This window comes from Nicotiana tabacum, chromosome 17 (genome assembly GCF_000715075.1).
Source record: "Nicotiana tabacum cultivar K326 chromosome 17, ASM71507v2, whole genome shotgun sequence".
Lineage (NCBI taxonomy): Eukaryota > Viridiplantae > Streptophyta > Magnoliopsida > Solanales > Solanaceae > Nicotiana > Nicotiana tabacum.
Window position 1 is genome coordinate 13,782,117 of NC_134096.1, and position 58,712 is coordinate 13,840,828.

The 58,712-nt window shown below is 38.6% G+C and overlaps 3 protein-coding genes across 3 annotated transcripts in view; all 3 read left to right on the forward strand.

Annotated features, from left to right (window-relative positions):
• Window positions 1–12,109: 12,109 nt before the first annotated feature.
• LOC142171701 (uncharacterized) lies at window positions 12,110–12,688 on the forward strand. The gene has a single exon (XM_075235390.1). It carries the CDS (start codon window positions 12,110–12,112, stop codon window positions 12,686–12,688), a length of 579 nt encoding a protein of 192 aa, XP_075091491.1.
• A 404-nt stretch (window positions 12,689–13,092) lies between these two features.
• Window positions 13,093–13,563, forward strand: LOC142171702 (uncharacterized). Its single transcript, XM_075235391.1, has one exon. The coding sequence runs from the start codon at window positions 13,093–13,095 to the stop codon at window positions 13,561–13,563; it is 471 nt and encodes a 156-aa protein (XP_075091492.1).
• A 40,098-nt stretch (window positions 13,564–53,661) lies between these two features.
• The window catches only part of LOC107781182 (uncharacterized), a 9,350-nt gene continuing 4,299 nt past the window's right edge, over window positions 53,662–58,712 (forward strand). The window contains exons 1-2 of the mRNA XM_016601849.2: window positions 53,662–53,797; window positions 58,228–58,712. The exon at window positions 58,228–58,712 is cut by the window's right edge and continues 136 nt beyond it. Coding sequence (XP_016457335.2) covers window positions 53,759–53,797; window positions 58,228–58,712 — 524 coding nt within the window. The 5' untranslated portion in view covers window positions 53,662–53,758. The remainder of the gene's footprint in view (window positions 53,798–58,227) is intronic.

Sequence of the window (58,712 nt, forward strand, 5' to 3'; positions counted from 1 at the left end):
GCTTGCTCGTAAGACAACGGTTGATAGTGAACTATCCAAGAAATTGGATGAGAAATTGAAGACCAGTCAAGCATAGGAACCCCAAAAATTAGAAGAGTCTTTTATATCTGAATCTGAGGGGGAAGAACCTATTTCGTCTGAAACAGAGCGGGTAAACTCTAGTCTAAATATTGCATCTGAGGTCATTTCTGATGTGGCTGAAAATCTGGAGAACAGATTTGTTCTGGTTGGTACTATTGTTGGGGTAGAGACTACTGAGTCTGGTAAAATTGGTGGTAAAAATAAAAATAAAAATGAAAAATAGAGTGAGGGTATTAAAGGACATGTAAGGGGAAAGGGAAAAGAAGGAGTGGTTGAATCTTCACCTACTCCTATTAGGCTGATTGAGGAAACAAGGGCAATGGTGATATGGTCTGAGGAAGCTGTTGAGGAGGAAAAAAGTTGGAGAGAAGAAGGAGGTAGTGGATCTTGGGATGCAAGTGAAACTGAGGGATGGTTAGGTTGAGGAGGAGGTTCCAAGAACCTGCTCCATCTGTGAAGGAGCCCCTCGAAGATCTACTAAAAAGTGTGTCTGATAGCTTTAATCCAAAGAAGAAGAAAGATTCGGGCATTAAAGTCCCTAGAACTGTTAGGGCACACAAGAAGAGAAAGGTTGCCTCTTCTATCCCTGTAGAGACTCACCCTACAAGAGGAAGAGCTATAAGGAGTCAGAAGAAGCAAAGTGAGGCTGAACTTGAAAGGGCCTTAGAAGAGAGTAAAAGAAAAACTGCTGCAAAGGGAAAGAAGAAAGTGAGTGAATCAGTTGAGGAGATGGACCTAGTCCTTCATGATGAAGATGAGGCAGAGGATGTGGAGGTTGTGACTCCAAAAGCGAAGAAAAGAAATACTTCCAAAAAGAGGTTCCCTTAAAAAACTATTGATTTTGAGCCTTTGCCTTGACAAAGAGAACCAGGTCTGCCAGGAAATCAAGGAAAGTGCAAGTAGTGGAAGAAGAGAGTGAAGAAGAAGAGGAAATTGATGAAGAACATGACAAGATGGTAATGTTTGGAAAAAGAACAATTTTGAAAAGTAGACTTCTCAAGGACTTGGAGGAGGAAGGATAGGTGATGCTGCCGGAGAAGCTAAAATTTCAGGGATGGAAGGACATCGTCCTACGGATGGAAGGAAAACTAGCCCGAGCAGAAATTATAGATTTCATGGCTAACTGTGAGATCAAGAATGGTTGGGTAACCAGTGTAGTGAAAGGGGTGATTGTGAGCTTTGATGCCAAGGAATTGGGAAAAATTCTAGGGGTACCTGCTGAAAGGTACAATGATTACAAAAAGCTGAAATGGCCAAGCCTAGAAACCCTACCTATCTCCATTGCCATTACCAGGAAATTTGTTGACCATGACTTAGATCTATAACCCAAGGTTGTGTACAAAAGTGAGATGAAGCCTACCCACAAACTGCTCTTTGAATTTGTCAACAAGGTTGGTCTACCCAGGCAGGAAAGAAGGCACATTGCAACCTCCATGGACCTGGTCCTTAGAGAGTGCCTGGATGGTGGGAGATAGATCAACAAGCCGGGGTTTATCATCTAGCTCCTTGATAGGGTACTCACTGGCACCAAAACTCATGCAATACCCTATGGGTTTATCCTCATTATTGTGCTTGCGTACTTCAAGGTTGCCTTCAAGAAATGGGATGTTAGCACTAGTAAAGATTACTTTGGGGCCAACACCTTGTCTGCATGTGACTATGAAGTCCATGATACTCCCAAAGAACCTGGTTCATCTAAGAGGGTGCCTGGGAACAACAAAGTGAGAGCCTTGGAGCAGGAGAGTGGGGCTAAGGATGCTGAGATTGAAAGGCTGCAGAAGAGGCTGACTGAAGTAGAAACTGAGAGGGATGCTCTCAGGACTGAGCTTACAAAGGAAAACGAGAAGAATGAAGGCATTCTTCATGACATGTTGAAGCTGCTTCAGGCAGAAACCAAGAACCTGATCCTTAATAGCCTTAAACTCTTCCTAGCCTAGTTAGAAAACCAATGACCCGAATGGGATATTTTTTTTATTTTTGCTCATGGTGCAGTACCTTTATTTCCTTTTATGCTTTGTGGATGACTCTTATCAATGATAATCACTTCTTTTGATATAATTGTTTGTTGATGTTTCTTAGATGGATAATATCCTTAAATCGATAAGTGACACTTGACTCCATGATTGCATTTGAAGTAGCGTGAATGGCCATGAGTAAGATCTGCTAAAATCTGGTTATTAAACATAATTATGCAACGTTTCGATGATTCCAAAAGGGAAAAGATAGGTTATGCTTTTTTACTTTGGACTATGATGTTTATAACCTAATGAACATGTTCCTTGATGATTTGTGACTTTAAAATGAAAAAAAATTGTGTTGATGTTGAGTTGAGTTGAAATAGGTTTCATGCTTATGAAAAGCACAACGTTTGTCATCATCAAAAAGGGAGAATTTGTTGACTTGAGTAAGTTTGTTTTGATGATTGACAAAGAAATACACGCATAAACTAGGTCCATACGTAGTATACACATGGAACGAGCAGATTCCAACACAAGGAATGCACGTGAAGAGGATAAGCACAAGTGGTTATATCTGGTATCTCCTGAATAAAAAGATTGTATAATTAATAAGTAGCATGACTCCTTACTTGTAGAGAACTCTATCCTAGATAAGGGAGGAACTAGAAGTTGAAGATAACTAGAAATCTTCCACCAAGAAAGAGTAAATCATTAGAATTCTAGTTAATCCTTATTCTACTAACTCTATAAATATTAGTTTGTTCTCTTTTACAGGTACGCACAAACACTAAAGTTAAACAAGAGTTGAGAACAAAATAGCAAGATATTTTGCAAGCAATTCCTGTGTGTTTTAAGTGTGCGAACTTGAAGCTACATTAACTAGATAGAAGAACCAGTTCCAAGTGTCTGTCTTTTATTCTAGTTTCATTGTAGTAGGGCTTTTGAGTTGTACCTTTCGGCTTTCTCTAGAAGAATTTGTACTAGGTACTCTAAGTGTATTGTTCAAGTTAGAGTTAACTTGAAATTGTCGCAACGACCTGAGGCTAGTTATCACAAAGTGTTAGAGGTAATCCTTAGGTTTACAAGAGTTTTGTAAATGCTATTTTTGTCTCAGTGATTTAGTGGAGTGTTGAGAAAAATCTTGCTCGGAAGTAGGTCATGATTTTTTCACCTTTTGAGCCAGGAGTTTTCCACGTAAAAATACTTGTGTTCTTTACTTTCTGCATTTACTATTCTGCAATTGTAGTGTTAGAAACACATAGAAGAACCGGGTCCTTCTATAATCTGTGAACGCAAAAAATTGGATACCACACAAATCACCCCCCTTCTTGTGTGATATTGAAGTACAAAACATCAGTAACCTCCAAGGTAATATGATTAACTTATTATATATATTTTTAAAAGATTATCTCATTTCTTTTGATTTACGACGTACTCTTACGTAGAAAATATGAGGATGTAACAAAAATGTTGTATAGCAAAGTTACAACCCTGAGTCCTTCCTAGTAAATTAGGACCTAGTGATGTGAGTATTAAAACCCTGAGTCCTTGCACACATTGTGGCAACCACCCTTCTATCCCGTACAAGATCATTCTCAACCTTTTCCCAACGGGATACTTCTCTTGTCTACTATTTCTTAACCAAACACAAAGTCAAGTTGTCTTCCTAGGTAGTCAATTTCATGATTTAGAGTTCTGATGACCCCACCAGTCTTCCCTATGGCATGGTTATCACCACTACCTTTAAGTCCATAACATCTCACTCTCCAACTATCCCTATATCACTGTGACCAAACCTTATAACTCTAGAGACTTTACTAGTATGAGATATGTAGCCATGGAGGGCACGTGGGTGAAGAAGCAAGAAGGTGAAGCAAAAATTGTCCCTTCAGGTTCCAAGATACGAGTCAAACTACAAAGGACAACACAAAATATAGTGAAAGCTTTCATAGAAGTTCATGACAGAATTGATGGAATACCAGTCACCACGAATTCCAGTTTTGACTGCCTCAAAGAGGGTATCTTCAACAATCTCATATATTTTCTGCATTGTTAACGCAGTTGTTGGCTATTGGATGTTTAAAGAAATATTCTTTTTTTTCTTCTTTTTGGATTGGCTATCAAGTCATGTGGTTGTAATTTTCACATAATTACTCATGCTTTTGCATACTTAACTCAGATATTACCTACTTATTTGGTTGTTTCCTACTGGTATAATTCTTTTTGTTGATGCTAAAGGGGGAGAAGTTAGATGCAGGGGATGCAGGTAAAGCTTTTTTTGGCTGCCCGAATGAGAGGGAGTCGACTTATGATAAGTACATGCTCATACATAAGGAGTTGTCCAGTCGAGGGGGAATTGACTAATTGCCCAAATAAAAAGGAGTCGACTATAGTTGAAAGAAAGTCAACTAACATAAACAAGGAAGTAAACTGAAGTAATCATTATTATTTTGTCATCATCAAAAAGAGGGAGATTTTTAGATCCAAGTTTCAATGATGAAAATAATATCACTTATTCAAAGGCATATTCCATAAACAAAGTAAGGCGTTAACCCATGATGCTTCAAAGACGGCAGACTCAAGTCAATCGAAGATCTTGTCCAGTAGAAGATCATCTAAGAAAGCAATTAATGTACTTCAAGGAAGGAAAGTCCAAAATTAAGGAAGATCATTATTCATGAGAATCCGCTCAGATTGTCAATCAAGCTGTTGAAGGAAAGATTATATGCCTAAAGACCCGCTCGTCTACTTAATCGTATTATTCAAGGAAAGTTGTCACTCTCCATAATTGAAGGATTAATCGATGGAAGCTCCGCACTTATTCTTGGAAAGAAACATAAATCAAGATTATTTCCAAGGATCAATTTATTTGGGTTGCCAATCTCTCAAGATCCGCTTCAATCAAGAACAAAGCAGATCCCTCAAGTTGCATATATAGTCAGAGGTCAAGGAGAAGAGGTATACTTTGATCGAACTAACCTCAAGCTCTTTGTTCTACTCTAAACAAGCATTGTAGTATGTACTAGATTTACTGTGTAACTATTGGAGATAAAAAAATATTGGTGAGGCATTGTATCAAAACATTGAGAGTTTACTTAAGTTCTAAGATCAGGTAGTATGTGCTCAATACATCAACACACTTGTAAGAAATATTTTAAGGAGATTTGAAGAGAGAACCCTCGTGCAACCCAAGGAGAATGGACTAGGATTCACATTAAATCCGAACCAATATAAAAATATTCAGTGTAATTTACTTTCAACATTTGTTATTTACCCCCGCTCTAATTTTTAGTCGACTAACTAGTAAACTAGTTGACTAATTAACTATAAACAAAAAAGGATGGAAATTCACCCCCCTCCCCTCTAATACTTTCAAATACCATCTCCCCCTCCCCTCTTGTACTTTCAAATATCGTATATAGAATCCCCGATTACAACCCCTATATATAGGTACCAAATAATATCAAACCTATAAGAGAAAAGTTTCCCAATCTGAGAAGGACAATAAGTTTTTATTTCCTAAATCTATTAGAACAATGGGTTATTCCAAACCTATAGGAATTATGGGCTTCCTAAAAATATAAAAAAATAATTCAAGCCACAAATAACAGTACTAACTAAAACATATTACCAAAAAAGAAAGAGGTGACATAGCACTCAAGGGTATTCCCTTGTGGTCAATGAAGTAGGTGAGAACCATGAGGTCTCATGATCAAATTTTGTAACGATCCGAATGGGAGTTTTGTGAATTAGCACCCCGCTCGATGGCTTAAGGTCTCGAGTATCTTCATATCATGTATAATGACTTGCGTGTTTGGTCGAGTTAATTTTCGGATAATTCATGATTAATTTGGAAGAACAATTATTATTTTAGAAGTATAAGTGAAAAGAGTTTACCGCAGTTTAACTTTTATGTAGACGAATTCGGAATGGTGTTTTGATGATTCCAATAGATTCTTATGGTAATTCTAGACTTACGCACATGCCCAAATTTAGATTTGGAGGTCCGTAGGTTGATTTGATGTATTTTGGTGAAAATTGGAAAGTTAAAGGTTTGGAAGGTTGAGTGGTTTGACTGGGAGTTGATGTTATGGATATAAGGATCGGATTGTGATTCCGAGAGTTGGAATAGCTCTGTTGTGTTATTTAGGACTTGGATGCAAAATTTGAGGTTATTCCGGGTTGATTTGATATGATTCGGCGCGAGTTATAAAAGTTAAAAGTTCATAAGTTCATTAAGTTTGATTGGAGGTGCGATTCATAGCTTTGATATTGTTTGATGTGATTTGAGGCCTCGAGCAGGTCCGCATTATGTTATGAAACTTGTTGGTATGTTTAGACGGGATTACGGGGTCCCCAGGTGTGTTTCAGACAAGTTTCAGATTATTTTCATATTTTTGGGTAAGTCTGGTTCTGGTGCTTCGCATCTGCACATTTAGGTAGCGCAAGTGCGGATCCGCTTCTGCGCGTTTTGTATTGCTTCTATGATGTTGAGTCCTGGGCGGGAGGTTCGCTCCTGTGAGTGAATGATCACATGTGTGATTGTCGCATCTGCATATTATGGATCACAGGTGCGAGGAAGTCCGCTTCTGCGATTGTGTGAGCGCTTTTGCGGCGCCGCAGATGAAACCGCTTTTGTGCAGGTGCGGTTGCTGGGCTGATAAGTGATAATCACAGGTACATATAATGGCTTGCAAAAGCGAGAGTGCAGGTGCACATTTTTGGTCCGCAAATGCGGAACCTCTGGGCAGCATCATGATATATCGAGGGTTTGGCCATTTTTATCATATCTTGAGTTGTAGACCTCAGTTTGGGCGATTTTGGAGGCATTCTTCACGATTTGGATTGGGGTAAGTGTTCTTTATCTGAATTTGATTATATTTCATGATTCCATCTTTGTTTTTAACATTTAATTAATGATGTGAACGGGAGAAAATGATAACTTTTGTATAAACTTTAATAATTATAAAATGATGATTTGAAGGATGGGTTGATGTCAAAATTAGATAATTTTGATATGGCTGGACTCGTATCAGAATGGGTATTCAGATTTTGTGAATTTTGTCGGGTTACGAGATGCGGGCCCGGGGTTAACCTTTTGGGTTGACTTTTTTGCTTTCATTAAAGATCGAAGCTTTATTATCCGGAATTATTTCCTATAGTTTTTATTTATCATATTAAGTTAGTTTGGCTTGATTTGAGCTGTCTAGAGGTTGTTTCACACGAGAGGATCATTTTAGAGTATCGGTTTAGCTTCTTTGAGGTTAGTATTTTGTCTAACGTTGTGTGGGAGAAACTATCCCTTAAGATTTGAGCCATTTGTGTTATGTGAAAGCCGTGTACGCGAGGTGACGAGTACGTACTCGGGCTTATATATAAAAATTGACCGGTTTAGACTCTTAGTCTTCCTTCATTTATTTATTTGGAATTGTTAGCACATGTTATATCTTTATTCGTCATGTCTACTATCACATGCTTTATTTGAAGTTGTCGTTACATGTCACATTCTTTACTTTTTGAGTTTGCTCTTATATGCTTTATTTGAAGTTGTTACCACTTCTACCGTCGTGTGATTTCTTTTATTGTTGAGTTACTCTTAGTTTAAATTGTTGTATATGATATCCTTTTTGTTGTCGGGTTATTCTCATGCATTTAGACATAGTGCTAGTTCGTGCCATCTCGTTCATTGTTAGCCTAACTCATACACTAGGAGCCGAAGTTTGCCATTTCATAGGGATACTTTCACTATCGAGTTTATCCTTAAACATATAATTGTAATTGAAGTTATCGAAAGTCATTAATCCATTTTAATTGAAGTTGTGTTTAAAGGGGGTGCTGTTCCTTGTTGAAGGTACTTTCCCGATCATTCTGTTGTTATTGAGATTCTATATACATTGTGTTGAGCTGTGGGCTATTTGTTGTGGAAATATTGATATTGTTGGATCTTTGGAAATGTTGTGGCATATGGGCACTTATGTTACGAGTTGTTATGTCGTGTTGTTGTGATGTAAGCATTTGTGGATTGTTATGTAGTTTGGTTGTTTTTATACGGAGTATAAGGGTGACATTTCACCGTTGTTGTTATGCGGGGCATAAGGGTGGCATCTCATTATTTTTGAATGTGCGGAGTGATAAGTGTGGCAATGTCAGGGATGATGTGTGATGGCTTAGGGACATTCTTATTGGTGATATTCGTGTGATGGTATGCTTTTCCTTGTGTATGTCATACATCATACGTGACTTTTTATGTTGCTTCGATGAGCAACTCGATGTCTATAATATTACTTGTTGATTTGGGCAGTGTAGTACACTCGCACAAGCATACACCGTAGCATTCCACTTATACTAGTTCAGGAGTATGAGACTTAACATTATTTTATCATGCCCATGTGTTCTTGTATTATCTGTTTTCTTGTTGATATTGAGCATGTGACCACGCCAGGCAGATTGTGATATTAAGCCTGTGATCATACCAGGCGGATTGAGATATTGGCACGTGAGCTGTCCGTGCGGTTGTGATTTTAGATGTGGGCACAGGGTGCCATGAGAATTTGATGGTAGGTTAAGACCCGTGACTATGAGATGAGGTATCTCGGGTAATCTCGTTGTGAAACTTGTGTTAGAACGTCTTGATTTATGGGTTATCATTGTGTTCCTTATTTAGTTCCAACAGTACTTTCATGATATTTCTATTGCTTTACTATTTATATCTCATGTTGACTCTTGTTGCCATTTACTGATTCCTGCTTTCCATTTCTAGCTTTATACTCTAATGATGCATAGGTTATTTTGTCTAGTGGGTGTCTTAATTTGTACCTCGTCACTACTCCACCGAGGTTAGTTTTGATACTTACTGGGTACCGACTATGGTATACTCATACTACACTTTTGTACATTTTTGTGTAAAAACAGGTATTGAAGATATCAGACTCGGGCATAGTTATCTTGTTGATCGCGAGGATTCAAGGTAGAGCTGCTTGGTCGTCGCAGTCCCTTGGAGTCCTTTCCTTATATTGTACTATCAACTTGTATTTGAATAGTATTGTATCTCGATATTTGAGATCTTTTCATGTATTTAGCTAAAGTTTGTGACTCTGTATTGCCAGTTTTGGGAGATTGTTATGGTTATTGCCCCGTAGGCTCTTTTCCCTCTTGTTTGGGTATTCATATTAATTTTTATTTTAAATTATCATTGCTAAAAGAAAAAAAGTGGCTCAATCCTTGTAAGAAATCGGCTTACCTAGTCTTAGATACTAGGTGCCATCATGATATCCTACGGAGGAAAATTGGAGTCATGACAAATTTTAATGGAAGCAAAAACACTAGGTGATTTCTTCCAATCTGTCCACGCTTTGGTAGATAGAGTTACCTGGTACCTGTTACTGGTGGGAGGTGACAAACATCTCGTGAAAATATTCGAGGTGAACATAGCAGGCCCGAATACCACGGTTGTTAAAAAAATGAATAGAGATGACATGGTAAGTCTTAAAAATAAATCAACATTAATTTCAGGGCAATGCCTAAGGTAAGGTCACTTGTCTCATTCTAAACTTTTGAAGAAGTAGATCCACTCTTATTTTGAAATATAGCATTGCAACAACACACATATCTTTCAACTTAAATCTTGGTCACAGACTCTTCTGAGCAAAATGAAGAGATGAGTTTTGTTCTTCAAAGAGTTATGTGATGAGACACCGTCCTGAAAAGACATATGGAGTTCCTGTTTCACTTTGCCTCAATTCTTTGCCTTCTTCTTCCACCATAAGTTTTCTTATTATACTCTCTATGACACATCTAGTCAAATCATCAGATCATATTTCAAGGCCTACTTTCCAAACACGAGTTAAGTGTATTTAGTAAAATATAGACTTACCACGTGGATCTATGAAATATCGAAGCTAAGAAAATTAGTACTCTAACTATTAGTTCTGGAACTGCTCATAAGAGAATATCTCGGGTCTGGAACATAGGATCGCTCATAGTTACGAATAAAAAAAGAATCAATTAATCCCAGATTATACGGAATTTGTCATTATTATGCCATCAATTTCAAACAAATTTTTGAACCAAATGCATACTTCTTTTTGTAGGACCAAAGAAGTAAGGATTGAAATGTTCAGGCAGTGGCAATAGCACCATACAAGTTTGAGAGCAGAAAGTGATTGAGATTCCTGGTTCTGTTTTATTGGAGATAGAAGTGGCACGTGATTGGCATGTGAGCCAACGAGTTTTTCTATATAAATATATCATGCCGAACCCAGTAACAAAAGTGGTCTGGGTCCAATGGTAAGGGCTCTAGTTCACTGGGAGACACACGGTGATTCCCTTGAAAGCAGTGTTATTTAATTATATTTTTATAATTTGTTTTATAAAAAGCACAAACTAAATGAGTAAACGACGACGTAATAATTCTCAAGCAGTTCCAATGACACTTCCTCTCACTTTCCTCTAAACTAGCATTTTTTAATAAGTTTTCTATTTCTAATAAAAGAAAGACAAAATTCTAAACAAAAACAGACGCCTTCCAACTCCAAACAATGACGAAATCTAAATTCTCAAAGCAAAAAAAACTAGAGTTCTGCTTTGCCTCTGTTGATCGGCGATCGCTGCTAGTTGCTATCACTCTCTGTCGGACGCCTTCCAACTCTCTGTTGTGTATGCTCTTTCTCCCTTAGAAGTTAGACCCTTCTTCCTTCTTTAATTCTTCTTTTCTGTTTTTGTGCTTCATGTTTTTATCTTATATTTTATATTTGATAATTTATACAAAATCTGATTTTTAATCTTTAATTCTAGGATTGTTCCACATTTTGACCTTTATTCTCTTTGTCAATTTGTTCTTTTGTACTTTTCAAAAGTTCAAACTTGGAATCCCCGACAAACCGATAGGCAAGGTATGTGGTCCACTGGTCCTACTTTCTTGTTTTTAGTTTCTTAGTGAGACCAACTTGCATTCACATGTGTACTACTCAGAGATAAAATTATTATTATATTTTATATAATAAATATGGAAAGCAAGATTATTAGTTGTAATAAGAATAGGAATATGAGGCTTAAAATTTATTGTTGCTTAGTCATGAATAAAAAAGTTATTCTACCTTTTAGACAACCATAGATCTATTTTGACTATCTATTATTTTGGTATTTAGATTTGTAAATAAATAAAAAGTTGAATCACCATTCAAATCATTAGTCAAATATGTTGCTCTAGTATTATATTCACATAGATTGTAACTAAATTATTTGTAAAAAATATATTCAAACACAAAGCAGCCAAGACTTGAAGCATTTTGAAACATACAACTTGAAGTGTAATTTGTGTTTTGTGATTTTTAGGGTCTTCTAGCAAAAGTTGATATGATCACGAGCTTCTACAAAGCTCAAGCTTTTGCAGCTTCTTCTATCTCTCCTTTGCCAAGTTCTCCATGTCTAGTTATTAATAACAATATTAATCCTTCCCAAGCATCGGATAAAGTATTGGATTCTGACCTCGATCTTGCTGAAAGAAAATCAATTTCAAAATATTCTCCTAATTTACGTGACCGAGTAAGGAGAAATTATATACAAAATGGACCTTATCAACCTCGTAATTTTGTCTTTCCAAAAAGAGATTTTGGAGGAATAATGCGTCACTTTAATCCTGAATGGATTAGAACTTCATGTTCTCAATGGTTAGAATATAGCATTAAATAAGATGCAACATTTTGTTTATGTTATTACTCGTTTAAAAATGAGGTTGGAAGAGATGGAAAAAATATAGGTGATGATGTCACGACGGATGATTTAGAGGTTGGAATAAAGGTTTAGAAAGGCTTAAATCACATGTGGGTGACATGATAGTGTTCATAATCGATGTTTCAAGATGATGCTAGATTTAATGAACCAAACACAATCCATTCTAACTTCTTTGGACAAGCAATCTGGGAAAACTAAAAGTGAACATCGAGTTCGCTTGAATGCTTCAATTGATGTGATAAGGTATCTTTTGAAAGAAGAAATGCCTTAAAATGGTATGCAGATAGGAAGGAAGATGTGAAAATGTGGTATTAGAAAAAGCTCCAAAAAATAACACCATGACTTCTCCTGATATTCAAAAAGATATTATGAATTCTTATGCAAAAGAAACGGTAAAAGCAATTATTAAAGACTTGAATGGGGATATTTTTGGGATATTAGTTGATGAGTCTAAGGATATCTCTCATAAGGAACAAATGGCTCTTGTTTTGCGCTATGTCAACACAGAAGATGAACTTATTGAGCGATTCGTTGGTCTTGTTCATGTTAAAGCTACAACTGCACATGCATTACAAAAAGCAATATATTCTTTGCTTTTACAACAGTCATTGAGTTCATCTCTAATACGGGGACAAGGGTATGATGGAGCTAATAACATGCAAAGAGAAATCAATGATCTTAAAACTTTGATTCTGAAAGATAATCCTTCGGCATATTGCATACATTGCTTTGCTCATCAATTGCAATTGACTCTTATAGTTGTTGCAAAGAAATACCATGATGTAAATATTTTTTTTGATTTTCTTGCTAATATTTTGAATGTTGTTGGAGGTTCTTATAAGCGTAGGGAGGTGATTAGAGATGATCAAGCTAAAAAATTAGATGAGTTATTAGTTCTTGGTGAAATTCATACATGAAGTGGATTAAATCAAGAACTTATGCTTCAAAGATCGGGTCCCGTTGGAGATCTCACTTTAAGATATTGCGTAACTTTATTTCTTTATTCTCATCAATTGTTCATGTACTTGGAGTTCTTGCAAATGAGGATTCAAATTATCAGGAGAAAGCATTGGCAAAAAGTCTAATGGAAGATATAAGATCTTATGAGTTTGTGTGTATATTACATTTGATGTTAAAAATATTGGCAATTATATAAGATTTGATTATGGCTCTGCAAAGAAAAGATCAAGATATTGTTAGTGCTCTGAAACTTGTTGATTTCACAAAGAGGCAATTGCAAACAATGAGGGAGTCTAAATGAAAATATTTGATAGAAGATGTCTCTTCGTTTTGTGATAAGAATGGTATTGTGATCCCAAAAATGGATGAGAAGTATGGTCTTGGAAAGTCGAAGCGTAAAACCTCAACTGTTATATATTCTCATCATTTACATATAAAAGTTTTCTGTGCTGCTATTGATTTACAACTTTTAGAGCTTAACAATCGTTTTGGTGAAGTGAATATTGATCTTCTTCTTGGTATGGCTAGTTTGAGTCCAGATGATTTTTTTACAAATTATGATAAAAATAAGATTATGAAACTTGCTACATATTATCCAAATGAGTTCACTGATTCTAATCTTGAAGATCTTATTTGTGATCTTGACAACTATATTGATTATGTGCGAGAAATGGACAATGCATTCTCTAACTTGAAAGGGCTTTGCGATCTCTCGAAGACATTGGTTAAAATAAATATTCACAAGACATGGAGACTTGTTTATTTAGTTGTGAAGCTGAGTTTGATATTACATGTGGCTACTGCTACGTCGAAAGAGATTTTTCTTCAATGAAATTTATTAAAAATGACTTGCGAAGCAGGATTGGTGATGACTTTTTGAATGATTCTTTAGTTTGTTATATAGAGGTTGAAGTATTTGAAAGTGTACCTAATGATGCGATCATTGATCGTTTTCAAAACAAGATAAGTCGCAGAGTGCAATTGAAATGATAATGTTTATATTCATATATTGTATTTGTCTAGTTCATTACTTTTTAAATATATATTAGATATTGATACTCATTCTTTAGTCAACTTGTTATTGTATATTAGTTTTAGATCATAATCTTATCTTAAGATTTAGAATCCACACTTCAAATCCTAGCTCCGCATCTGCGGGATTGACTCAACAAGTACGAGATTGATCCTTGATTAATCATGTAGTACAACAACAACAAAACAACAACAGCAACAACAAAACAACAACAATAATAACAAAAAATTCAGTCTAATCCCACAGGTGAGGTCTGGGTTGGGTAGTATGTACGCAAACCTTACTTCTACCTGGTAAAGGTAGAGAAGTTGTTTCTGATAAACTCTCGGCTCAAGAAAAGGTGAAGAAAAGAAAAGAAGAAGAAGAAGAAGAAGAAAAAGAAAAGAGAATAAAAAGAAAAGGAAGAGGAGGAAAAAAAAAACAGCACCCAAACAGTTACTACAGGAAAATAATTAATCCTGTATTAATAATTTAATATGATAGGCGTGCTTTATGTGAGCTACACAAGTTACCAATCTACACAACTTACCAATCTATTGTCATATTACCACGGTCGCACAATTATTTATACTGATTTTCTATTTCACTTCAGATGAATATCTTACGCGGGTAATATTTCCAAAATTGCACAACTGTTCGGGGTATAAAATCTAATGATCTTTGAGTGAAATTTGTAACTGATTTATTTGTAGTTTTTAATTGTGAAAACTTGCTTCTGGTCGTATTATAGATATCATATTTTTATAATCCGAATACCTTAACTATAACAAACAAAGTGAGATACAATCATACATATGATATATGATATTTGTATATTCTAGCTAAGCTACTAGAATATAATTATTGATCCAATTTATAAGCTTTTCATATTATATGAAAGTTCATGTGCAGAAGTATAGTCCAGAAAATTTCCTTTAAAGAAAAAAGGTTTAGAAAAGCACTTAATTTATATTGGAAATAATTCCAAACTCTTTTTACCCATTAAACAACCTTGTCAAAAAAACAAAAACAAAAAAAAAACTACTGTCTACCTGACATTTTTTAATTGCGCAAGTTTCAAGGAAATATGACGTTTTAAAGATCGAAAAATAATTTACATGAACTTATTGTGCAGACTAGTCTAATATTTTAAAGTTCCAACTCTTTCATTAATAATTTCCTAGAATTTACATGATTTATGTTTAATGGAAGGTGGTAAACGCCGAACCTATAAATCCTACAATGTTCACTATAGATAAAACAAGTGCCAGTACTTGGTTCATAATTATTGTCGATACTAGCTAGTGACGAGAAATGCAATAATGTACTCCGCCGTCCGCACCCAACATTAATTAAACAAAATGAAGAATAATTGTATTTTTCGATTTAAAATTTTCAATATAATCTAAAATGTTATAAATATAAATGTATTTAAGATGAATATCTATATTTTACAGAGATTTTAGGGTTTGTTACTTGATGGCTAAGTCATTTTCCCCCTATAAATAGAGGGGTTCTATTTCATCGTAATTCATCCCAAATCAATAAGAATTCTCTCTCTTTACTTTTCTCTGTAATACTCTTCTTCTTTTGTTGTTTTATAACACGCTATCAGCACGAGACTCCAACCAATTGAGTAAGGGCTTTGGGATACGTGCATGGTGCTCAACTTATACATAATATTGAGCATAACAACAACAACATACCCAGTATTATCCCACACCGTGGGGTTTGGGGAGGGTAGTGTGTACGCAGACCTTACCCCTACCTTGTGAGGATATATAGACTGTTTTCAATAGTCCCTCGGCTCTGGAAAGTGTAAGAACCATATTAATGAAAATATAGGCAAGAAGGGACATTACCAAAAAGTCATAAAAGCAGGATAAAACAACAAGATAGTAAGGTGGTCAACAATGAAGGAAAATAACAGAAACCTACTACCAACAGAAAGCGAGACTGCGTTCCCATACTATTGTTATGAACACTCTAGACTACCTACTCTACTACCCTAATTCTCGACCTCCATACCTTCCTATCAAGGGTCATGTCATCGGTCAGCTGAAGTTGCGCCATGTCTTGCCTAATCACCTCTTCCCACCTATTCTTTAGCCTATCTCTACCCTTCCGTAGGCCCTCCATTGTCAACCTCTCACACCTCCTCACCGGGGAGTCTGTGCTCCTCCTCCTCACATGACCAAACCACCTAAGTCGCGCTTCCCGCATCTTGTCCTCAATAGGAGCCACACCCGCTTTGTCGCGAATAACCTCATTTATGATCCTATCTAACCTGGTGTGCCCGCACATCCATCTCAACATCCTCATCTCTGCTACCTTCATCTTCTGGATATGAGCGATCTTTGACTGGCCAACACTCAGCCCCATACAACATCGTTGGTTTGACCACCACTCTGTAGAACTTACCCTTAAGTTTTGGTGGCATCTTCTTGTCACACAAAACACCGAAAGCTAGTCTCAATTTCATCCACCCGCTCCAATACGATGTGTGACATCTACATCAATCTCCCCATCCCCCTGAATAATAAACCCAAGGTACTTAAATCTCCCTCTCCTAGGGATGACCTGCGAGTCCAGCCTTACCTGTCCTTCCCCTCCTTGAGTCTTGCCACTGAACTTACATTCCAAGTATTCTATCTTGGTCCTGCTCAAGAAACTTTTATATTCCAAGGTTTGTCTCCATACCTCTAATTGCGAGTTCACACCGTCTCGTGTCTCGTCAATCAATACAATATCATATGCAAATAACATGCACCACGACACCTCCCCTTGAATGTGGCGCGTCAGTACGTCTATAACCAGAGCAAACAAAAAAGGGCTGAGTGCCGACCCCTGATGCAAACCCATCATAATCCGAAAATGGTTTGAGTCCCCACCTACCGGCCTCACTTGGGTCTTTTACTCCATCATACATGTCCTTAATCAACCTAACGTAGGCAACACGTACACCTCTAGCTTCTAAACATCTCCACAAAACCTCCCACGTAACTTTATCGTACGCCTTTTCTAAGTCGATGAATACCAAATGCAAGTCCTTTCTCTCCCTATACTACTCCATCAATCTCCTAACAAGGTGGATGGCTTCTGTAGTCGAACGCCCAGGCATAAACCCAAACTAGTTCTCGGAAATAGACACACTCCTCCTCATCCTTAGCCCTACCACTCTCTCCCATACTTTCATAGTATAGCTAAACAGGTTGATACCCCGATAGTTATTGCAATTTTGGATATCACCTTTGTTCTTGTATATAGGAACCATCGTGCTCCACATTCCCTCTTTGGGCATCTTCTTCATTCGAAAAATTACTTTAAATATCCTGGTGAGCCACTCCAAGCCTGCCTTACCCGCACTCTTCCAAAACTCCACCGGGATTTCATCCGTCCCGGTTGCTTTGCCCCTACTCATCTTACGCATAGCCCCTCAGCTTCATCAACTCTAATCCAACTACAATACCCAAAGCCACAACGACTACCGAATAGTTCCAAATCACCTAGTACAATGCTTGTGTCCCCCTCCTAGTTCAAGAGACTATGGAAGTAGGTATGCCATCTCCGACGGATAAGCCCGTCATCCAACAAAACTCTACCTTATTCGTCCTTGATGCACTTTACTTGGTCCAAGTCATGTGCCTTCCTTTCTCGCGCTAGAGCTGTCATGCCTCTTTTTTCTGAGGGATAAGGGAGTGTTTGTAATTAAAGTGACATTGTTCAAAATGGGATTATTTATTTAATTAGAGTCGCCACATGGAATATTTATTATGGTGTCCTAAGTCATCGGTTTATTTTAAAATCTCAAATCGAGAAAATTGACTCTGTTTTAAAGTCTGCCAAAATTAGAAGACCGGGTAAGGAATTATGTTTACCCGGGAGAAGGTGTGAGGCACTTCGAGATTCCGTAATTTTAGCACGGTTGCTAAACTATTAATAATTGACCTAATTATATGATTTATTGTATGTTTAAAACCTATTGTGCATTTTTAACTTTTGAACCGCTTTTAGTAGAATTTTAATTGCTTTTAGGATTTATAGAGTTTATTTGAATAAGTTGCGATGTCGCGCACTTATTTTTTTGGTACACATTGCGAATCACGTCAAGTGAAATGTACCCGCGATTTACATCATGTTTATTTTTTATTATTATCTAAAGTTATGGTCGGGTGGCATGAAATGCACACTCAAATTGGGATTTACGTATAGTGTCCATGCCACCGGAACCGTACTCATGACCACGATGATTTATTATTCGCGGCTAAAGTAAACTAAGGTATTCAAGAATTAATTATTTCCTATGTTTGAGATCATTGTGAAGGTCAAGAATATATAGAATTGGATATTTGAGAAAAAATAGATTCGCATGCCATTTGGAATACGAAAACTAATCTGTGGTTTAACCAAATACTATACATCATAGATTAGTAGCCCATAAATTAATGGGGAAAAAAGCCACATGGTTAAACATTGGAACTGGGAGTTGACTGACGTGGGTCTATTAATTTTAAACGTTAATTTTTATATTCTTATACACTATTTCAATTTTTATTACCCTCCCTACTCAAATTTTAATATAAATACATGTTATATACCCAATTACCAATTATGTACATTTTTAGGCATTTAATGATAATAATTAGTGTCTTAAAATCACTCTAATGTATCTTCCACTCCCCCACGTTTCTCTCTCCACAACCTCCTCCCCTTCTTCCCCCCACGTATCTTGCACTCACCCGCGTTTCTCTCTCCATAAATTTCAGCATCCCTCCATTAACGCCTATCTCCACTCTTCTTCAAAAATCAGTCTATATTTTTTGTAACGACCCGGCCGGTCGTTCCGAGAGTTATAACCCTGTTTTCCCCATTTCTGCTTCTTTATGTGTTGTTCAGCTGTGTTGTATTATATCGGGTTGGTAGGTTTGGTTCCGGAGTAGTTTTGGAGTGGAATGAGACACTCAGTCTCTCATTTAGAAGGTTAAGATGAAAAAGTCAACCGGATATTAACTTATGAGTAATCAATCTCGGATTGGGATTTTTTTGGTTCGGATAGCTCCGTTAGGTGATTTTGGACTTAGGAGCGTGTCCGAAATATAATTTGGAGGTCCGTGGTAGAATGAGGCTTGAATCGGCAAAATTGGAAATTTGGTGATTTCCGGTTGGCAGTGAAACGTTTGACATCGGAGTCGGAATGGAATTCCGGGAGTTGGATTAGAATCGTAGTGTAATTTGTGACGTGTGTGCAAAATTTGAGGTTATTCGGATGAGATTTGAGGTTTCAAGTGCATTAAGCTTGAATTGGTGTGCGATTCATGTTTTTGTTATTGTTTGATGTAATTCGAGAGCTCGATTGAGTTTGTATGGTATTTTAGGATTTGATGGTACCTTTGGTTGAGGTTCCGAAGGCCTCGGGTGTATTTCGTGGTGAGTTTTCAGCGAGTCTGGGCATTTCCGGAACTCAGGTATGGTTCTGGTGCTTTGAATTTCACGGACCTCAGCAGAATTTTGCGGACCGCATAATGCTGCCGCGGCCGCACTCCGGGGGAAAAGTTCTGTAGATTCGCTGGTCCGACTTTGGAAGCCTATATCTTTTGATCTACATGGAATTTTAAGATGATTCACAACGAAAGTTGTAGCCCTTCGTGTCTAGTTTCCAGAAATGTAAATAAGTCATCATTTGGACATATGTAGAGAAAGTTATGGCCAAAATACTAAAGCCTGGGCAATGCAGCCACCAAAAAGTGCGGCCGCACTAGATTTTCGCAATCGCAGGACCTGGGAGGCGCGGTCGCGCCTGGAATTTCGCGGACCGCACAGTGGAAGTTTAGAGGGTGCACTATATAAATGGGGTTTAGGGCATTATTTCACATTTTGGACCTAGGGAGCTCAGTTTGTGGCGATTGTTCGTGAGTTTTTCTAGAAATTTATCGGGGTAAGTGTGAGGAGATTCATTGATGGACTTACTTTCAGTAGTAGGCTACAAATGGACAAGGAGACCAGAGACGGTGAAAAATTTGGGAAAAATTGTAGAAACTTCATAAAATGAATTTTTGGGATTTGAATGTCGATTTGAAGTCGGATTTGAGTGAAACTAGTATGGTTGGACTCGTGAGTGAATGGGCATTCGTAATTATTGACTTTTACCCGATTTTGAGTCGTGGGCCTGGGGGGCGGGTTTGAGCTAATTTCGGGTTTTTGATCTAAATTGGTAGTTTTTCTTGTAGAATTCATTCCATTAGCGTATATTGATGGTATTGTACTGATTGTGAATAGATTCAGAGCATTTGGAGGCTGAGTCGAGAGGCAATAGCATCGCAGGGTAGAGATTTGATCGGTTTGAGTTAGTAACGATTGTAAATCTAAATCCTGAGGGTATGAAACCCCGGATTTCGTATCATTTTACTATTTTGAGGTGACGCACATGCTAGGTGACGAGCGTGTGGGCATGCACTGTTGGGGATTGTGACTTGATCCGTCCCGTAGCAACTATAAAGTTGTATATTTCGTTGAAACTATATGATACTTATGTGTTTTAGAAAGAGTTTCTGTGAATTGGGTTGAATGCCATGTTTGGGCCTTGTGCTAATGCTATTTGGACACTTAGGGGCCTTTTATTACTATCTCCTCACTATTTTCGATTAAAAATTTATACCCAGTCATGGTTTTACTTGTTTACTGCATGACTCAGTTTTTATTACTCTAGTTTGATGCATATAAATGTTGTTTTGGGCTGAATACCATGTTTTACTGAGATCCCAAGTGGCTTGAGAGGTTTATGACTGAGTGAGGCCGAGGGCCTGATTTGTGAGGATATTTATGAGATCGGGCTGCATGCCATATCATGTTTGATATAGGTCGAGGGCCTGATTGATTAATGCCATGATTTGGCTTTATATAGCGCTTGGGTTGAAGGAGCCCCTCCGGAGTCTGTACACATCCCCAGTGAGCGCAGGTACCTACTGAGTGCGAGTGTCGAGTGCCGAGTGTTGAGTGACTGGGAGGCATGAGTGATGGTGAGGTATGCACGAGGGTCTGTTTACGAGTGACTGTGAGGTATGCCCGAGGGGCTATATACGAGTGATTGTGAGGTTTGCCCGAGGGGTTGTATATGAGTGATGTTGTTTTTTTGCCCGAGGGGCTGTTTATGATTTCATCAATTTTTCTTACCTTGCATTGAGCCTTTGTTTGAAAACTGTTGAAAAATATCTTTAAATGATTTTACTGGAACTGGGTTTAAACGAGATGTTTTGATTAAAAAACATGTGGTATTTTACTGAGATTTCATGATATGAACTTTATATGCTTATTGCTCGTCACTACTGCCCAGCCTTTATTTATTGTTGTTACTTACTGAGTCGGCGTACTCACGTTACACCATGCACCTTATGTGCAAATTCAGGTGTCACGACCTGAAATTCCCACCATCGGATGTGATGGCACATAACATTTTACTTACTAGGCAAGCCAACGTTAGAATAATATTATCTATTTTTAAAATAATTTTTAAACCTATTAATAATCAAAGAACAAATGCAGAAGTAAAGTCTGAAATGTAGTGAATAATCCATGAAAACAACGGTGTCTAAATACCATCCCAGAATTGGTATCACAAGTGCACGAGCTTTTAGAATAATACAAATAAAGGTCTGAAAAAGATAAAGCTGTCTGGAAATAAACACACAACTAAAGTAAAATAGATGGGGACTTCAGAACTGCAGATGCCATGCAGTTATACCTCAAGTCTCCTCCGAGTAAACTTATGAAATTCTAAAACCTTCAAAATGCCAACTTTCCATAATATGCGCTAAAATGCTCTCGAACCACCCGAATACACGCCCAAGTCCGAAATCATCATACGAACCTATTGGATTCTTCAAATACTGATTCCGGGGTCGTTTACTCAAAAGGTCAAACCTCGGTCAACTCTTCCAACTTAAAGCTTCCGAAATGAGAATGTTCCATCCGAATCAACTTTGAACTTCCTGAAATTCAATTCCGACTACACGTACAAGTCATAATACATGAAGTGAAGCTACTGAAGGCCTCAAACCTCCGAACGACGCGCTAAAGCTCAAAATGACCAGTCGGATCGTTATAAGTTAGGGTATATATTCATGCCAATGTGGTGGAGATAACTTCCAGTGGGAAGTCTATTTTGCTACAACAACTATGTGAAAAATTTTATCTTATTAAGAACCTTCAGCTTCCATATCCAACCAAAGAGATCTTCCTGGGCATTGTTGTTGTTAAAATTATTGGCAATGAAGTTATAGGCTGACCTAGAGGAGAAAGTGCCAGAGGGGGTGAGGTTCCAGATGAGGATATCATTGTCCCTTGCATTAAGAAGAATGAAGGTGCTTTGGATAATGGGGGAGATGTCAAGGGGAATGGGGTAGCTTATAAGTTTAGGTCCCATATTCCATTACTGTGAATTGTACTGACTTTTTTTTTTAAGTCTGTCGGTTGCCAATGCCCTCTTAAGATAGAGCTAAGAGGCTACAAGTTGGGGAACCAATTATCCTCCAGAAAATTGACCCTATCCCCTTTGTGGAGAACCCATCCGGAGGCTTTAGTACAAGTTCTCCAACCCTCTTGAATGCACTGCCATATTCTAGTCTTGGGGCTACCTCTCCTGCCAGCTCCATTACAGTGCTTACTCATGAGTACTCTAGCCTAGATAGAGCTGGTGTTATTGTACATTCTCCATATGAAATTAGTATGGCAAGTTTTATTCTTCATATGAGCTTGTTGCTTCCCCATCCCCCTTTTTCTTAGGCTTTGTAATGGTGTCCCAATTAACTATGTGAAGCTTTCTCTTTTTAGCAGTAGTGCCCCATATAAAGTCCCTTTGAATTTTATCAATCTGGTTATTTATTTTAGAGGGAAGCTTAATGTATTGCATAACATGGCTGGGAATGCTACTCAGGCTAGCTTCAGCTAGAGTAGTACAACCAACCATATTAAGGAACCTTATTTTCCAACCAGCCAGTTTGGTGTTAAGGTTATCTAGAATGAATTGGAAGTCACTGCTTGTGGGTCTTTTGTGGAGTATGGGAAATCCAAGGTATTTGCCAAAAGCGGAGCTTGTCTTAATGCTCAAGATAGAGTTTTCGTGATTGGCACAATTCTCTCTACAGTTAACACTGAAAAAGACCTTTTATTTTAAGAAGTTGACCCTCTGGCTAGAGGCATTATTGAAATACCTAGTGTTGTTAAGATAGCATGTCAGTTCTTATTATTGGACCAAGCAAATAAGGTCAGATCATCAGCAAATAACATGTGATAGATCATGGGACGACTCCTGATGATGCTGATAGGAAACCAGGAGTTGTTCTTAAGAGCCTCATTTCTAGAGAGTCTTTCCATGCAAATGATGAAGAGATAGGGGAAATGAGGTCCTCATGTCTAATACCCCTAGTTGGGTTGAAGAATTTGGTCTTATCACCATTAACAAGAACAAAGATGGAAATGGTAGTGATGCAAGACATAATCAAGGTGATTGGTCTATCAGGGGAATTGAAGTAGAGTAGGGAGTCCCTGATGAAGGACCATTCCAGCCTATCAAATGCTTCCTCAAGTTCATTTTTTAAGATCATGTTAGCATTTTTACCTTTCATCTTCTTGAAGTGGTTAATGTAATCCTTAACCACAATAGCATTATCAACAGCTCTTCTATTGGAGAGAAAGCTAGCTTGAGCGGGGCTAATGATATTGTTAAGGACAAGTTTGATTCTATTAACAATGATTTAAGTAATAAGCTTGTATATGGTGTTGCACAACCCTATTGGTCTAAAGTTTCTCACCATAGTAGCATTAGGACATTTAGGGATTAGGCAAAGGTAGGTTCTGTTAACCTCAGGGGGAATGATGCCAGATGAAAAAAATGACACGCAATAGTTATTTATCTGGTTGGCCAGTATATGCCATTGTTTCTGGTAGAAGAGAGGATGAAGCCCATCAGGACCTGGAGCCTTCATAGGCTTAAAAGAGTTTAGGGTACAACTAATCTCAGACAACCTAAGAGGGGAATTCAAAGTTAGCTTGGCTCTGTTATCAAGGACATGTTGTTTATCTTCACTAAATGAGGGTGTCCTACTGGATTGAATGTGTTCAGTGGTGAAGATATGGGTGAAATACTTAATGATGACTTCTTTGATGAGATGGGGTTCTTGGATTATGTTTCCTTCCTCATCTTTCAAACAAAGGATTATGTTCCTCCTTCTCCTGTTAACGGTAGAGGTGTGAAAAAACCTGGTGTTGGCATCTCCTTCACTCAGCCAGTCAATCCTTTAAGCTTCCAGAATTCATCTTTATTCTTAAGGATAACATTGGATTCTTGCTGGAGATTAGCTTCAAGACTCTAGAGAAAAGTGCTAAAGGAGTAGTTATTAGATCTTTGGATACCATTTAATCTAGTAAGGATATGCTTTTCTTGTGGAATATGTTTCCAAACACATGCTTATTCTAGATGGTTACCCTACTTTTGAAGATCTCAGTAGCCCTATAGATGTTATGCTCAGGGGAGAAGCTTTCCTGCACATTGGACAGAAAATCAGGGTGGTTACACCGCATAGATTCAAACCTAAATGGTCTATTGTGTGAAGTGTGGTGGTTGTTTAGAAGATTGAGGGACAAAAGGCAGTGATCAGAATGAGTCCTAGGGAGGTGGGTGACAGTTATTTTAGGGAAGAGTTCTATCGAATTATCAGTTGCAAGTCATCTATCTAGTCTTTCCAGGATCAGGTCATGCCTCTTAATATATCTTTTATTGGTCCATGTGTATTTGGAGCCCTTGAATCCTAGGTCTACTAGCTTACATTGATTGAGACACTGCCAGAATCTGTTGCTCCTATTGAAGTTTAAGCAGTTACCTCCTAACTTATCTCTGGCTTTCAAAATTTCATTAAAGTCACCACCAACTAGCCATCTGCCCCTATAAACATAATCTAAGTCTTCTAGGAGCTCCCAAAGTCTAGTCTTATCAGCTAAGCAGTTACTAGCATAAATTGCAGAAAACAACCATTTTTGGGAAGATGGAATTACCATGACCATGACATGGATCCCTTAGGGAGAGGTGGACACCTCCTCCAGTTTTAGAAAATCCTCCTTCCACGTGAGTACAATGCCCTCAGACTGGCCAGTAGAGGGGGTTTGGAATTAGGCATCAAATTGGAGTTCAATAGTGAGGTGCATGCGGTCTACCATCCTAGTTTCAAGTAGGACCAGCAGAGCAGGGTTGTGAAGCTTAACTATGGAGGAACAATGCCTACGGAACTCAACACTATTAGCACCCATAAAATTCCATATTATGAAGTTCATTAATAATGGATTTTGAGTGGGGTCCTTCCTCTTGGTTCCTTTCCTCTTGGCCACAAGGGTTGGCTTCATCATACCCAATAAGTTTTAGGGATCCTGCTGAGTTCCCTGAGCATTGAGACAAAGGCACTCAGAGATCTATTGAGAAGCTTGTTAACTTTCTGGGGCATAAAGCAATAGGTATTTCCCCAAGGGCTCTTTGAACTCTATTTCCAGTGGCTCTTGCATGAGGAATACTTTTGTTTTTGGGACCCCCATATTTTCTATGAGATTTTCTAGGTCCACATTGGATTCCCTGAGGTAACTCAGTGTGTTGTTGAGTCCACTGCTCAGCTGGTTCATAGGAGATAGTGGACATGATTATGGGGGGAGGTACTGGAACTATTGGTGGCCACAAGGTGAAGTTGGGTGATGGTGTTGGACCCTTTCGGTTTATTAGAGGAAAGAAGGGAATGGACTGGCACAAGTGGTCCATTAGGTTGTTGATATCCTCCATGGATAATGGTTGTTGTGTCCCCATGTACTGTACCTGAAGCAAAGTGGACATCCACAACTGATATCCAAGGTCTGCCAAACCTTGATAGAGAAGCTGCGTGGCTAGTCTTGCTAAGTTTCGAGGGTCCTGGACTGTGATTTACTTGGGGACTAACCCCACCATCAATTGTAATTTTTGGGTGGTCCCCTGTAATGCTAGCTCCAGCTAAGAGTCTGGCGTGTGATCTGGTAAGAGTGGTGCGTAGGAAAGTGTTAGTGGGTCAGTGATTGGGGTTTGGGTGTTTGAGTTCAAGTTCTCCATTACTGAACTCAGCCTTGTTGAATCTGCAAGAGAGAGGTTATGAAGAAAGAGTCATATTGTTAGGACTATGGCTATAATCCATAACTGATTCATTGTGAGGTGTGTCTGAAGATTTTTCTTGAGCGGTCAATCTTGGAAGATTGACAAGCAAGGTCATCTCACTGGTAACTATGGGATATTGATGTGAAGTAGGTAATCGATTACTTGTAGAGGGGGTGACACAGTTGGAGAGGAGAAAGAGAGTGGGGGTGGGTTGTGTGTGTGAGTGTAGTGGGACCGATGCGAAGGTCCCTCGGGGTGGGTTGGCCCACTGACAAGTGGGATTGAGCTGGAAGCGTATCTGTTTGAGAGACTAGAGTATTATTATTCTGTGTAAGAATACCCGATTTGGGGGGAACAGATAGAAGTCCACTTAAGGTATCTTCTTTCCCTTTGTTGGTATCAAATTTGTGAATGTGTGTGTCAGATATTATGCCCAAAGAGGCATCTTTTTTTGGTATGTTGGGTAGGTGCCTTTTATGGCCAGAAAGTTTGTCGTGAGATGGGTCACGTGGGCTAGTCATGCCCAATTAAAGATTTGAGCTATTTTGCTTCTGGGCCACAGAAGGCCTTGGGTAGGAATCTAGCCTATTTGGGTCGGTAGATCGCCCCCTTTGGGCCAACTGATTCACTGGGTCATTTTCAACCCGGCCCAAATTTGAGGATCACATTGCTTCTTGTGATTCGGGGCAAGAAACGTACCTGATGCCAGATTAAATTGCTTTATCTACATTTGGGTAGTCGCCTCATTGTTCCCTTCTGTTTCCATTGCAGATGCTTGTTTTTACGAAAATGGATGGTTTTTCATTGGCCATCTCCGTTCTAAACTGCTTCTTATCCGATGGGGGGAGGGTATTTATGGTGGGTCTGGGATTTTAGCGTTGAAGGAGCAAAACCTCATCGCAAGCCCAATCCTCCCACTGGCCTTGCAAAGAATCCCCTCCCTCTCATACAGTATGGGCTGTGTGTGGGTACCTATGGTTACTGTAGTGGTAACTGAGATCTCCAATGACACTTGAACACATATCCTTGCGTACCAGTCCCTTAGGGTGGAGGAGGTACATGTGTCGATCTTTACGAGTTTTTCGATTTTGTTGCCAACTTGTTCAAGGATGGCCTTATTGTAGAATTCTGTTGGCAATTGGGGTAGCCTGATCCACACAATTGTTAGTGTTATCTTAGATTTAGCTGGGATGAAATTTGGCTCCCATCTGCGAATTGTTAAGAAATGTCCCTCTAGAAATCAAGGGCACTCAGTTAAGATTCTAGGCATGATCTCTTCGAGATTGAATTTGACTATAAAAAATCCCAGCCCAAATCTATGAGGGTGAGAGGTTCTATTTGTTTCCATATGTGTGCCAGATTTGCTCGAAGCACCTGGTGAGTAATTTTATTCCCAATTTTTCTGATAATTAGGGAATATTTCCATGGTTGGTAGAGTCTGACTTTATCCTTATTCGATATTGGATCGGGATGTTCCCGACGTTTAGTTCGAATAAGGGAATGAAGGGAGATTTATGCAGTAGTTGGTACATGGTAGATGAGAATTTGTTTGCCTCAAGGAGGATTTCTTTTAGGGAATATCTTCTTCCATATCCCGTAGGTAGGGAAGGGGAATATCAAGGGGTTCCAGTGGGGTTTAAAGTGTGGGGTCGGTTGCCGGAGGTGGGCTTGCGAGCATTTTGGATTAAGATGGGTTAGTGGAAGTTAGAGAGAGGGTGGTCTCTCTCTCTCCATTTTGGATTAAGATGGGTTAGTGGAAGTGTGACTGAAATGAGGAATGATACACCACTATATCTACATGTCAATTATGCATGCCTACTGTAATGCAACACAGTGATAAAGTCATATGCATACTCTCGGAGTATCAATTCACTCAGTCCTCCCAGTCACTCAGTCCTCGCAGTTGCTCAGTCCTCAAAGTCACTCAGTCCTCACAGTCACTCAGTCCTACCAGTCACTCAACACTCGCGTTCGGCACTCGTACTCGGTAGGTACCTGCGCTCGCTGTTAGTAAGTCAAACTCCGGAAAGGGCGGATCCTGCCAAGCACTAATATAAGCCAATCATGACATGAATCAATAAAGTTGTTGCAACGTGCAGCCCGATCCCATAAACATCACTCACAATCAGGCCCTCAGCCTTACTCAATCATCAATCTCTCCAGTCTCTCAGGCTCACAAAAATATCATGACAATCAGCCTAAACAATGATAATATGATGTATCAATAAATGACAACAGAGACTGAGATATGATATGTAAATGATAAATATGATGAGTACAAAATTTCAAATTAAATAAGTAATTCAGTGGCAACATGACCTCTGTGGGTCCCAACAGTACCAGCATATAGCCTAAGCAAAATCTCTAGCATGAATCACGACTCAATTTCTCTAACACATGGAGAATATATGGAAAATGACAAGATTATTGGGCTACACAACTCCACAAAATCGATTTGGTCACAATTTCTACAGTGCACGCCCACACGACCGTCACCTAGCATGTGTGTCACCTCCACGCTAGTCACATAACACGTAATTCATGGATTCATACCCTCAGGACCAAGTTTAAAAGTGTTACTTTCCTCAATCTGTGCAAATCTTTACTTCAACAAGCCCTTGCCTCACGAATCGACCTCCAAATGACTCAAATCTAGCCACAAATAACTCGATACAATCAACACAAGCTATAGGAATCAATTCCAAATGATAAAGCTAAGTTCTTAAGGAAAAGTCAACATAAAAAGTCAATGCCAGGCCCACGTCTCGGAATCCGACAAAATCAACAAAATCTGAACACCCATTTAACTACAAGTCCAACTATACCAATTTATCAAATTTCGACATCAAATCGTCACTCAAATCTCCAATTATTACTCTCCAATACATGGGTCAAAATCCCCAATTTTTCACCTAAAAAACACCAAATATATGGGGAAAATTTAATGAGGATTCAATATAATAGATAAAAATGACCGAAAGTGGCTTACCTCAAGAAATATCGTGAAAAACCCCTCTCAAAAATCGCCTCTAACCGAGCTTGCAAAGTCCAAAAATGATTAAACCTCGGAACCCTACGATTTTTATTTTTGCCTATTGCTTTCGCACCTACGGACCAAAGATCCGGTTCTGCGGGACCGCATCTGTGGTGAAAACTCTACATCTGCGACCTCACAGGTGTGGAAAATAACCTCGCACCTGTGACCATTGCCTACTTCCTTCCAGATCACTTCTGCGATTCCATCCACGTACTTGCGGCCTCGCACCTGCGACCAAAACCTTCGCATGTGCGATCACACCAGTAGGCAAAATTCCAGAATTGCTTCAAGTCCAACTTTTATTCCGTTAACCATACGGAATACACCTGAAGCCCTTGGGATCCCAACCAAATATACCAACAAGTCCTAAAAACTTATTTGAGGCCTTAAATCACATCAAACAACATCAAAAATACGAGTCACACTCCAATTCAAGCCTATTAAAACTAATGAATTTCCAACTTCTACAATCGATGCCGAAACCTATCAAATCAATTTCGTTTAACCTCAAATTTTTCACACAAGTCATAAATGATACAACAGATCTATTCCAACTTCTGGAATAAAAATCCGAGTCCGGTAACCACAAGTTCAACCTCGGTCAAACTTCTCAACTCTCCAAACTTCTATTTTTCCAACTTTCGCTAATTCAAGCCAAAATTATCTACGGACCTCAAAATCAATATTCAGACACACTCCTGAGCCCAAAATTACCCTACAGATCTATCAGAATCATCAAAACTCCATTCCGGAGTCATTTACACATAAGTCAACATTTGGTCAACTCTTTCCACTTAGACTTCCAACCTTGAGATTAAGTGTCCCAATTTATTTTGATACATCCCCAAACTAAACCGACTATCCCAACAAGTCACATAATAATAAATGGGAACTGTATAAGCAATAAATGGGGGAACAAGGCTATAATACTCAAAACGACCGGCCGGATCGTTACATCCTACCCCTCTTAAACAAATGTTCGTCCTCGAACGGGTCTAGAATCATACCTGGAGTCTCAAATAGGCATGGATATCTGCTCCCTATCTCCCGCTCGGTCTCCCAAGTAGCCTCTCCGACTGGCTGGCCTATCCACTACACTTTCACTCAAGCTATGTTCTTTGACCTCAACTTTTGAACCTGTCGATCTAAAATGGCTACTGGCTCCACATCATAAGTCAAATTACTATCCAACTGAACCGTGTTAAAATCCAAAACATGAGACGGATCGTCGACATACTTCCGGAGCATGGAAACATGAAACACCGGATGACACTTGATAGACTAGGCGGTAATGCGAGCTTTTAAACCACTTCTCTAATCCTCTAAGGCACCTCAAAAGGCCTAAAATACCGAGGGCTCAACTTGTACTTCTTCCCGAACCTCATAACATCATTTATGGGCAAAACTCTGAGCAGTACCTTCTCCTTCACCATGTAAGCAACATCACAAGCCTTCAGATCAATATAAATTTTCTGTCTAGACTGTGCCGTTCGAAGCCGATCCTGAATCAACCTAACCTTGTCCAAAGCATCCTGAACCAAGTCAGTACCCAATAGCCTAGACTCACTTAGCTCAAACCAACCCACCAGAGACCAATACCATCTCCCATACAAAGCCTCATACAGAGCCATCTAAATGCTCGATTGTTAGCTGTTGTTGTAGGCAAACTTTGCAAGAGGAAGAAACTTATCCCAAGAGCCCCCAAAATCCCCGACAAAAATGCGTAACATATACTACAATATCTGAATAGTGCGCTCAGACTGTCCGTCCGTCTGAGGGTAAAATGTTGTAGTCAACTCAACTTTGTGTGTCTATCTCTCATTGCACTACTCTTCAAAGCTGAGATGTAAATTGTGTGCGCCGATCAGAAATGATGGACATCGATACAACGTGAAGGCGAACAATCTCGCAAATGTAGATCTTAGCCAATCGCTCTGAAGAATAGGTAGTCCCAACTAGAATGAAATGCGCGGACTTTATCAATCAATCCACAATCACCCAAATAGCATCAAACTTCCTCGAAGTCCGTGGAAGCATAACTATGAAGTCCATGGTGATACGCTCCCATTTCCACTCCGAAATATCAAGCCTTTGAAGAAAACCGCCTGGCCTCTAATGCTCGTACTTCACCTGCTGATAATTTAGGCACCAAGATACAAACCTCACTATATCTTTCTTCATCCTTCTCCACCAATAGTGTTGCCTCAAATCCCGAAACATCTTTGAGGCACCCAGATGAATGGAATACCGCGAACTGTGGGCCTTCTCAAGAATCAACTCACGTAGCCCATCCACATTGGGCACACAAATCTGACCTTGCATTTGCAACATCCCATCATCCGCAATGGTAACCGCCTTGGCATCACCATGCTGAACCGCGTCCTTAAGGACAAACAAATGGGGGTCATCAAATTGACGCTATATGATGCGATCATATAAGGAAGACCGAGAAGCCACAAAGCTAGAACCCGACTAGGCTCTGAAATATCTAACCTCACGAACTGACTGGCCAGGGCCTAAACATCTGATGCAAGCGGTCTCTCACCTACCGAAATAAATGCAAGGCTACCCATACTCATCGCCTTACTACTTAAGTCATCAGCCACCACATTGGCTTAGCCGAGATGATACATAATGTTAATATCATAGTCCTTTAGAAGCTCCAACCATCTCCGCTGCCTCAAATTTAGATCCTTTTGTATGAACAAGTTCTAGAAACTCCGATGATCCGTAAATACCTCATAAGACACACAACAGATATAATGCCTCCAAATCTTCAATGCATGAACAATAGATGCCACCTCCAAATCATGAACATAGTAGTTTTTCTCGTGAGGCTTTAATTGGCGTGAAGCATAAGCAATCACTCTACCCTCCTGCATCAAGACACACCCAATACCAATCCGAGAAGCATCATAATACATTGTATAAGAACCAGATGTTGAAGGCAAAACTAGAACTGGAGTTGTGGTCAAGGTAGTCTTAAGCTTCTGAAAGCTCTCATCACACTCATCCGACCACCTGAATGGAGCACCCTTCTAGGTCAACGTGGTAAAATGTGCTGCAATGGACAAGAAACCTTCCACAAAGTAATGGTAATATCCGTCCAAGCCGAGAAAACTCTGAATCTCAGTAGCGGAAGATGGTTTGGGCTAACTCTATATTCTTTGGGCTAACTCTGTAACTAATATCCGTCCATTTCTATATTCTTTGGATCCATTTCAATACCTTCACTAGACACCACGTGTCCCAAGAACGCCATTGAACTGAGCCAAAACTCATACTTGGAGAAGTTGGCATAAAGATTCTCCCCCCTCAACCTTTGTAGTACAATCCTAAAATGATGGCCAAGCTCCTCCTGGATACGTGAGTACATCAGGATATTATCAATGGATACTATGATGAATGAATCAAGATATGACTGGAATACACCGTTCATTAGATACATAAATATTGATAGGGCGTTGGTCATCCCGAAAGACATCACAAGGAACTCATAGTGACTATAGCGGGTCCTAAATGCTTATCTTCAGAATATCCGGGTCTAGAATCTTCAACTGGTGATACCCAAAACTCAAATCAATCTTAGAGAATACCCTCACTCCCTGAAGCTGGTCAAATAAATCGTCAATGCATGGAAAAAGATACTTGTTCTTGATTGTAACTGTTAGTTTATAGATATGTATAGTGTAGTCTTGTCCCACATTGGAAGAGGAGTAATATCTCCTTGTAGTGTATAGCTATAAATAGGGACCTCTTGTATTGTATTTATTCATCCAATATCAATAACATATTTTCTCCCGTGCCTTCTCACATGGTATCAGAGCAATTGTGAGAGATTTATCGCTGTGCGTCATTCCAGCGTTAACCGGGAAGAAAGAACTTAGTCATCGTGTAATTTTTCCGGTGACCTAAGGCTTGTCTAAGTGAAAGTCACTTTCTGTCGGTGTTGTGCTAAAACCAACACCACCATCAGGTAGATCACCCTCCGACTACCAACCCCTTGAAATTTTATCCGGCAGAAAAGCCACCACGCTCCTCCACGCGTCGGAAATAACTTTTCCAGCGAGGGTTCCGGCCACTTTCCGGCCATTGTTTCGTGAAGCTTCTTCAGGACAGTGTGTTCTCCTCAACATTCCGAGCCTACCCATCTAATTCAAATCAAATTCCGGCCATTTTTATATTTTTCCGGCATGAACAGTGACTTTTCTGGCCATTTTTTGAAAATATTTCTTCAGGACAGCTTGCTCACAAAGGAATTCCGAGTCTATCCATCCTGGTTACAACAAATTCCGACAACTTTGGAATTTTCCGGCGAGCTACAGTGTTTCCGGCGTGAACAGTGTTCCGGCGCAGAATAGTGTTCTGTTTTCCTGCTGTAAACAGTGTTTTTCAAGCTATTTCTTCAGCTACTACTACAAATTGTAGCGACATGGGAACCGATACTTTGAATAGTCGGATGGTTTCTTTAGCAGAGTATATTGAGTTCCTTCAGTATAAAGCATGTAAGCAGACATCGTCTGAGATAGCTTCTGTTGTTCAAACAGGTAATAGCGTGACTTGTTTCTCCCAATCTTCATCCTCTGAGTTTTGGGTCATTGATTCAGGTGCATCAGATCATATTTCTGGTAACAAATCTCTTTTCACTACTATTTCGTATTCTCAATCTCTTCCAAAAGTCACAATGGCCAATGGGTCTCAAACCATTGCAACTGCAATAGGTCAAGCAAGCCCACTTTCTTCCTTACCTTTAGATTCAGTCCTTTATGTTCCCAATAGTCCTTTTAATCTCATAGCTGTTAGTCGCTTAGCCAAATCACTTAAATGCGCTGTTTTATTTCTTGATGACTATGTTTTTATACAGGAACGCAGTACGGGGCGGATCATTGGTACCGGGCGTGAATCAAACGGACTTTATTACCTTATCCTTGCTAAATCACATGGACTCACATCTTGTCTTCCTTCTACAACTTGTCCTGTTACTGATTCACCAGATTTATTACATAAACGGTTGGGACATCCCAGTTTGTCAAAACTTCAGAAAATGGTATCTGGTTTATCTCACTTGTCAGCTCTAGATTGTGAGTCATGTCAGCTTGGTAAGCATACCCGCTCCTATTTCCCTCGACGTCTTGATAATCGAGCAGAGTCACCTTTTACTTTAGTCCATTCAGATATTTGGGGTCCTAGTCGGGTCAATTCCACCTTAGGATTCCGCTACTTTGTTAGTTTCATTGATGATTATTCCAGGTGCACTTGGATATTTTTGATAAAAAATCGATCTGAGCTGTTTTCTATTTTCCAGACCTTCCACGCTGAAATTCAAAATCAATTTGGGGTTTCTATTCGCACATTTCGTAGTGATAATGCCCGAGAGTATTTGTCTTCCCCATTTCAGCAGTTTATGAAATCTCATGGGATTATTCATCAAACATCTTGTCCGTACACATCTCAACAAAATGGGGTAGCTGAAAGAAAAAATAGACATCTTATTGAAACTGCTCGTACCCTACTCATACAATCTCATGCTCCGTTGCGTTTTTGGGGGATGCCGTTCTTACATCTTGCTATCTTATTAATCGTATGCCATCTTCAGCTATCCAGAACCAAGTTCCATTCTCTGTCTTGTTTCCCCACTTACCTTTGTTCTCTCTTCCACCCCGTATCTTTGGAAGCACTTGTTTTGTTCATAACCTTACTCCAGGAACAGATAAGTTAGCTCCTCGTGCTCTTAAGTGCGTATTTCTGGGTTTCTCGAGAACACAAAAGGGGTATCGATGCTACTCTCCTGACCTCCAGCGGTACCTTATGTCCGCTGATATTACCTTCTTTGAAACCCAATCATACTTCACAGGTTCAGGTCATCACTTAGATATTTCTGAGGTACTACCAGTTTCATCTTTTGGAGATTCAGTCACTCCAGCTCCACCACCAACAACTCCAGTTGTAGCTCCACCACCTATATCTCCAGTTCCACCACCTACAATTCCGGTTGTAGCTCCACCACCTATAGCTCCAGTTCCTCCACATAATCCAGTTCAACCTTCTGCAGCTCCACCATTCTTGACTTATCATCATCGTCCACATCCAGCATCATGCCCAGGTGATTCACGCCCCGCATCAGATTCTGCACCTACTGCGGACTTGTCTCCTCTTAGTCAACCAATTACACTCCGCAAAGGTGTACGATCCACACTTAATCCTAATCCCCACTATGTCGGTTTAAGTTATCATCGTCTGTCGTCACCACATTATGCTTTTATATCTTCTTTGTCCACTGTTTCTATCCCTAAGTCTACAGGTGAGGCACTATCTCATCCAGGATGGCGACATGCTATGATTGACGAGATGTCTGCTTTACATGCGAGTGACACTTGGGAGCTTGTTCCTCTTCCTGCAGGTAAGTCTATTGTTGGTTGTCGTTGGGTTTATGCAGTCAAAGTCGGCCTGGATGGCCAAATTGATCGGCTTAAGGCTCGTCTTATTGCAAAAGGATATACTCAGATTTTTGGGCTTGATTATAGTGATACTTTCTCTCCCGTGGCTAAAGTAGCATCTATTCGTCTCTTTTGGTCCATGGTTGTTGTACGTCATTGGCCTCTTTATCAGTTAGACATTAAGAATGTTTTTCTCCACGGTGATCTTGAGGAAGAAGTATATATGGAGCAACCACCTGGTTTTGTTGCTCAGGGGGAGTTTAATGGTTGTGTGTGTAGATTGCGCAAGTCACTATATGGTTTGAAACAGTCCCCTCGAGCTTGGTTTGGTAAGTTCAGCACAATTATTCAGGAGTTCGGCATGACTCGTAGTGAGGCTGATCACTCTGTGTTTTATCGGCATTCTGCTCCTAATCTGTGTATTTATCTAGTGGTTTATGTTGATGATATTGTTATTACTGGTAATGATCAGGATGGTATTACTAATCTGAAGGAACATCTCTTTCAGCACTTCCAGACTAAGGATGTGGGTAGATTGAAGTATTTTCTAGGTATTGAGGTCGCTCAGTCTAGCTCAGGTATTGTTATTTCACAGCGGAAGTATGCCTTAGACATTCTTGAGGAGACTGGAATGATGGGTTGCAGACCTATTGACTCTCCTATGGATCCGAATGCTAAGCTTCTGCCTGGACATGTGGAGCCTCTTAGAGACCCTACGAGATATAGAAGGTTGGTTGGCAAATTGAATTACCTCACAGTGACTAGACCTGACATTTCTTTTCCGGTGAGTGTTGTAAGTCAGTTTATGGATTCTCCATGTGATAGTCACTGGGATGCAGTTGTTCGCATTCTTCGGTATATAAAGTCAGCTCCATGCAAAGGATTACTATTCGAGGATCGAGGCCACGAGCAGATTGTTGGGTACACAGATGCTGATTGGGCAGGATCACCTTTTGATAGACGTTCTACGTCTGGATATTGTGTTCTAGTAGGAGGTAATTTGGTCTCGTGGAAGAGCAAGAAACAGAATGTAGTTGCTCGATCTAGCGCCGAAGCCGAATATCGGGCCATGGCTATGGCGACGTGTGAGTTAGTTTGGGTCAAGCAGTTGCTCAAGGAGTTAAAGTTCGGAGAAATCAGCAAGATGGAACTAGTGTGTGATAACCAAGCTGCTCTTCATATTGCGTCAAATCCGGTGTTCCATGAGAGGACTAAACACATTGAGATCGACTGTCACTTTGTCAGAGAAAAAAATACTTTCAGGAGATATTGTTACAAAGTTTGTAAAGTCGAATGATCAACTAGCAGATATTTTCACTAAGTCTCTTACTGGTTCTCGTATTAGTTACATGTGTAACAAGCTCGGTACATATGATGTGTATGCACCGGCTTGAGGGGGAGTGTTAGTTTATAGATATGTATAGTGTAGTCTTGTCCCACATTGGAAGAGGAGTAATATCTCCTTGTAGTGTATAGCTATAAATAGGGACCTCTTGTATTGTATTTATTCATCCAATATCAATAACATATTTTCTCCCGTGCCTTCTCACAGTAACTTTGTTCAACTACCTGTAGTCGATGCACATCCATATAATACCGTCCTTCTTATTCACGAACAGAACCAGTGCGCCCAAGGTGACAAACTAGGCTTAATAAACCCCTTATCAAGAAGTTCTTGAAGCTTCTCTTTCAATTCCTTTAACTCTACTGGTGCCATACAATACGAAGCAATAGAAATGGGCTGAGTGCCCGACACCAAGTCAATACTAAAATCTATATATTTGTCGGGTGGTATACCTGGTAGATCTGCAGGAAACACATCCGTAAAGTCTCGTACTACCGGAACAAAATCAATAGTAGAAGTATCAGCACCAACATCCCTCACAAAGGCCAAATATCACACACCCCTTCCCAACTATCTGTTGGGCCTTCAAATATGAAATCACCCTACTGGGAATATAATCTAGAGAACATCTCCACTCGATCCTTGGCAACCCCGACATCGCCAACGTCACGGTCTTAGCATGACAATCCAGAATAGCATGACACAGAGACAACCAATCCATATCCAAAATCACTTCAAAATCAACCATACTAAGTAATAAGAGATCAACTCTAGCCTCCAATCCTTTAATGGTCACCACACAAGACCGATACACACGGTCCACAACAATAGTATCGCCCACTGGCGTAGACACATGAACGGGTGAAAGTAAGTGCTCACAGGTCATATCCAAATAACATGAAAAGTAGGATGATACATAGGAATAAGTAGAACCAGGGTCAAATAATGTGGAAGCATCTCTGTGGAACACTGAAACAATACATGTGATCACTGCATCTGAAGCAACGACCTCTGGCCTGGCAGGAATAACATAAAATCGAGCCTGACCGCCACCTGATCGGCCTCCCCCTCTAGGGCGACCTTTTGCTGCCTAAGCCCCACCCTGAGATGGCTGGGCGGGTGGTGAAGTAACTGGTATGGAAGTCATATCCTGACCCCTCTGCTGAACTGGACCTCCCGAGTAGTGGGGATATTGTCTCCACACATGCCCAAACGGCCGCACTCAAAACAACTCCCCGCTGGTAGTGGGAACTGAATCGTGGCACTAGAACCAGAATAACTGCAAGAATGACATGTTACAGATGAACCTTGAACTAATGGAGCACGGGATGAACTCTGAGATAGGAGAGCACTGAGAGATGACTAACCCAGATGAGCAATGTATGAACTATAGATAGCTGATGCCATAAACCTGACGAGACATCTGAGTTGGACTATAAGGACGACCCCTGATGTGACAGGATTACCCCCAGAATGAACACTGCTGAAACCACCCGAACCACGAGACCTCTTGGCCTCCCTCTACTCACGCTCAACTCTAGTCGTCGACCAGTATCAACTACCTCATCAAACCTAGCACCTGATGCATTCACCCGAGTTATAACAAAATGCAACTGATAGCTAAGGCCATCAATGAACCTCCTGATCATCTCCCTTTTAGTAGGAACCAACCAAATTGCGTGATGAGCAAACTCTGAAAATCTCATCTGATACTGGGTCACGAACATACCCTCTTAGCGTAGATGCTCGAACTGCCTACGCAACTCCTCCCTACGGTTTGGTGGTGCAAACTTCTCTAGGAAGATAACAGAGAACTCGTTCCATATAAGTGGTGAAAAATCGGCTGGCCTACTCTGCTCAAAGGACTCCCACCATCTGAAGGCTTCCCCCGCTAGCCGAAAAGTAGTAAATGAGACCCCACTAGTCTCCAGAATACCCGTCATGCAAAGAATCCACTGGCATCAATCCAAGAAGTAATGAGCAACCTCTGACTCAGCCCCACTAAATGATGGAGGCTTGATCCTCCCAAACCTCTCTAGTCTCTTTTGTTCCTCATCACTCATAATGGGACCCATCTGGGCTTGATCAACTACAACCAGCTGGACTGGTAGTACCTCCGGTATCTGAAGTCCCTACACCACTTATTCTCGAGTACGAGCGACGGGAGTGTGAGTACCTCCCCCGGCCTGAGAAGCGGCTGATGCGGTCTGAGCTGAAATCGCCTGAGAGAAAGGCTAGTGTAAATAGTCAATATCTATGTCACGACCCAAATCGATGGGTCGCGACAGGTGCCTGAGTCCTACCTGTCGAACACCCTTAAACATGTGACTAATATATGAACATGAATAACATCTGCTGAATTACGAGAAAAACATGCGTGAGGAAAACCTGTCCAAAACACATATATACATATATGTGTGGATTACGTAGGGCGAGCCGACAAGGCTGCTATGGACAACTATATATCCAAAACTGAAAGCCGACAAGGCCACATACTATCCAACTATACATAACTGTCTACAAACCTCTAACAGAATATACAATTATACAAGGACGGGACTGGGGCCCGTCATACCCATATACGTATACAAACATATCGTACCAAAATACAAAGCAGCACCGGATCAAATGGAGCACACAACCACTCGTCGATCAAGGATCCTAAGAAGGGGGTCGTCCGCTTGTCTACCTACACCTGCAGGCATGAAACACAGGCCCTGGGAAATAGGGTGTTAGTACGAATAATGTACTGAGTATGTAAGGCATGAAAATCAGTACATAAGAGACATAGATGAAACATGGAATAAAGAATTCCGCTTGTAAGTCTAAATAACTTTGTAAATTATGAAACATTTATAATGTCATGCACGTGCGTATACATGTCGTGTCATGCATAGGTATAGGTGTACATAACATCATCAAGCCTCTGAGGGCATCCCATCATATCATCTCGGCCACTGTGGGCAACATCATCAATATATACCAGCTGATCAAGTGGTGTGCGTGTATAACGCCGTAACCGTTTTTCATATCACATATACATATAATATACGCGTATATAACGCCATCTAGTCATGGGTCAATGTACATGTATAAATGAATGAAATGCATAAGAAATATGTTAATAAGATTTCTCGAAACGTTATAAGATCAATATACCTTTCGGATATACTTCATCAACTACGTATTTTTCTCAGACCCATGAACAGAAGATGTAATAATATGTCACATGGGGAATCAAGAACATAGATACCCCTAGTTCCTCTATGAATAGAGTCATTTATGAAAGCTGTGCGTTTACTCGTTTCTTTTATATCATTTGGATCATGCCAAAAAGAAAGAGGGGACAACCTTAACATACCTAGAGTAGGGAAATATCCGTATGATATTCTTGAGAAGGATTGCACCGTACTCCTTTGAAATTGCAAAATCTCACGGTTCTAAGTATTAAATAGTCTTGTATGGGATTTGATTGTAGCAAATCACGTAGGAAATCCTTCTGAAACGTGAATCTTGCATCTTCTAATCTTAAGGAGACAAGAAAGCCTTAGCTTGCATGTATTGAGAGAAAATGAATATCATTATGCAACCTTGATCAGAAAGCTAAAGGGAATATAAATCACTTTGTATGCTCTAATAATATGACACCTTGTTACATAATATATGAGTCACTTATGGGATTTATTATCCACTATATGGGCTTCCACGTTGGTGCATTTAACCTTATCCAAATAATTCCCTAATTAATTAGATAATATTTCATTACCCAATAATTAACCAATTACCCACATAATAAAGAATTATCTCAACTTACTTAAAATACTACTCACTTTTAACATACCTTGTACACCTTACTATCATGGTTATGTAGTACCTTGTATGACACTAGTCCATAAATATCGGGTATTATGGCTCGTACCGTATTTTATCCCAAATCAATAACCTTCAACGAAACTCATTTTTTTGATTCGTTTACCTTTTATATTTCACGGTACTTACTTATTGCTTGTTATAAATAACATAAATTATTATAACCTCAATAAAATCTCATCCCCGAGTCTACGTCGATTGACTTATGACGAAACCTTTACGTACAAAATGCGGGATATAACATCCTTCCCCTGTTAGAAACATTCGTCCTTGAATGTTTAACTCCCCGGGATCTATATGAATTTGGCAGGATCGTCTTTGTAACAGTACTACTGTCAACCCTTTATGTATTAAACCCAATAATTCAATGTCACATAAGACCACAAGCATCAATAACGACGATGGCTTATGGTAATAACTAACACAAGAATCCATACACGTACCTTAAGGCTATGATGTCTCAGTCGGATCCTTCTCTAGAAGAGGAAATAAGTGAGGATATCTAGACGTCATTCCTTTTTCGGCTTCCCAAGTCATTTCTTCCACATTATTATTTCTCCAAAGTACTTTCACCGAAGCTACGTCTTTAGTCCTCAATCTCCGAACTTGTCTGTCTAGTATAACACGAGGAGTTTTCTCATATGATAGCTGCTCTGTGACTTGTACATCGTCAACTAGCATGACTCTAGAAGGATCTCTGATACATTTATGAAGCATAGACACATGAAAGACTGGATGTACAGACTCCAAGTTAGAAGGCAAGTCTAACTCATAAGCTACCTGGCCTACATTGCGCATGATCTTATATGGTCCAATGTACTGAGGGCTAAGTTTTCCTTTCTTTCTGAACCTCATAACGCCTTTCATTGGTGATACCTTTAGGAATACTCAATCGTCAACCTGAAATTTCAAGTCTCATCATCGATTATCCGCATAAGACTTCTAACGACTTTGAGCTGCTAATAGTCTTTCCTGTATAAGCTTAATTTTCTCAATTTCCCGTTGTACCAATTCTGGTCCTACTAACGTAGTTTCCCCAACATCGAACCACCCTATAGGCGACCTACACTTCTATACTAGAATGATAACTATTATTATACGTGAACTCAATAAGCGGCAAATGATCATCCCAACTACCTTTGAAGTCTATCACACAAGCCCGTAACATATCCTCAAGTGTCTGAATAGTACACTCAGTCTGTCCGTCTGTCTGGGGATAAAATGTTGTACTAAGACTTACCTGAATCCCCAATCCTTTTTGGAACGACCTCCAAAAATTAGTTGTAAACTGAGATCCTCTGTCCGAGATAATAGATATAGGGACACCATGCAGTCGTACTATCTCTTTAATGTAAAGCCTTGCATAATCCTCTGCAAAATATGTAATCCTAACAGGCAGAAAATAGGCTGATTTTGTAAGTCTATCAACAATCACCCATATAGAATTGAACTTACGCTGGGTACGAGGTAAACCTACGATGAAATCCATATTGATTACTTCCCACTTCTAAGTCAGAATCTCTATAGCCTGTAATAAATCCACCGGGTTTTTGATGCTCAATCTTAACCTACTGACAGTTACGGCATTGAGCAACAAACTCCGCTATATCATTTTTCATTCCGTCCCACCAATATACTTCACTTATATCATAATACATATTTGTTGCTCCTGGATATAATAACGAGAATAGTGAGTTTCTCCCATAACCTGTCGGTGTAGTCCTGCAACATTAGGGACACATAATCGTCCTAGATATTTGAGGACCCCATCTTTTGTAATCTCAAACGGTGTCTTCTCCTTCTGATGGTTGTATACTTATAATAAGCTAACACATGATCCTCGTATTGGCGTTCCTTCACTTCAGTTACTAAAGAGGATGTTGCAGTGTCCTGAATAGTAATTCCGGTATCACCTGAATCCAATAATCGAACTTCAAGACTGGCTAGTTGATGAATCTCATGGGCCATTCCCCTCTTCTCTGGATGTAAATATAATAGGCTACCTATAGATCTACGGCTGAGGGTGTCAGCTACTACGTTCACCTTCCCCGGATGGTATAAAATATCAATGTCATAGTCTTTAAGTAGCTCTAACCATTTCCTCTAACGTAATTTCAATTACTTTTGCTTGAAGATATACTGGAGGCTCTTATGATCCGTATAAATATCAACATGAATGCCATACAAGTAGTGCCTTCACATCTTTAGCGCATGAGTCACCGCGGCTAACTCTAAATCATGGGTCAGGTAATTCTTCTCGTGCTTTCTTTGTTGTCTAGAAGCATAAGCTACAACCTTACCATGCTGCATCAGTACACAACCCACTCCAATTCCCGAAGCATCACAATAGATAACATAACCATCAGTCCCATCTGAAAGCGTTAGAACCGGTGCTGAAGTTAATCTGTCCTTCAATGCCTGGAAACTCCGTTCGCAAGCATCAGTCCATTGAAACTTTGCTCTCTTCTAAGTCAACTTTGTCAAAGGTGCTGAAAGAGAAGAGAATCCCTCTACAAATCTCCTATAATAACCTGCCAAACCGAGAAAGCTACGAACCTCTGTCGGTGTCGAAGGTTTAGGCCAAGTCTTTACTGCCTCAATTTTTTGTATATCAACCCGGATACCTTCACTTGAAATGACATGCCCAAGGAAAACTACATAACTTAACCAGAATACACACTTAGAGAATTTTGCATACAACTTTCCTTTTTGTTGTAGAACTTTGAGCACAGTATGCAAATGATCTGCGTGCTCAGTCTCTGAACGAGAATACACCAATATCTCATCAAATAATACAATCACGGATAGATCTAGAAAGGGCCTGAACACTCGGTTCATCAAGTCCATGAATACTGATGGGGCATTAGTCAAACCGAATGATGGTACCCGGACCTCAAGTCTATTGTCTTCGGAATATCCTTCTCCTTAACCGTTACCTGATGGTACCCGGACCTCAAGTCTATTTTTGGCACCTTGAAACTGATCAAATAAATCATCAATTCTCGGGAGCGAGTACTTATTCTTGATTGTCACCTTACTCAACTGTCTATAATCAATACACATCCACAAGAAACCATCTTTCTTCCTCACAAATAACATAGGTGCTCCCCATGGTGATGCACTAGGTCTGATAAAGCCTTTTTCAAGCAAGTCCTTTAGTTGTTCCTTCAACTCTTTCAGCTCTACGAGTGCCATTTTATAGGGAGGAATAGATATTGGTTGAGTATCTGGTAATAGGTCAATAGCAAATTTAATTTCTCGCTCTGGAGGAAGACCTGGAAGTTCATCGGGAAACTCATTAACCACATGGATAGATTGAATGGTTGGTGACTCTACTTTCACATCCTTTAGCCGAACTAAGTAATAAATGTAATCCTTTCTAATAATTTTACTTGCCTTGAGATAGGAAATAAATCTACCTCTCGGCGATGCCGTATTACCTTTCCACTTCAAAAACAGGCTATCCTGGGAAGTGAAATCAAACCATCGCTGATCTACCCTCGATGTTAGCATAACAAAAAAGCCATCCAATCCATACCCATTGTAACATCAAGTTCTACTCAACTGGGCGCCACGTACCTTATCCTTGTTTATTATCAAACCTATCATGGGCCATTACGGGCCACATCCATATTATCAAACTTATCACGGGCCACATCCATATATATAATTAATAATATTAGGACTTAACTCACATAACTAATTCAAAAAAAAGGTTTATATAGATACATAGGGACCGCCAAGGCCGTAGACTTGTCATACCCAAAACTATACACGTGATACTGTCTGCAAAACCTCTAAGAAAACATAACCATAATATATATAAGTCGGGACAGGGCTCCCTACGTCCTCATAAAACAACATAACATATTCAGAACCCTGACTTGGTAATACTCCAAGAAGAAGTGGAGCTTCACCAACCAAAAGCTGACATCTGGAAGAAGTCTATAGTAGAGGGTCCTTGTCTCGTCCTGTTTGAGAGCCTCGATCAGACACACTTCGAAGCGGAACCTTCATATCCTTATCAAATACCTTCCTCCTCTTGGCCCGACTACTATCCTCTTTCTCTGCATATCCCATAATATACATAGACAAACCTTGATTGATGGACTCCCAAGACTATGGACTATTTGGAAACTCAGAAGAACTGGTGTCTATAAATACCTTGACATAGTTTTGAGCCTGAGGGAACCCGGTTGTGCCAATCCATGCACCACTCCCCTTATACCCTAATCAACGGTCCTTGATAATGAAACTAAGGGCCTTGGTGAGGTCGAAACTCCTTTAACCCCATCTGCTACCAGCGCGATCGAAACTGCTCGAACGGATGACTCATATGGATCCTCGAAAGGATCCTCCTCAATAGAACCCATGATCTCCGATGGGTCTGACTCCATAGTGTAACTTATATATACTTATAACACTTTTGTAGCCTTCTGACCCGTGATAGCAGCTTGCGCCTATTGTCTAGTAGTAATAGGCATCACTAAAAACATAAATAAGGCAAAGATTAGGAGTGGATACTTACGACTCAGTTCTATCGCACAATCTGGATTAAAAGGAAAAGTAACCATCATAAATATCATGTAACCTCCTATTTATAAGTGTGGTGCACAACACACCCATAAACAAGACTCTACTAGACAAGGTCTATAGATAACCCTAGGACAGAACTACTCTGATACCACTTTTGTCACGACCCAAAATGATGGGCCGCGATAGGTGCATGAGTCCTACCTGTCGAACACCCTTAAGCATGCGACTAATATATGAACATGAATAACACGCGTGAGGAAAACCTGTCTAAAAGACATATATACATATACATGCGGATTACGTAGGGCGAGCCGACAAGGCCACATACTATCCAACTATACATAATTGTCTACAGACCTCTAACAGAATGTACAATTGCACAAGGACGGGACTGGGCCCCTTCATACCCATATATGTATACAAACATATCGTACCAAAATACAAAGCAGCTCTGCATCAAATGGAGCACACTAACTCTCGCCGATCAAGGATCCTAAGAAGGGGGCCGTCAGCTTGTCTACCTGCACCTGCGGGAATGAAACGCATGCCCTGGGAAATAGGGCGTTAGTACGAATAATGTACTGAGTATGTAAGGCATGAAAATCAGTACATAAGAGACATAAATGAAACATGGAATAAAGAATTCCGCTTGTAAGTCTAAATAACTTTGTAAATTATGAAACATTTATAATGTCATGCACGTGCGTATACATGTCGTGCCATGCATAGGTATAGGTGTACATAACATCATCAAGCCTCTGAGGGCATCCCATCATATCATTTCGGCCACTGTGGGCAACATCATCAACATATACCAGCTGATCAAGCGGTGTGCGTGTATAACGCCGTAACCTTTTTTCATATCCCATATACATATAATATACGCGTATATAACGCCATCTGGTCATGGGTCAATGTACATGTATAAATGAATGAAATGCATAAGAAATACGTTAATAAGATTTCTCGAAACATTATAAGATCAATATACCTTTCGGATAAACTTCATCAACTACGTATTTTTCTCAGGCCCATGAACAGAAGATATAATAATATGTCACATGGGGAATCAAGAACATAGATACCCCTAGTTCCTCTATGAATAGAGTCATTTATGAAAGCTGTGTGTTTACTCATTTTTTTTATATCATTTGGATCATGCCAAAAAGAAAGAGGGGACAACCTTAACATACCTAGAGTAGGAAAATATCCGTATGATATTCTTGAGAAGGATTGCACCGTACTCCTTTGAAATTGCAAAATCTCACGGTTCTAAGTATTAAATAGTCTTGTATGGGATTTGATTGTAGCAAATCACGTAGGCAATCCTTCTTAAACGTGAATCTTGCATCTTCTAATCTTAAGGAGATAATAAAGCCTTAGCTTGCATGTATTAAGAGAAAATGAATATCATTATGCAACCTTGATCAGAAAGCTAAAGGGAATATAAATCACTTTGTATGCTCTAATAATATGACACCTTGTTACATAATATATGAGTCACTTATGGGATTTATTATCCACTATATGGGCTGCCACGTTGGTGCCTTTAACCTTATCCAAATAATTCCCTAATTAATTAGATAATATTTTATTACCCAATAATTAACCAATTACCCACATAATTAAGAATTATCTCAACTTACTTAAATTACTACTCACTTTTAACATACCTTGTACAACTTACTATCATGGTTATGTAGTACCTTGTATGGCACTAGTCCATAAATACCGGGTATTATGGCTCGTACCGTATTTTATCCCAAATCAACAACCTTCAACGAAACTCATTTTTTTTTATTCGTTTACCCTTTATATTTCACGGTACTTACTTATTGCTTGTTATAAATAGCATAAATGCTTATAACCTCAAGAAAATCTCATCCCCGAGTCTACGTCAATTGACTTATGACGAAACTTTTTCGTACGAAATGCGGGATATAACAATCTGGGCCAAAGTCTCCTAAAGGCCTCGAATCACCATGGGCACATCTGGTGCCTCAGCTTGTCCCACCGGCTCAACTACATCAGGAATCTGCTCCTAAGCTAGAGCAACTGGTGGGTCTATAAGTGCTGCTCTAGCTGCTGTATGAGTTGCACCTCGGCCTCTACCACGACCCCGGTCTCTCGTGGCCCTAGTTGGTGGTACTGGTGGCCGTCCGCCGGGTACGGTAGCATGTGTCCTCACCAACTGTGAGATAATAGAATAACAGAAGTTAAGTTTTTGCAATCAACAAATTCGCATGACAAGAATACAAGAAAGTGATGTTTTCCAAAGGGTTCGGTAACCTCTCGAAGATAAGTACAGACGTCTACGTACCTATCCGCAAGACTCTACTAAACCTGCTCATGACTCGTGAGACCTATGTAACTTACTCTCTGATACCAACTTGTCACGACCCAAATCTCACATGTCGTGATGGTGCCTATCGCAATATTGGCAAGCCTAAAATCATAATAAATCATGCATCTTGAATTTTGAAAACATAACAAAATAAGTTTAAGAGTAAAATCTCATAAATACTGATACAAAATACCGCGACTAAATACAATATTTCGCAAAATCCGGGTGTCACTAAGTACATAAGCATCCAAATGACAACATAGTCTGACAGCTAAAAACACTATCTAGAAAGATAGAACAGTACAAATAACTGAAAGAAGGAGAGTCAAGGTCTGTGGACGCTAAGGCAGATACTTCGATAATCTCCAACATATAAAGCTCCAAAGCTAGCAGCCGCCGAACTCGAAAATACCTAGATCTGCACACGAAGTGCACAATGTAGTACGCCTTAGTCCGACCCAATGTATTCAATAAGTAACAAGCATAACCTTGGGCTGAAAGCAGTGAAGAGTTCAACATGTATAGTCCAAATATATAATTTAACAGTACAGAAATGTAGACATGCTCTCAAGTTTAACAATTTAAGCTCAATACGGATAAAATATGCAAAGTGTCACTGAAATGAGGAATGATACATCACTATATCTACATGTCAATTATGCATGCCAACTGTAATGCAACACAGTGATAAAGTTATATGCATACTCTCGGAGTATCAATTCACTCAGTCCTCCCAGTCACTCAGCCATCCCAATCACTCAGTCCTACCAGTCACTCAACACTCGCGCTCGGTACTCGCACTCGTGCCCAAGCGCTAATATAAGCCAATCATGGCATGAATCAATAAAGCCTACTACAGCGTGCATCCCGATCCTATAAACATCACTCACAATCAAGCCCTCGGCCTTACTCAGTCATCAATCTTTCCAATCTCCCGGCGCACAAATATCATGACAATCAGCCCAAACAATGATAATATTATGTAACAATAAATGACAACAGAGACTGAGATATGATATATAAATGATAAATATGACTAAGTACAAAATTTGAAATTAAACAAGTAATTTAGAAGCAACACGACCTCTGTGGGTCCCAGTAGTACCATCATATAGCCTAAGCATGATCTTTAACATAAATCGCGGCTTAATTTCTCTAACACATGGAGAATATATGGAAAATAACAAGATTATTGGGCTCCACAGCTCCACAGAATCGATTTGATCATAATTTCTACAGTGCACGCCCACACGCCCGTTACCTAGCATGTGCGTCACCTCTACACCAATCACATAACACGTAATTCAGGGATTCATACCTTCAGGACCAAGTTTAGAGGTGTTACTTATCTCAAACCGTGCAAATCTCTACTCCAACAAGCCCTTGCCTCGTGAATTGGCCTCCGAACGACTCGAATCTAGCCACAAACAACTCGATACAATCAAGACAAGCTATAGGAATCAATTCCATATGTTAAAGCTAAGTTCTTAAGCAAAAGTCAAAAAGTCAACTCAAAAAGTCATCCCCGAACCCACATCTTGGAATCCAATAAAATTAACAAAATTTGAACACCCATTCAACCACGAGTTCAACCATCCCAATTTTCACCTAAAAAACACCAAATCTATGGGCAAAATTCAATGGGTATTCAATATAAATAGATAAAAACGACCAAAAGTGGCTTACCTCAAGAAATCTCGTGAAACCCCTCTAAAACATTGTCACAGCCCAAAATTCAATCTGTCGTGATGGCGCCTATGATGATACTAGGAAAGCCGACAACTCATACATACCAACATTTTCAAATTCAAAATATACTAAAACAAGTTTAAATAAGTGAAAATCTCATAAAAACTTGATGAAAAGGTCACAACTCAATACATAATGTCCCAAAACCCGGGTGTCACTGAGCACATGAGCATCTATGCAGTAACAAAGCCTGAAAAACATTGTCTAAGAGAGTAGAACAGTACAAATAGACCTATATGATAAAGGAGGAGAGTCAAGGATTGCGGATGCCAAAGCAGCTACCCCGAGGATCTATGAACTGAATAATAGCTCCAAAGTCAGCAACCACCGTACCCAGAAGCACCTGGATCTGCACACGAAGTGCATGGTGTAGCGTGAGTACAACCAACTCAATAAGTAACATGTATATCCTTTGGGCTGAAAATAGTGATGAGCTTCACAAGTACAGTCCAATTACGGAAATACAGTAAAGAAATGTAGACATGCTTTCAAGTTTAACAATTAAATCTCAAGCAGGTAAGATATGTCAAGTGTAACTGAAATTAGAAATGATACGTCTCGATATCTACATGTCAGTTATGCATGCCAAAATTTCCCTAGCCTAAAACTCCCAAAATTCTACCAAAACAACATACATACTAGGTGGAAAATTCAATGGGGAAAACAATATTATTGAATAACAATGATCACTAGGGACTTACCTCAAGAAACCCCTCGAAATCCCTCTAAAAATCACCTTAGTCTGAGCTTGCAAAGTCCAAAATGATTAAAAATCACGAAACCCTCGAATTTATATTCTGTCCAGAGGTTTTCGCTTCTACGGACCATTTACCCGCACATGCGGTCCCGCAGGCGCGACAAAAACTTCGTTTCTGTGATGCCCACTCAACCTCTGACCATGCGCACCTGCGGCCAGTTCCCTGCATCTGCGAGGTCTCGTCCGCTTCTGTGGAGACTGTTGCCACATGCCCCCTTCGCACCTGCGACCTATTTCCGCATCTGCGATCTCGTAGGTGCAGACCAAATCATCGCACCTACTATCACAGCCCAACTTCCTTCCAGGCCGCTTCGACACTCATTATGTCGCTTCTGTGATCATGCACTTGCGACCAATTCCAACGTACCAGAACTGGAACTCCAGCATTCCCTCAAGTCCAAACTTCAATTCGTTAATCATCCGAACTCCACCCGTGGCCCCCGGGACCTCAACCAACACATACCAACAAGTCCTAAAACACGATACAAACTTAGTCAAGGCCTCAAATAACATGAAACAACATCAAAAACATGAATCGCACCACAACTCAAGCCTAACGAAAACTAAGAAATTACAACTTCTACAATCGATGCCGAAACCTATCAAATTACTTGACCTCAAATTTTGCACACAAGTCGTAAATGACACAACTGATCTATTCCAACTTCCGGAACTAAAATCCGAGCCCGATAACGACAAAGTCAACTCTCGGTCAAACTTATAAATTTCCAAAACTTATAATTTTTCAACTTTCGTCATTTCAAGCCAAAATCAATTACGGACCTCTAAATCACTATCCGGACATACTCCTAAGTCCAAAATTATCATACGGAGCTATCAAAACCATCAAAACTCCATTTTGGAGTCGTTTACACATGAGTAAACATCCGGTCAACCTTTTCAACTTAAGTTTCCAACCTTGAGACTAAGTGTCTCAACTCATTTTGAAACATCCCCATAACCAACCCAACTACCCCAGCAAGTCACATAACGACAATTGAGCATAAAATAAGCAGTAAATAGGGGGTACAAGGCTACAACACTCAAAATGACCGGTCGGGTCGTTACAAAAATTTCCTTCAACCGAGCTTGCAAAGTCCAAAAATGATTAAACCTCGGAACCTTATGATTTTTATATTCTGCCCAGTGCTTTCGCACCTGCGGACCAAAGATCCGCTTCTGCACGACCGTATCTGCGGTGAAAACTCCGCATCTGCGACTTCGTAGGTGCGAAAAATAACCTCGCACCTGCGACCACTGCCCACATCCTTCCAGACCGCTTCTACGATGCCATCCACGCACCTATGACCAAGACCTTCACATGTGTGATCACACTAGTAGGCAAAAATCCAGAATTGCTTTAAGTCCAACTTTTGATCCATTAATCATCCGGAGTCCACCCGAGGCCCCCGGGACCCCAACCAAATATACCAACAAGTCCTAAAATACGATACAAACTTAGTCGAGGCCTCAAATCACATCAAACAACATCAAAAACACGAATCGCACCACCCAATTCAAGCCCATTGAAACTAATGAACTTCCAATTTATACAATCGATGCCGAAACCTATCAAATCAACTCTGATCGACCTCAAATTTGCACACAAGTCATAAATGACACAACAGACCTATTCCAACATCCAGAACCAAAGTTTGAGCCTGGTAAACACAAAGTTAACCCTCAGTTAAACTTCTCAACTCTCCAAACTTCTATTTTTCCAACTTTTGCCAATTCAAGCCAAAATCATTTACGTACCTCTAAATCAATATCCGGACACACTCCTAAGTCCAAAATCACCCTACGAAGCTATCAGAATCATCAAAACTCCATTCCAGGGTCATTTACACATAAGTTAACATCGGATCAACTCTTTCAACATAGACTTTCAACCTTGGGACTAAGTGTCCCAATTTATTCTGAAACATCCCTGGAACTAAAGCGACTACCCTAACAAGTTACATAACAACAAATGAGCATTGTATAAGCAATAAATGGTGGAACAGGGAAATAATACTCAAACAACCGGTCGGGTCGTTACAAGTTGTGTGTATTTCTACAATATCTATCATTCTTTTTGGTACAAAAAAAGTTGCTACATAAATTTAAACAAAGAGAGTAATAGCCTGTTTGGCCAAGCTTTTCCAAAGGCCAAAAGTATTTTTTTTCTTCCTAAAAGTACTTTTTTCCTCAACTAAAGTGTTTGGCCAAGCTTCTTGGGGGGTGGGGTGGGGTGGGGGTGCTTTTGTGAATAAGCAGAAAAAAATAGTTTCTCCCTAGAAGCAGAAACAGAAGCAGTTTTGACTTTTCTTCTTACCAAAAATACCCTTAACAAAATATAGCATATACCAAAATATTCTTACTTATTTTAAATCTAATACTTAGGATTTTAATGTATAAGTATTTCTTTTTATTTTAGGATAGTTTTTCTAATATATAGTGACTTCAGGGTTGAATTCTTTTATATTTGCTCAATGATTTTTTAATATATTTCAATCATCTTAAAAGAAATAAAATACTTTTAAATTTTATTTTTATATTATACTTAAATAGAATGAAAAGATTTAATTATTGTATTTAATAACAAACATTTGAGATTATTTATTTACTTATAATATCAACTATTAAGTAAATCTATTGATGTTCTTATTCGCAATTTGATACTTAAAAACACTTTTTGAAAAGTTTTGCCAAATATAAATTATTGCTCAGAAGTACTTTTTAGGGGTGAATTCTTTTATATTTTCTGAATAATTTTTTAATATATTTAAATCATCTTAAAAGAATTAAAGTACTTTTAAATTTTATTTTCATATTCTACTCAAATAGAATGAGATTTAATTATTGTATTTAATAACAAACTTTTGAGATTATTTATTTAACTATAATATTAACTATTAAGTAAATATATTTATGTACTTATTCGTAATTTGATACTTAAAAGTACTTTTTGAAAAGTTTGGCCAAACACAAATTATTGTTCAAAAGTGTTTTTCAGATTGATTAGCCAAACACAAATTGATTCTTTCCAAAAATACTTTTTAAAAAAATACTTTTTAAAATAAACTGATTTTTATAGTTGGGCCAAAGAAGCCATAACACTTCTATACAAAATTTTGATGTTCAGACGTAGTATTAGTAAAACATATTTACAAATTCAAATCAGTGATAAGGAAATTACAAAACAAATCTTTAATCGCATAAAAATAAAAACTGACTTGTTATAGTAGATTAATTTATACCAATGGTGTAAAGATATTTATACGATTGATCTATACAAGATAAATCCGTATAAATAACATCTAAATAGACACTTAAAAAAGAATGTTAAATGGAAATGTCATTAGCGCCAAGTTCGAAGAGGACTTACACCAGTACACAGCACCAAAACAATAAAAATAGGCACTTTCTTGTTGGCAAAATGGATAAGAAATAAGTAATTTTGGGATTAAATTTAAAATAAATTTATTATACATTTAGTTAACATAAAATTGCGATATAACTAATTTTGAAATTAATTATCTCAGAATTGTAATATTATTTTTATTTCAAAGAGAGCGTGGAATAACAATCCCGAAATAACTAATACCGGGATAGCTCCAACCAACCCCCTAATAATTTAGTTAATGGAATCTTGACTTTAAAAGAAAATAAATTAAAAGACTTTCTTTTTCCTGTTCATCACAAATAAGTAAAGTTGAGTCACTGCGTTTACTCACATTCTTCACTCCTCAGTCCAGAAAACCATCGTTTTGCTCTCAAATTCTCTTATTCTCAGTTGACATGTCTACCGGACGCCATCAATCTGATGAAGATCCTCCGGTATTTTAAACAAAACTTTGTTTAATTTTTGCTCTTTAACTTGTATTCGCTTTTTCCAATTGTTAGACATTCTTTTATTATTTGTCTGTTAAAAATAAATTGATACATTTATTATTTACAAAACAGTTAATGTTAACATTCTTATTCTGTGTTAAATTGTCGAGTGTTATACAATGATTGAGGAAGTGGATATTGTTATTTTACATGATCTTGGCCAATCCTAAAATCATGAGCTAGCTTTTGAGGTGACTTAGGCTAAATGTTCATTTTCTTAACGTGGTATCAAAGGTCTGGCCTGTGCTCAAGTGTTAAATATCTCACATTGATAAATAGGCAATCTCACCTCATGAGCTAATTTTTAGGTTGATTTATGTCCGAGATCCATTTTCTTAACTTGGGATTAGAGCAAAATCCATTTTAATTCTTCGTTTACCTAATATATAACCCTTGTGTTATCTTGTTCACACTCCAAATATCTAGACTTGGGCGTCCGGGAGGTGTTAAATGTCCGACATTGGTTGAGAGAGTGGGTTGTTAATTGTTATCTTCTTTTATGATTTTGTGCGATTCTTACCTCTTGAGCTAACATCTGGAGTTGAGTTAGGAGTAAAGTCTATTTTCTTAATAGGCAAGCTGGCCTCCCAACCACTTAAAGTTGTACTGATTTGTCAAGCCGGTAAACAAACTTACTTGTTTCCTATTTTGACACTTATACTTCAAACAATAGTTACTAATAAACACCTCCGACTGAGTGTGTTCCGCAATCGCCATGACGTGGATAATATGTAATATGCTTAACCTGTTATTATTTGACACATGTAATTTGTGGGTCCCAACCTTTTTAATTTATAAAACTCTTTTTCTTTATTTTTTCTTTCTCTTTCTTCTTCATAGGTCAAGAAGACCAATTCCACCAGACTAACCACCAAAAAAAGTTTCTTTGGTGACATCTTTCTTCTCCAAAATATCAACTTTATTTTCCTTTCATTATTTTCTTTAAACCATTTCTAAGAGACTTTCAAAATCCATAACTTCATATCAAATCAAACTCAACCCATCCAACAACAGAAACCCATTTCCCATCTCCATCAACTTCACAAAGAAATCATCACTTTACCAGAGAGAAATTTTTCACTTCAAATAGTTGGAGCCTAATTGATTCGATTCGAAGAATCAGACCCAATAAATAGAAAAATCAATTTCTTTACTACCGGTTTGACTCAATTTTCAATTTCAGAAAGCCAGATTCTTTTTTCTTTGGCAACTTCTCTGGTGATTTGCTTCACATAAAGTTGTGGGTTATCTTCGGTATCTTTTTTCCTCCTCTAAATTCTTCTACTCAATAGAAGAAGAAAAAACCCTAAATTTATTTTGAATAGAGAACAATAATGAAAAGAAATAAAGAGGGGAAATGGAGAGGGAATATGGGGATTGGGACGTGAAAAATGCAGGGATGAGAAACCAAAGGTAATGGGGAGGAGAGGGGGACAGAGGGGCTGGGAAGAATTGAAGAAGTGTTTAGTTTTTTTTAAAGCCAAAATGGCCTCCGGGCCACCTAAACTTGTACCGGATTTTAAAGCCGGTATATGAACTTTTGATTTTCCCATTTTAGCACCTCAACTTAACCGATTGTTTATAAGTGAATACCTCTGACCTTTGACTATGCTTATGTGGCAGTAGCACAGCTGACGTGGTCAAAGTGCGTGCCAATCACGTAGAGAAAGTGCGTCGTTTGAATTACTCTATTTAAAAATGTTAAATGTGAATAAAGAAAAAGGAAAAGTAAATAAAAGACAACAAATAAAAAATTTAAAAAATCCTAAATCCCTACCGTATCCCATTCTGATCTTCTTCCTTACCCATCCCCTCCCTCCCCCCCCCCCGCAAAAAAAAACCCCACCTTTTCTTTCTCCCTATAGTTTCTTCCCGTTCCCCATCCCCATCTCATTTCTCTTCATTGCAGCTTTAAAGTTTAAACCATCCCTTAGCCATTCTCTATTTCTCCACAAAATAATTATTTTGGCATTGGTCTATCTCATTTTTTCAGTTGACAGCAAAGGTATGGTGGTAACAACATTTCCGGCGATCTTCTTTGGCCGATTGGAACGATGAAATTACTTGAAACTTTTAGGGGTTGGAAGTAATAGGTGCTTAAGGAGGTCTGTTAATTTTGATTTTGACGAGTGTCGTCGAGATGTTATTTTTTTCGAGGGAAACTTTATCGGAATAGTTTTGATACTTTTTTAGAAAGATCTTATGGTTTGTTTGGACTAATTTCTGGATTGAGGTTGGGTTAAAATATGTAGTAGGATATGAATGGATCAGATTTGGACTTTTACCATTGAAAATGATGGCTGGGCAATGGAAGGTTTCGGCGGAGCAATGGTGAAAAGAAAGGAAAAGGAAAAAAAAATTAAAATTTTGATAAGTTAGGTTTAAAAAAGATGGGACCCACAATTTACAAATGTCAAATAATAAATGGTCTTAGCATCTTACGTGATATTTATGTTAGGCGATTGAGATACATGCTATGAGGGAGGGGTTTATTATAAGTAACTTTATCGAGTTGAGGTGCTAAAATAAAAAAATTGGAAGTTCATGTACCGACTTTAAAATCCGGTGCAAGTTTAGGTGGCACGGAGGCCTTTTTGCCTTTTTTTAATTCTTCTATTATCTTTTTATTATTAATACAGTTTTTAATACCTTTTCTATCAAAACTAACATATTCACGCGCCTTTTATGTGTGAGTCGCACGTACTTTGGCCATGTCAGCTGCATTGTCTCCACATAGGCATAGTCAACGGTCAAAGGCGCTTATTAGTAATTGATCTGTAAAGTGTAAGTATCAAAATGAGAAACTCGTCAGTTTATTTACCTGCTTGAAAAATCAGTGTAAGTTTAGGTGGCTGGAAGGCTATTTTGTCTTCTTAATATTAACATGACTTATTGTGATACAAGGATACTTTTGATATTTTGAGTAAATTTCATGAGTGATCATTCAACTTTGTGTTCATTATGCAAAAGTCACTTTTCTTTCTTTTGTTACTCACAGATTATATTACTTTGCTCTATTTGTTACAAAAGTCACCTTGGCCAGATTTTATAATGCTTTTATTTGAAAAGTCTATTATGTCCTTGACATTAAAAATCCTCTCATTTATGTAATACCTTCTATATTATATACGTGTAATATATTTTTACCTAGGTATTTTACTTATAATTAAAATAACTTTAAATTATTTTATTTATTATTTTTATAATATATCCATACATTTAATTTTTCCACGACACTCAATTTGTTTAATCATATTCAAAAATGAACATATTTTAAATATAAAAATAATAAAAAACATTTATTTTAATATATATTTAAAATAATAAAAACAGATTTGTTTAACAAATGATAGTTTTTTATAGTCAATAAAAATTTTGAAAAAAGTTTCAAAGATATTTGTGTTTAATATTAAGTTTTTTAAAGCTTTATCTGTTAATATTATTTATTTAAAAGTATTAATATGATGTGTCATTTTGCTAAATGTGGATATTTTATCTATTAAATTAATGGGTATGGCTTGGCTGATAAATCAACGAGCTTTGCTTTTTTAATTTTCATTAAACATATTTCATTAACGATGATTAAGAACGTGGACTTGAGATTTGTTTAAGGTAATGCTACTGACAAATTTAATAATACTACTTATATATCTTGAAAATTAATATTAAGAAAAAAATTAAATATACGAATATATTATAAAAATAATAAATAAAATAATATTAATTTATTTTAATTATAAGTAAAATACTTGGGTAAAAGTATATTATATAGCATATAATATAGAAGGTATTACATAAATGGGAGGATTTATAATGTCAAGGGCATAATAGACTTTTCAGGTGAAAGGTTTGTAAAATCTGGTCAAAGTGATTATTATGATAACTAGTGCATAGTAAAATAATTTTTGTGTAACAAAAGAAATAAAAGTGACTTTTGGGTAATGAACACAAAGTTGAATGACTTTTATGTAACAAAAGAAAGAAAAAGGGATTGTTACACAAATAGCCGGCCATATTTAATTTTTACTTTTTCTAGCCGGTATACATAAATTATACATTAAATATAATAGTTATACATATATTGTACATGAATTATATCTATATTATACATCCGCCGGCTATTTTAAGTTTAAGAGATTAGGTGAGCGGCTATTTGGGTTAAATCTTCAAAGAAAAATGACTTTTGGGTAATGAACACAAAGTTGAATGACCACCCATGAAATTTACTCTGATATTTTATGTGTATTTAACTTATATGTTAAAATTATATTCCAGACTAGTCAAATAATGCCGAACAAAATGGTTGGAGAAAGTGGCAAATAGCAATTACTGTAAGCATGCTTAAAGTTATGACTATTTGGATTCTTCAATTTCAGGTTATCAAACTTAAGGTTATGATTGACAAGACTAGAAACCGAGTAATCTTTGCAGAGTCGGACCATGAGTTCATTGAAACACTATTGTCATTCTTGACAGTCCCTTTAGGCACAGTTCTAAGACTTCTTGAAAAAGATATGGTTCAACTGGGATCCATTAGCCGCATCTACGCTAGTGTTTATTCTCTTGATCCTAGGTTCTTGCGTACAAGCTATTGCAAATCTATGTTGATCACGCCCCGAAACGCATCAGAAGTTCAGTGTGAAAAGTTGAAGCTTAACGTTGATCATTCGGAGATTGCAGGGAAGTTGTTTACATGTTCTTCATACTCTTGCTATGAAACAAAAACCTTTTATAGTCTCTTTATGAATGCAAGTTGCCGTTGTGGTTCTCCAATGAGATCACCAAGAAGTGTTAATAAGAAGGAAGAGGATAGAAGTTCTGGGGGAGAAGGTGGGGATGGAGTTTTTCTGAAGGCTGGTGC

Excerpts from the sequence above, each read along its gene's own strand:
- LOC142171702 (XM_075235391.1), top strand. The coding sequence starts at position 13,093 with ATGGATGAGAAGTATGGTCTTGGAAAGTCGAAGCGTAAAACCTCAACT.
- LOC142171701 (XM_075235390.1), top strand. The coding sequence starts at position 12,110 with ATGACTTCTCCTGATATTCAAAAAGATATTATGAATTCTTATGCAAAA.